A 71,301-nucleotide genomic window follows, 5' to 3' on the forward strand; every position below is an offset into this window, starting at 1 on the left:
TCCACACTACTTACCTTCTTCCGGAACGGGGTGCAACATCAGCAAAAAACAATGAAAGATAGCATCTTCTTGCGCGAGTTGTGCACGACATCGTGCAAAACTCGAGCGAGAAGACGCTATCTTCCACGCTTTTTTCGTGACTTTGCACCCCATTCCGGAAGAAGGTGAGTAGTGTGGAAACAGCCCAGATTACAGAGATTTTTTTCCTATATCGGCTAACCATGCAGAAGACTGAGATTTGGTTATCATGCATGCAATAAGACTATTAGGGCTGCTCCTGAAGTGCAAACACAGACAGAATTTAATTGTTAGAATCCAGGCTTTTGTCTCTAAGCTTCTTTGGTTGGTCTCCAGACATATAGCTGCATAGGGCACACACAATGGCAGCCCTAAAATTTTCCTTAGAAAATTAGATTGTATTTGTTCGACTTCTTTATTAAAGGCTGTGATCCAAATTAAGATGTGACAGAGCAGTTTAGCACTAATTTTCTGATTAAACACTCTAAGGGCTGCAGGGATATATTGATTTCCCTTAGTGTAGAAAAAGCGAGTAATCGCTAATACATTACTGTTCACAGATTTTCTCACTTCTTTTTTGTGAGATACCCAACTCGCACTATGGTGGAAATAGACTCCTAGGTATCTAAAGCTTTTGACCCGTTCAGTCACTCTCCCTCTTATATTCCATTTAACCGGTTTCCCCAAAAGCCATGATTTTGAATTTATCAAAATTTAAAGTCAATTTGTTCAATTCACAATAGTCTAAAAAGTGAGATAACATTCTTTTCATTCCTGTTTCGGAGACGGACAGAAGCACTGTCTCATATGCATACAAAAGCAGCGGTATGTGCATCGTCCCTAGTTAGGAGGCCAAGGTCAAGTCATTTGAAAAAAGATTAAATAATAAGGGGGCTAAGGCGCATCCTTGCTTAACTCCAATATTAATTGGAATCTTAGGAGTTAGATTACCATCCTTGGAGCATCTAACTTGACAAGTGGTTTCGGAATAAAGCTTTTTAATCAAAAAAAGCAATCTCGCCTCAATCCCCATGGCCCTTCATTTCTTCCACAGAAGATCTCTAGCAACGGAGTCAAAGCCCCCCTTAAGATCTAAAAAAGTGGCATATAATTTAAGCCCCTTCTCTTTCCTATATTTATTCACCAAATGGCTTAGCACAATATAGTGATCTAAGGTTGACTTCCCCTGACAGAAACCAACTTGTTCTGGGCCTAAAATCTGTTGTTCTGTTATCCACAGCCTGAGTTTGTTTGCCAAATATCTTGCATACAACTTCCCAATAGTGGATAGGAGGCTAATCGGCCTGTAGTTACTTGAGAGTTGACAATCACCTTTTTTAAATATAGGAGCCACTATAGCATTCATCCATGCTTCAGGAATTAAACCCGACCTGTCTACAGCAGTGAACAAGGTGGCTAAAAAGGGAGCCCACCACTCTGGTAATGCCTTAATAGCTTCAGGCGGGATTGCATCAGGCCCAGGGAGTTTGCCTGGCTTAATTAACGCAATCAAGGATTCAACCTCCGCAGCCTGTACTGGTGGTCATTCTAAACAATTGTCCAAGCTAGAATCAGGTTCTTCTACGATGTTAACTATATTCACCTGAAAGATCTTCCAAAAATATTCATACCAGGCATTTACTGTTATTGAACTATTTACAGAACCATTCCTGCTCATAGAGTTTGAGATCAACGCCCAAAACTTCCTCGTACTGTTCTTTATTGTGGCTTGGAGGAGGGGTTCCCAACATTTCTGCATAAAGGCTTTTTGCTTTTCTTTGTATATTGGTGTAATACAGTTTTAAGCTCGAAGTACTCCTTCGGGAGATACTCTAGATTCATTTCCCTATACTGATGATAGACAGAGTGCACTTGCGCCTTCATATAGTGACATTCTTTATCAAACCAACCTCTCGTGGATACCTCTCTGTTGTGACGAGGGGAATAGTCTGTATCTGTGGTGAAGAGACAGCTGTCCCAGGGCGGCCAGGGCAGCCAGGCCCAGCGCCTATCCTAATTCTGAGGCCTCTTGGGGAGGAGCCCTCGCCTGCCACAGGCCCGGGTAGCACCGGCTGACCAGGCGGTTGATGGCAGGGAAGGAGGCAGACCCGCTCGGAGGAGGCCAGGACGGCCACCCCAACCCCACCGGCGCACACGACCCCGCCTGACCCTGACACTCTCTTACTTGCTGCTGCTGCTCAGGTTGAGACTTCAAAACTTCAGAGAGCTGAATCATTCCTTGCTAATAAGATGAACTCTTCTAAAATAAGAGAGTCCAAAACACAAGCTGCCATTTGGGCAGCCTTGTTAGACCAGTGGATTCTGGGCATCTTATTTATCACCCAGAGTCATCTTTCAGATGTTCCTGTTAGAGATTTATGGTATTTTATATATTTTAGTTTAGTAACTTAGCAGAGTAACATATAGCAATTTAGTCAGAAGCGTTTAAACCCTCACAAACGTGCATTAATTAATCCTCAGACAAAATTCATAGAAAGATAGAACTTACAGTTTATTGTAGCAGATTTCTCCATAGCAATATCTTCTGGTAATATCAAGGGAAAGAACCTATCTATAGAGTTACATTCACTAAGCTAATACCACGGCCTGAAAATATAGGCAGCGAGGCTGTAGGTGCAGGGTTTGTGGACAAAGAGAAGGGCTCCATGAGGAGCATGGTGGCTTTACATCTTTCTCTTGGAAGAGCATGAGGGAAGGTGTGAAATCTCCCAAGAAGCACAGAGGCAAGAGAGGAGGAGTCAGTAGGCGTTCCCACCTTAGACAAGAGAGTGGCAGATTGCTAGACTTATACATTACATTCAAAAGAGACATGCAGCGCCCCCCAGTGTCCAAAGGCAGGCTGAGTCGCCTATTCCAACACTCCCTCTCGACTCAGAGTGTCGTCAGCATTCACAACGTTCAGGTCACTTCGTAGACCTTGGTACTTGTCTCTGGGCAGCGGCTTGGTAAAGATGTCCGCTGTCATTTCTTCAGTGGGACAGTAGTGCAGCTTCACAATTCCTTGTGCTTGAAGTTCCTTCACGAACTGCTGTCGTGTCCCAATATGTCTTGTGCGCGGAGTATTTCCTTCTAAAAGAGAAAGGGCTATACAACTCTGGTTATCTTCTAGCATGTTAACTGGTAAAGGTTCTGTAATGCCAAAATCTTTAAGTAACATTAAAAGCATTTGTAAATCTTTGCATGCTTCTGAAGCTGACACAAGTTCTGCTTCAGTGGATGAAAGGGCCACAATTTCTTGTTTACGACTGGCCCAAGTTATAGGTCCATTCCCATAGAAAAACACATAACCAGTAGTGGATTTCCAATCTGAATTATCTTTAGCCCAATCTGCATCAGCGTATCCCAATAGTGTGGGATTTTTACTAGCTGGCAGCCTTAGTTTAGAATCTGCAGTACCCTTTAAATATCTCATTACTCTTTTTACTCCGGTCCAATCATTCACAGTGGGTTTACTTACCCTCCTGGATAGAATACCTACAGCTGTTGCAATGTCAGGTCTTGTCATTGCTAGGTAAAGAAGTTTGCCTATGGCAGTTCTGTACCCGTTGTTCTCTGGTAGAGGCTCATTTGGTTCCTTTTCTTTCAGAAAACCTACTTCCATTGGTGTAGGCATTGGATTGGCATTTTCTAGTCCAAAACTTTCCAGTAGTTCTAGTATCTTTTGTCTTTGGCTGAGAAGGTAACTGCCATCTGGTTCTCTCTCGATCTGGATCCCCAAATAAAAATTAGCATTGCCCAAGCGTTTCACTTCAACTTCCTTGTTTAGATGAGATATAATTTCAGCAGAATCACTTGAATTTTCATAACAAAGGATAAGATCATCAACATAAGACAAAATAAAAGTCCATCTCTCATTCTTGTATCTACTGTAAAGACAGAGGTCAGCTTTGCCTCGTTTAAAATCTAGATCAAGTAACATTTTGGTCAGTTTATCATTCCAAGATTTGGCAGCTTGCTTAAGACCATAAAGTCCTTTCTGAAGTTTGCATACTAAGTGTTTATTCTGTTCATCTATGAACCCTGGAGGTTGACTCATATACAATTCTTCCTCGATTTCACCATGTAAAAATGCAGTCTTTATATCCAGGTGTTCTGTTTGCATGTTTCTAGAAGCTGCTATGCTTAAAAGCATCCTGATTGTGGAATATTTTACAACTGGTGCAAAAGTTTGATCATAATCAGTTCCATAAATCTGAGAATATCCTTTGGCTACTAATCTAGCTTTGTATCTCTCAACTGCACCATTCTCATTTTTCTTAGCTTTAAAAACCCATTTACATCCAATAACATTCTTACCCTTAGGTAGTTTTGTGAGAGTCCATGTTTTGTTCTTGTGCAGAGCATCTATTTCTTCTTGTGCTGCTTCCTTCCATTTCTTTGCTTCTGGTTCAGGCATTTGTTGAGCTTCGGCCCATGAAGTTGGTTCTTGTGGTGGCGACGACCTTGCGAGGTAGGTCAGTCTCTCGGCTGGAACTCCTCTGTTGACGCGCTGAGAGCGCCTAAGGTCCTGAGTCACCTCTGCCTCCGCAGCGGGCTCTGGCTCCTCAGGCACATCTACTGGCCTGGGAATTTCCGCCTTTATTCTCTCACCTGGTCGGGCTTCTGGTTGCATCTGCTCAGTGGCTGCACCCATTGCCTCATCACCGGGCTGGATATCTGGTCGCATTTGCGTAGCGATGTCATCTGGCCGATACAGCAGCAGCTGGCTGTCATCATTCTCTCCCTCTGAAGGGTCACGTGTAGCAGCATTCTGGTTGCTCCTTTGTCGCTCATCAAATTGCACAACTCTGCTTGTAGTAACACTGTTAGTTTCTGGGTTAAAAATCCTATATCCCTTACATCCTGCAGCATATCCTACAAAGATGCCTTCTAAGGCTCTGGGTTCTAGTTTAGATCTCTTTTCCTCTGGTATATGCGCATATGCTTTGCATCCAAATACTCTAAGATGTTCTATGCTCGGCTTCCTATTATGCCATAACTCATAAGGAGTTTTGTTTGTAGCTTTAGTGGGCAATCTGTTTTGTAAGTAGATTGCAGTCATGGCCGCTTCTCCCCAGTGTCTGTAGGGAAGTCCTGAATCTATTAACATACATCTGACCATATTCATGATAGAACGATTTTTGCGCTCGGCGACCCCATTCTGTTCGGGGTTATAGGGAACAGTGAATCTATGTTGGATTCCATTTTCCCTGAGAAATCTCTGTGTGGCATGGGAAACGTACTCACCGCCATTGTCGCTTTGAAAGGCTTGAGGTTTCCTGTTGAACTTGTTAGACACCATGGAAACATAATCACGCAGTTTCTGCTCAGTCTGCGATTTTTCTTTCAGCAAATAGCACACTGTATATCTCGAGAAGTCATCAATGAAAGACAATATATAAAGGTTATTTCCTGTTGATGCTGGTTTAATAGGACCACATAAATCAGTATGGATTAGTTCAAGTGGTTGCCTTGAGCACCTTTGGCTCTGTTTGGGAATTGAAGGTCGAGTTGCCTTTCCCTTTATACAACAAACACATAATTCATCATCATTGCCACATGCACTTATATTAATACCTGTTACCAAGTTCTTAGACTGCAGCTCCTTTATGGCTTGCATATCGCGATGTGCAAATCTTCTATGCCATAGTTCGATTGGTTCTCCTTTTGTGGTAGCTGTTGTTGCCTTGTAGGCCTTTTCTCCTTGGCAGTCCAGTTCAAAGACTCCATTTCTGAGACTACCTGTGGAATATATCTCTCCTTCGCGAGAAACTGTACATTTGTTATTCTCAAAGTGTATAGAAAATCCTTTTTGTGATAGTACAGGTACGCTTAGTAGGTTTGCCTTTAAATCAGGAATGTATAAAACTTCTTCTACTTTAATTATCTTTTTAGAGAAATCATTATTGCTATGAAGCATAATAGAGCCTTTCCCACTAATTTTCACATTTGTCCTGTTAGCCATCATAACGTTCTTAGATGCACTGGTATCTAATTCATAAAACAGATTAATATCTGAAACCATGTGCGCTGAGGCGCCACTGTCGAGGACCCAAGGGCACTGTGGGCTATCATTTATTCGAGCAATATGAGACACATGATAATTACTATCAGCCCTTGTTTGAGGAAAATCTCTAAAATTACTAGCTCTTGCTTTTGAAAAATCTTCTCTGTTTCTCTCTGCCTGTTGGTTCCTGCTTGCAGCAGCATAATTGTTTCTGCCCTTGTGGCTGTAGTTCCTGTTGCTAACACACTCCCTCTGGAGGTGACCAGGCTTATTGCATTTGTGGCAGAAGGGAGGAGTCTGCCTTTCTCTAGGATTGGCTCTTTGCCAGTAATCAATTTGCCTAGGTCCTGCCCCTCTGGGTCTGACCTCTCTGACCATGTAACATGAGTCATTCTTGCATTTCTTTTCTTGAGGATAAGATCTCTGTTCATTGTACTGTGATCTTATCTGATCTAGTACTTCCTCCAATGTAGCCCTTTTTTCAGTAAGAGACTTTGCTAAACTGGAATAACTCTTTGGTAGTGAGCTTAAAACCAGAGCAATTTTCAAATCTTCATCTAGAATCTGACCAACAGTAGCTAGTTTATCTATTTGATTCAACAAAGATTCAATATGAGCATTCACATCTCCATTATCTTCCATTTTAGTCGAAAATAGCTGTCTGAATAAATCAATTTGTAGTAACTGGTCTGACATTTTCAAGAAATTTCAAAGTATTTCTCTAGAAAACTTTACTTTTCCCTCTTTAACTTTTAGTTTCCTGGCTCACGTTAGCCAAAACGTTTTAAAAAGGAGGTTTCTCTGCTTTTTCTGTGCACGCTTGAGGGTAGGGAAAAAGCTGTTAGACTTTTCACCTAATTTCTTTCTTTGTTCCTCGTGAGGTTGCCTGTGAGGGCATTCACGTGCTAATTAAGTCCTTTTGTTCTGCCTGGCTGTTAGACCAGCAGTCAAGGAAAAAACTTTGCAGTTTAAAACTCTTTACTTCTAGATTCAGCTATTGGGCTTTTCTTTGGCCCTGAGGAACTTATTCAAGACTGGGCTACCATTAACCCTGTTACAGATTTATGGTATTTTATATATTTTAGTTTAGTAACTTAGCAGAGTAACATATAGCAATTTAGTCAGAAGCGTTTAAACCCTCACAAACGTGCATTAATTAATCCTCAGACAAAATTCATAGAAAGATAGAACTTACAGTTTATTGTAGCAGATTTCTCCATAGCAATATCTTCTGGTAATATCAAGGGAAAGAACCTATCTATAGAGTTACATTCACTAAGCTAATACCACGGCCTGAAAATATAGGCAGCGAGGCTGTAGGTGCAGGGTTTGTGGACAAAGAGAAGGGCTCCATGAGGAGCATGGTGGCTTTACATCTTTCTCTTGGAAGAGCATGAGGGAAGGTGTGAAATCTCCCAAGAAGCACAGAGGCAAGAGAGGAGGAGTCAGTAGGCGTTCCCACCTTAGACAAGAGAGTGGCAGATTGCTAGACTTATACATTACATTCAAAGAGACATGCAGCGCCCCCCAGTGTCCAAAGGCAGGCTGAGTCGCCTATTCCAACAGTTCCCACCCTCAAAGGGGAGATTTAAGGTTAAAGCCAGGGGAAAATGATCACTTTCTACCTGTCCCAGGATTGAGAAGTCTCTCACACCATCCACCAGGGCCAGGGAAATCAGCATATAATCCACAACACTGCAGCCTCTACTCGAGGCATAGGTAAATTCTCCAGGGAGGTCGTAGGGAGGTAACCCATTCAAACTAACCAAGTTAAACCTCAAGCAAAGTTGGGCAAGGCAAATTCCAGCTTCATTAATTTCTGAATCCTTGGAGTGTCTCGCTTTAGGGAAACAGGCAGGGCATTATCTGAAATGAAACCTAATCTCCATGAAAAGTCTGAACCATTCTATCCCACTCTGGCATTAAAATCGCCAGCCATTATAATATCCAAGGCTGAGAATTTCCGTTCTAGGCCCTTTAAAAACTCTAATAGCCCATCTCGATACAAGGTCAGGGGTTCTTTAGCAGCACAAGGCAGCACATAAACATTAATTATTATTAGGGGCTTTCCTGAACTTTTCAAGAGACAGGCTTGTGCCAAGTGACCACAATCCTGTAGGGGAAGCACCTCAGAACGGGAGTTACAGGGCCATAACAGTGAAAGACTGGCTTGGTATCTACCAAAACGCTTAGATTTAAAAGCTAATGAGGAGAGCAACCTAAAACCCTCTAGGAAAATCTCATAGTGTGCCCAGATTTCCTGGAGTAAGATTACATCAAACTTTCTAAGGAAGCTGCTAAAGTTCGGGTCACAGGACTTGTTCTTCCAGCCAGCAGTATTCCATGACAGAATCTTGAGGTTGGAAATTGCTGGCTCTTTTCTCAGTCAATCAGTTCCCATTATCTGCTTCAGTAATTTATCATTGTCAAAACAGACACTGCCATTTCTCATACTCTTGGGCAGAAGTTCGCCTACAGCCCTCAAGTCCTTATTGGGGTACCGCGTGTCTATTATCTCAGTATTACTGTCAGTTAGAGGGTTATGTTGCAATTCTGTTTTTTCCGCATTTTGGCCCGCCAGGATCCGCGTTGAAGGTATTACTATCAGACATCATCTCCTCATGTGTCTGGGCAGGTGACAGAGTCGAAAGCAGCCGCTTTTCAGTTCTGAATTTCACCAGCTTGCCCCTCAAGCGCTCCAATCTGTCAACAATCCATTGTTGTTCCTTGTCAGACAAATCGACAAATGCCTCCTGGATATTTTCTTCCACATCGCCTTCTTCCATCAACAAACTCGGAAGAGCCGGTACGAATTTACTGTTAATAGCATCAATCCCTTTATCAGGCGCCTTATGATTTTCACATCTTCCAGTCACCCTTGAGCTGATAGGCGGGTCCTTGTCATTCTTGTGTTGGTCGTATAGCTCGGGATCGCTTTTCTCTGGCAGTAGGGGCGCCATAATTATACTCATATAGACCCTAGCTGGAAAAATTCCTTTTGTTTTTATCACCGAAGCGCCAGAAGCAGATCGAAGCTGCTGCAAGCTAAAATTTAATCAGACTGGGTGCAACCTATGTCCCAACTGGCTCTTTGCTGTCACAGCAGCCCCTAGCTCACCGTTAGCAACACCAGCTGTAAAAACAAAAACTTATCTTCCGAAGGTCAGCAGCAAGCACCTCCAACTTCCTTTTCTTCCTACCACAAAGGAGAACTGTGCCAGGTTAATATATTTTAAAATGTCAGATTAAAAGCAGAATATAAAAGGTTTAAAAAAATAAAAGGAGTGAGCAGGGAGGAGAGCATCACACAGCTCACCAACCGGAAGTCTAAATATGTATTATATAAACCAGAGAAGTAAGGCTTAATTCTGCATAGTGTTCCTCAGATACCTGAAATGCACTTTTCGGTGCTTCATTGTCCTACTTGCTTTCAATCGGCTGTTGTGTTTCAAACTTCAGTATTTCCTGGAGATTGTCATAGTCATCTTGTAGGCTTGCTTTTCCTTCAAGCACTTTTTCATATTCTGCTCTTAACATGGGATCTAAAACGGGAAACCCTTGTTCTGTGAAATTTGATTTGCAATTTAGTAAGTCTGGTTGTTTTATTTGATCCATGAGTTTTGCCATAATGAAGTGATCCCATACTCTAGTTTGAGATTGTTGGAGGCCTCTTATCTTTCCAAAGTGAGGCAATTGTGGATTTAGCCATGGCAAGTAAATTTGCTATCAAGATTTTATGTATGTTTGGGATTGAATCATCTTGCCAATCTTTTACAAGAATGGTTTTCGGTTTCAGTGGGACCCCATAGTTTGTCATGGTTTTAATGTAGTTAATCACTTCTGACCAGAATTGTTGGATATCGGTGCATTCCCACCAACAATTTTTCCAACAGTTAGGAGAACCTTCAGAATTTATATAGTGGGGTCAGACACCATCTTGTCATAATTTTCATAGATTGCATTCTAATACTTACAATACTAGTAGTAAAAATATATGATTGCCAGATATCTCTCCACTTTTCCTTCGTAGAGTTTAAGTTACAATCTCTGAACCAAGCTTTTTGATATGGCATAATACCTTGCTTATGGGATTCAGAAAGAAAGTTATAAAGTTTGGAAATAATGCCTTTGTTGTTACCCACTCCATCTTTCATCATTTTTTCAAGATTTGTTAAAGGTTTGTGTAATATTTCTTTGATGTTTGGGTTTTCTAACAGGTGTTTTAACTGAAAGTATTAAAAAACCATGGGATTTTTCTTTTTACTTTGTCCTCAAGTTTTGACTTATCCAATAAGCTCTTATTTTTGATTATATCAATTATTCTAACCAGATCTTCCGCGTCTATTCTAAACGCAGAAGATCGCGTTTTCTCGCGCGAGATTTGTGCGATGTCACGTGACGTTGCGCAAATCTTGCGCGAGAAAATGCGATCTTCCGCATTTTTTTCACGATATTCCAGGTTGTTACGAGCAGCGGGGAGCTGTGTGGAAACAGCCCAGATTTCCTTTTCACCAAATTTGGAAGGCATCCTTGTTTTCCGCTGGCTTGAACCATGTTTGTCCTGCAAAAACGTACTTAAGCAAACAACGAAGCTTTCTGACAAAACAGTGAACCATTAACTCCAGCTCTTTAGTCCCCCTACCAAGACCATTCAGTGCCTTTCTCACCTCTTATATTTACGTACACTGCTTCTCCAACGTATAAACAAGCTGCTGAAGCTTTATATTTTTACTTTCTTCCTCATCTAACTTGATCTGAAGAGAGCTTAACTGTTCCTGCAACAGGGGAAATAGGGAAGAGTTAAATACTGTTCTTGAATTACATTTTAAACTGTTATCTTAACACAGATATTCCATGAAAGGTTGCTGATTTAACAATGCCGAAGTCTTGCACAAAGTTTCTACATATATTTGCGGTTGTAGCCCTCTCCTCTCCCCCACACTCGCCTCTGCTCCATTAGAAACTACAGGGATCATGGGCAAACTGTTTTTCAGATCTCTAGTGAACTCTCGTTCTCCCAGTAATTGTACCAAATGAATCACTAGTGCCTTAATTTTAATGCTGGCCGCCTCTCATAGAAGTATACAAGAAAGAAAGTTTGGTAGGTTCTGTATGAGTTCAACTTTGTTCATTCCTTTGAGAGTTGATCCATATGTATCTTTACCTGTGTAATATATAACACTATAGCTTTCAATTGCTGACAGGTTGTGTACACCCACCATCAAGGCCACAACCAGTTCAAAGTACCCCCGACCCGCAGACGTTTTCCATATCAGTATGGAAATATTGATATGGAAATATGCCTACATTTTTAAAGTGGAGGGCAATCAGGAGCAGATTTGAGACATGGGCCGTTTCCACACGTCTTACCGCTGCTCGTAACAACCCAGAAGATCGCGCAAAAAATGCAGAAGATCACGTTTTCTTGCACGAGATTTGCGCGACGTCACGTGGCGTGGCTCAAGCAAATATTAATGCCGTTTCAATTATTTGCTGAAATGTCAGGTATTAACTATGATAGTGAAGCAAGTCAAGAAAACTAGCAGTAAGAATGATGCTTTTGTTGTACTTGTATAACCAGAAAGCCAAAGCAAGAAGTTTGTTGAGATCTGGCTCCATATCAATGCAATTTCTTTTCTTGGTATTAATGCTTATGAGCAGTGGAAATCCCATCTCACAAAGATAAGCTATGGGGATAAGCAGCAAAAGAACCTTTACACATGGAGCTGGATACTTGTACATACTTGTATGTACTTGTACTTGTACGTGTACATACAACCCCACACCCAGTCCAAGTAGCGCCCCCCCAAGCAGAATCTAACAGTCAGACCTGAAAAGATTCTCCAGGCCTCTGCCCTGGATTAGCAGCCAGAACAAAACCAAATGAAACATCCTCCAGTATTCAATAGGCCCAACATCTGGAAATCTAATTGTCTAATCAAGGGGATTCATAGAAGCCCAGATGAAACAGTTCAAAAAAGCCAGAGGTGCTAAGCACTTCTCACCCTTCTGCAGTATCATTTTTGAGCAGGCCAGAATTGATTCTCACCAAGAGTCAAATAGTAAAGAGTCCAGTAGCACCTTTAAGACTAACTAACTTTATTGTAGCATAAGCTTTTGAGAGCCACAGCTCTTTGTCAGATGCATCATCAGCTTTCGAGAACCACAGCTCTCTTCATCAGATGCATCAGGATCTATCACCAAGAGTCAGTATCTGAGAGACTTCTTCCCTTGTCTAGACAAGGGACATGCAAAGATTTCTCCCCCAAACTGGATCAATGCTCAATCAGGCTTTCAGCTGATCCCATAGATTGCATAATAATAATGATGACGATGACGATGACAACAACAACAACAACAACAACAACAACATTCAATTAATATACCGCCCTTCAGAACAACTTAACGCCCACTTAGAGCAGTTTACAAAGTATGCTATCATTTTCCCCACAACAAAACACCCTGTGAGGTGGGTGGGGCTGAGAGAGCTCTGAGAAAGCTGTGACTGACCCAAGGTCACCCAGCTGGCTTCAAGCGGAGGAGCGGGGAATCAAACCTGGCTCTCCAGATTAGAGTCCCGTGCTCTTAACCACTACACTAAACTGAATCAGCACTACTAGTGCCCCTAAGAAAGCCTCCAAGTACCCCAGCCGGGGATATATTAAAACCACATTTTGAGAATCACTGTCCAAGAGAAAAAATATTGTGAAGCTAGTGGAACCTGACAGAATAATGCAAAAAGCTCAGCAGAAAATATAACCCATGATAATTTAATTTACATAAATATATCATTTAGATTTTTTTGCAAAGAACTAACAATTGAATGCCATTGGTCTCTTCCAAGTATATTTTGTGGTCATTTTCAGAAAAGAACTTCCGAGAAGTCTGACAAAGATGCCAATCTAACACTACTTATTCAAACTTCAAAATCCTAACTCACAGCACTAATCTGACTGGAAAATGTTTCCACTTTAATACCGCCAGGCTGCCTTCCTCGCTACAACCCCTGTCTCATGTGGCTTTTGGCCACGCAGGTCCCAGGGTCCCTGGCACAAACTTTTCTGTGGTCGGAAGGAGTTAAAACTGCTAGGACTCAAGCTCCTGCTTCTCAATAAAACCACTACTTTAATTTTTTGAAGACTGCATTTTACTTTTGTTTTCTGAAATGTTATACATAAATCTGTGTACCCCTTTGGGCTCTGGTCCACACGGGAGAAGTCCGGTGAAGGGGCTAGCTACATTGAAAGAGAGCAAAAGGCAGGGATAAAGACACCCGAGGAACCTAGCAGCTCTTCAGCGTCCCAAGACTGTTATACCTTCGAATTCATTAACAGAAATTATAATAAAAGATACATTATTGGTCAAAAAGGTTAAACATCCAAATGACCTGGCACGGTTCCATTGGCTAATGACAATTTGGGGTTGCCCATCCTTAATCTGACAATGTTTAGAATATCAAAAGAACAAAGTCTTCTTCCTCTGGCACCTCGATATCAATGGCGTTACTTTTCAGTGGATATGTTACAGCTATTCACGGGGAATTGTTTATCAGTTCCCATCCTTTAACATGATAAGGACCCATTGTAATTTTACCCATCTGCCAAGGCAGGAGTCATTCCACCAGTCATCCTAAGGTGGTGGTCATTCTAAGGTGGTGGAATGACTGGTCATTCCACCAGTCATTCTAAGTCATTCTAACATTCTTGCAAAAATGTTTCCTTTTGACAGATCAGCAACTTGAATTGCTGCTATATGCCAATAAAGGCTAACTTGAACTTGAACTTGACAGATCAGCACACGCCCTATTGCCCTCCAGACCTTCATGACTGGGGTGTTATCATTCATGCCTCAGTTGAATTGAGACGCCAATGTTGGCCCGTTATCTTATCCGCTTCTGACATTAGCAACTTTAATGGCAGGGCAATTGTTTCCTCCCTGCATTCTTTGAATTGGTTTCGGTTTTGCAGCCAGAGCAGAGGAGGAAGGAAAATAAGCAAAGAAACCTCTTTCCTAGCCAGGGTTCAGGCCTATTAGAGAAAAGACATTTTCTAGTAACATCAGATCTATACTATATTGTTTTCTACTCAACTACAAGGAAAATAAATATATGTATTATGTGGGATGCACAATAGAGGTGAAGGAGAGCAGCCTGGGTCAGACATGGTGTGTGTGGACAGACCTACATCACACAGAAATTTTACCTGCACCAATCTCAGCTCTTCTGTAACAGCCTCAGATGCCTGTACGTCAGGAGGCATGGGTTCATTTAAGAGACCATCCATCTCTTCTGAGCTCTGAATATCAATAGACTCCCAGCTTGACATTTCAGGGATTAATCCTATCACCAACCAAGACCTTCGTTGATAAGCCATTGTTGGAGTGGTAACACTCTGTAAAGGGCATAAGACAGCTATTTATACAACTATAAAGCAGCTATAGGAATAACAAAAGTATCTTTGAGAACATACAAATGACTAGAATCATAGGGTTGGAAGGTGCCTCTAGGGTCATCTAGTCCAACCCCTGCACAGTGCAGGAAATTCACAAATGCCCCCCTTGACTGCCCCAGTGACCCCTACTCCATGCCCTGAAGATGGCGAAACACCTCCAGGATCCCTAGCCAAACCAAACTGTGGAAAACCACCACTATACTGGAGTTCCAGGTTACCACTTCTCTTCAGCTGCCTGCTGACTCAGGGAATCCCATTCCAAATGATCCAAAACCAGCTTACAGTTGAGCAGAAGTTTATTTAAAGGTACGGTAAAAGCAGGCATCTTTCCCCTTCCTCATGGGAGATGCTCAGTACACATAAAGGGAGGAAGAGAGGTTGTAAAAAATCACACTAAAGCAGGAACAAGGTCAAAAAGGATTCAAATATCCCTTGCCCCATTGGTGGCAGTGTAGACTACAATTCCCATCATTCAAAGCCTTAAAGAGGCAACACACATTCCTGATAGAGCTAATACAAGTTTCTAAGCTGTGGCTAACAGCACACTCCCCGCCTGGGATCCTGTGGATTCCACCCCAACATGCAAAGCTAGTGGAATACTAAGCATATACTACATGTTACGCTACGTGCGTAACTGAGCATATAAGGCATGCTAAACTACAGGCTAAAATAAGCAAAACAGTGGCATGCAAAGCTTGCGCTTCTGTCGTCAAGGTCCGACTTTCGTACAAGCAGGACCACCTCAGTGACTGGTCTGGTGAAAATCTTCGGGCCGTCGTGTCTGGCTACACGGATGTCAACCTTGCGGACTAACGCATCTGCACTGGGCAGAACTTGGTCTATGAGTCCCATGGGCCACGAGTTTCTGGGGGCATCCTTGTCTTTCAGAAGGACGACATCACCTTCTTGTAGGTTGGGCTCCGACTTCTCCCACTTCTGTTGACATCATAGAGTGGGGAGGTACTCTTGCTTCCATCACTTCCAAAAGGTGTTAGCGAGGAGTTGAACTTGCCTCCATTGCTGCTTGAACATATCCTTGGGTACGAAGTCTCCTTGAGGTGCAGGCCATGCACCTGTCTTCTATGTCAGCAAGGTGGCTGGTGTTAAGATGGTTGGGTTCTCAGGATCAGAGGATACTGGAACAAAAGGTCTGGCATTGATGATGGTGGACACTTCTGCCAGGAGGGTAGTCAAGGTCTCATGAGTGAGAGAAGGTTTTCCTGCCAGCATAGAGTCCAATATTCTGCGTGCAATGCCAATCATGCGTTCCCACACTCCTCCCACGTGAGAGGCGTGGGGTGGATTGAAGATCCACTTACAATTCTGATCACTTAGGTAACTGCTGAGTGCTGGGTCAAGGTCTGCGTTTCCATTGATTCCCAGCCCCTTGCAGGCGCCAACAAAGTTCGTGCCACGGTCAGACCTCAGTAGCTTTACAGGTCCCCGTATGGTGAGGAATCTTCTGAGGGCATTTGTGAAGCTGGAGGTATCAATGGACTTGATCATTTCAATATGCACGGCTCGGATGCTCAGACATGTGAAAAGCACTGCCCACCATTTGCTGTTGGCCTGTCCTCCCGTTTTTGCGCGTCACCACGTTCCAGGGTCCAAACACGTCAAGTCCAACATTGGCAAAAGGGGGCTCGGTAGTGAGTTGATCCGGTAGCAGGTCAGCCACCTTCTGTTGTTGATGGGGACCCTTCAAAAAAAGAAGAGTCCCATGGGTACGAGTAGCAAGCAAAGGCACAGCCAATGCATGGGCCATCCTCACCAGGCTGCGCCCACATGGGTGTGAGGGGGTGGCACATTCACCACCATCGCCCCTCCTGCTGCTGTGGAGGATCTTTCTATACAGATGAGGGGGCTGTCCTGGCAAGAACTGATCTCGGTCCTGCCCTGCTGGGGAGATGTGCGCAGAAACTGCACTCCGGCAGCTGCCACTGCTGGCCAGCTTCCTCACCATGGCTGCAAGGGTCCCCCAGAGATGGTGGGTGGGGAGGCCCCGAGCAGGGGGCTCATCTCGCTCAGTGGCCTTCAGGCTCCCTGGGCTGGTCTGATTGGGACTGTTAACCCTGAGGGTACAGCTAGGGAGCCAGCACCAGCCCACAGTACCACTCACATCCATGCCCCCACCTCTCCAGATTGACTTTCCATGTGGAAGTGCCAACTGAAGGGGGCTTGGCCCTCCTCCATCACTCTTTCCGTCAGTACTCCCTGGGTTAATGGTTTCAGTCAGAAAAGGGGAATCATGGGTCAGCTGCCTGTCTGGACCCCCACTCTCACAGTGCGTGTGGCATGTGCACTGGCCAGCCCTCCTCCCGCAGATCGTCCCCACCCCCTGGGCCACTGTGACCATCTGCCTGGCACCCTGGGCCACGGCAGTGATGTGGGGGGCTGCTGGCTTTCCTCCCCTGCATCCCACACAGTTTGCCTCCCAGCCATGTGAGGGGGGGCAGGCAGGACAGGGGCTGCATGCAGCAGTATGGGGTCCACCACCACCCACCCTATGAAGGGGATGAGCCACCCAAGGGGGCGGAGGTGACTGGTGGGTCTTTCACGGCTGCCCAAGGCTTGTGACCATCCCCAAGGATGTGCTGTGGGGCTGCTCTGGGAGTGGAGCGGACGCTCGATCAGGCACGGGTGGAGAAACAGGCGGGGAGTGAGTGGGTGTTCAACACAGGCTTTATTGAGCAGCCAAGGGAAAGGAGGGTATCTGGCTGCATGTTGCCAAATCCCCTTGGCCAGGATGGGAGCTGTGCTTGTTCGTGTTGCTGCTGGAGCCACGAGAGCCATTCCTCATGCTGCCTTCTCAGGTGCAGGGTTGAGACACGGGCTGCCCAGGGAACAGCTCCATGGGCTGGGCTTGGATGGCATCCAGGAAGAATCACCAGGGGCTGGGACATCCATGCTCCTTGGCCTTCTTGAAGGGTCATGACCTGCCTGAAAGAGAAATGGCCACAACTGTGGCGATGGGGCTGGGCTGCACGCAAGCCATGCCCAGGTCTGCCACATTCGGGGAGGGTGTCCATGGCCAGGGGCAGTGGTGGCGGCTCCGTCATCACAGGTGCTGCTGGCAACCCCTCCAGTGGGCTGCTGCTTGTCATCTGCGTTTGGCTGTTCTCTCCCATGGCTGCTTGGAGCTCTGATCCTTTGAGGGAGACCACCAAGGGGTCATGTACCCACCATCACAAGGGAGTTATGAGAACAAGCACCCTGTCACTGCAGCTCACAGCCGTCCCCTCTCCTCTGCCTGAGGGAGGAGCCTCGCCGAAAGAGTCTGACTGGGCCCCCAACTTTGCTCATCTACTGCAGACCAACACGGCTACCTGCTTCTCAATTTCACAAAGAAAGCCCAGTAAGGTTTTTTGTTTGTTTGGACCAGCTGCTAGAATGGGCCAGAGGGCTTTGCTCCATGCCGGAAGCCTCTGAGAGCAAAGATTCTTTCTGGCGGCTTTTTATGTGGGAGAACAGAAGTAGATAGGCTTGTTAAAGCAGCCCTGGAGCGAGCAGAGGCAGGAGTCCCTCCAGTGCCACCAATGCTATTTTAGGGAGAATTTAGCCATTTCAAAATTGCTGCAAGGGTCGCAGGCAGCACAGTGGTGCCATGTGATCTTGTCACCCCCTTCTTGCCTCTTCAAGTGCCAAAATTGTCATGGGGGGCTGTTTGAGCACTTGAAAAGGCATGGGGAGAAACAAGATTGCATGTTGCCACCACACTGCAGGCTCAGTCCTGTTCGGACCCTCACTGCAATTTTTAAGCAGCTGAATATACCTCTAAAAGGGTGTTAGCAGCCACAGGTTGGACCCATGGCCACCATAACGTGTAGTTTGGCTCTGAATGTGAGGCTTTTAATGATGAACAGAACTGAGAAATTATTTCTCGTGACAGAGTTGATATGGATTTAAGTTGTGGCAGCTAACTTATTTCATTCATTCGTTTATTTAAAGGTAAAGGTAGTCCCCTGTGCAAGCACCGAGTCATTACTGACCCATGGAGGGACGTCTCATCACGACGTTTTCTTGGCAGACTTTTGTTGCAGGGTGGTTTGTCATTGCCTTCCCCAGTCATTTATTTACTTCATTTATTATCTCAGTGAGACTCAAGGCGGATTACACAAATTCAAAACAATGCAATAATAACAGTATAATACATACCAACAAGAATGTAATAAAACTGGAATACAAAATTAGAAAACAGCACACCAAAACCAGTATAAGACATACAATAAAACAGTCGGATACATACAACCATGTCATAAAACTGGATTACAACATTAGAGAAACAGCGCAGCATTATAATTTATACAATGAGTAAACTACCTACACTTTCACAGACACTAATAATGATGCTACTTCCCTTTATAAACAGCTTGACCTTCCTAATACAAGAGTGTTTGGTTTTTCACTGACGGAATTGGGCTGCAGCGGTTCCCACACAGCAAAGGGCCAAACTACACTGTGCTCGGGCCTCCCATTTGCCCACCAGTCGCAGGTTCTCACTCCTGAGGGAACTGAGGCACATTAAAATAATGACAATGTAGGACTTCCTCCCATCTCTGTGGCAAAAGAGTCAGCCTACAGGATCTCTGATAAGCGACCCACATCTTCCCCCTACTCGCCTACCCAGGTACCACCCGAAAATTTCCCAGCATTTGCAAAGTCAGTGTTGGGAACTGAGAGCGCCGCATCTGGAGCTCCCAGTGGTTTTTTAGAAGCTCAGTTCTTGTGTGAATGGGACTGTGCACAACTGAGTTGTTTAAAAAAATCATGGAGAGCTCAGGAAATGGCATTCCTGGTGCACATGTTGGTTTGGCCCCCCGAGTGAAGACAAGCACAATATTTTAAAGTGTGATATGTGTGTCTGAATGGGGCAAGCTGTGATCCCTTGCTCCTACCCCCCACCCCACCCCCCGCCACCAGTCACCTGGCCAGTGGAGGGAAAGGGAGGAGGGCAGGGCAGTAGGGCCGGGCATTGCCCCCTCCCCCACACACCATCTGGGCAGGGGGACAGAAGGGGGCCTGGGCCACGCATTGCCCCCCCCAGCCCTGATCTTGGTGGAGGGAGGGAAGGGGGCCTGGGCCAGGCATTGCCTCTCCCCCATGCCCTGATCTTGGTGGGGGGAGGGGAGGGGGCCTTGGCCAGGCATTGCCCCTCCCCCATGCCCTGATATTTGTGGGGGCAGGGAAGGGGACCAGGGCTGGACATTGCCCCCTCCCCCACACCCCATCTTGGCAGAGGGCAGGAAGCAAGCCCGGGCCAGGCATTCCCGCCTCTGCTGCCGGCTCAGCCTGATCAGGGCTGGGAAGGGCAGCTCAGGTGCGCCGGGCCTTCCCACCGCCTCACCTGCACCAATATAAAAGGTGAGTCACCACCAATACGCCTCAACTTTTATATAGTAAGATTTGGGGCGGGGCTGTGGCTCAATGGAGGAGCCTCTGCTTTGAACGCAAGAGGTCCTGAGTCCATTCCCAGCATCACCAGTTGAAAGGACCAAAGGAGACCCACTGCTACTCTGAGTAGACAGTACTGACCTTCTTGCAGACTATTCCCAGGAGATAACTAATAAAGTTGCTAAATTTTGCCTTCGGGCGTGTGGGATACGCAATGGACTGGCTGAGCCTCAATCAGTTTACTTCTCTGTCAAAGGAAGGTATCATCTCTCTGCCCCCCACAATCTGTGCTCGCTTTTTGTGCTCGTTGTACTGTATGTGCCCTCCCCACCTTTATTTTTATTTTTCTTTATTTATTATTCTTATTATTACTGCTGACTCTCCTGGAGCTGATCTTGTATCAAAATAAACTTTGATTGATTAGTTCACCTTGATGGACTAAGGGTCTGATTCCATAGAAGGCAATTTCAGGTGTGTTCATTTATGTTTATTCTACCTGCCCAAAGATATTCATCCCTCTCTCTCTACGCTGTAGCAGTAGAAAAGAGGAAGAGTCCAGTAGCACCTCTAAGACTAACAAAATTGGTGGTAGGGTATGATCTTTTGTGACTCACAGCTTCTTCAGATTGTGACTCATGAAAGCTCCTACCCTACCACCAATTTTGTTAGTCTTAGAGGTGCTACTGGACTCTTGCTCTTTTCTACTGCTACAGACAGACAAACACGGTTACCCGTCTTGATCTGTCTCCAAGCTATGGAAACCACATAGGCTCTGCTCTGGATGGGTGACTTCACTGTTGATGGACACCTAGACGGGCCCACTGACCTTGAGAGACCAAACGTCTGTCTCAGAAGAAGGCAGATTTATGAGTTCAACTTCTGACCTGTGCATTGGGCACTGGGGGACCAACAAGCTAGGATGAGCAGTTGCCAGGCCAGGCTGCACCAAGCAGGAGCAGAGAGAGAAGGCAGGGCTGCACTTTGTGAGGAGAGCAGAAAAGGTGTCTCTGGAGTGGCCTGGGCTAAAACGGAACCCTCTGCATTGTTGCATGACACTGGTTTACCCAAATGCAAGAAGAAGCAAGAGGCACAGCACTCTTGTTCTTTACACAGCAGGCCTTTCAAAAATCAGCAAAAGAGCAGGGCAGCTCTGTGGGGGTTGACAGCCCACCAAAGGGCCCACACAATTGGGTTCAAACCCGTGGCCCTGAATCTTTGAGGGTTCAGAAAGTGGGGGCAGGAAGAGTTAGGCAAAGGAGAGGGCTTGGGCAGGGGCAGTTTTCCTCACTTCTTCAGCCCAGCCACATTTTGAAACACTTGTGCCCCTTCGATCCCCCCAGATTCACAGCCCCATTGCAAACAAAGCCCACCAGGTGCCTTAATAGTCCTCTTCATTCTGTTGTGGTCTCAGCACCACGCTGTGATAGGCTCTGATGCAGGAGAAGGCGGTGGGCGGGATGTGGCGGCGGTCGATCAAATTGTTCTCTAGGTGCAGAGACACAATGCCGGAGTCCTCGGCCACTCGCGTGTCACAGACGGAGTTCAGGGGGACATGCCTGCCGGAGAGAGTCAACAGGAAGACTGACCTGTAAGAGCTTTTCAAGGGTTTGGAGCTCTTTGCACCCCTAGTAATCCTTCCAGTACTATTATTATTATCCCTCACTGTAGAGGGGGTGTGGGGAGATGGGTACCCTAAGAGCCAAGCTACAGGTGACAAATTACCCTTGCCTGGCAAGTGAATGGCAAGTGAACAGGGAGGAATACACATGAGTTTGTTCACTTGCCAGGCAAGTCTCCTTCGTCACTTGTAGCTTGGCTCTCAGGTTCAGGCCACATATCAGAAGCTGGAAGATCTCTGGCTGGGTCTCCAGCATGTTTTTTTCCTTCATCTCAAAAGCTTATGCTACAATAAAGTTGGTTAGTCTTAAAGGCGCTACTGGACTCTTTTTGATTTCACAGAACGCAGGTACTGAAATCTACATACCGGCAAAAGCGATGCGAAACAGCAGGCGCAACATAGATGCCAAATGCTGGCATGGCCAGGGCTTAACAACATGACCTGAAAAACCTACTCCACTTGCATTTTTTTAAAAAAATTGTAACATCTGGCCTGATTAAGAGTTCTGGTGAGCTCAAAAACTTGCACTTTTTTTGTCCTTCGGATGGCCCTAATACAAAGGCATTACATGGATTTTGTTTGTTTGGTTGTTCCTTTGAACTTCCTTCCTGGCCCACAGATCTCCGTTTATGTACCTGCCCGTACACGCGTCCCACAAAGCATTCGAGAAATGCCAAACCACTTTTTCCTTGGGTCTGCTATCCAGATTCTGAAACCAAGAGGGGGGTGTTAAAGAGCTGCCTGCTGAATTGGACAATGGCCAGTGATGGGCCATGGAGTGTTGTTGTGCTGGGTGATGAGACGTCACTGTCTTCCTACATTCTTGCATGGCCTAATAAACAACGGAGAGAAAGAAGGGGCAATGACCCAGGAGGCTTCCTTCCCATCTCCTTTCCCTGTGTCTGCCCTGGGATTTGTGACTGTAACCTTCCAGGCTAGAGTTGGACGTGTGGAAACGGGTAGCTGAAGCTTTCCGAGGCACGCAGGTCAACGACATCACGCAGCGCTGAGCCTCTGTTAAAAGGGCAGGTCCATTTCTTGGCCAGGCCAGCTGGCAATCGTACTTCAGGCAAGGCCCTTTGTATTGTATTGCCAAATGCACGATACAATTAATTACAACTAAAAATACACCGTGGAAGATGCAGGGGACTAAAAGAAAAGTTTGTGCATTGAACTTGGGCAGTCGTTACATTTCTTGAGCAGGCAGGCTAAATGCATGGGGGGGGGGCGCTGCAAGGGTGCTTCAGAGGCTTTAAGAGTACCGTTGCTGCTTTAGGATGCCTCTTGCATACCTGTTTTTTTTTCCAGCTTCTGAACCAGTATATTACCCAAGGACCTCAGGGTCTCCAGTACTCTTTCCTCCAAAAAACAGACCTGGGACCTCTGCTAGTGCTTCCTACTGCTGGAGAAAGCACAAAATAATCTCTCCAGCACACAGAAGGCCCATTTGCTGCCCATGGACCAAAACCAGCCCCACTTGTTTGCTCTTTCCCCTCCTCCCACTTCCCACACCAGGTAGGAATTTTGCATGGAAGAGTGGGCCGAGCTTCTGAGCTGACTAACCATCTTCCATGACAGAGCGGGGATTCGAACCTGGGTCTCCCCAGATCCCAGTCCTATACTCTACCCAAGAAGGGTCCCTTGCCTACACCTTCAGATATTCCAAGCCACTCTGCTCAGGGGTGTCATGGCTGAGGAATGCAGTGATCTGAGCCTCCTGAGGATGTTCTGACCCAATATTCTGACATGCAAGTGGCTCTCCATTTCCTTCTGCCAAGAATCTGACCTAGAACATCCTAAATGCAACCCAGGTACTCTAGCACTGAACTCAGGTCATCCCTCACCCAGAGAAAGCAAGGAGCACAGCAGGCACTCTTCACCTGATGCGGTTGTGGCTCAGCCGCAAGACCTGCAGTCCCTTCAAGTTCAGGATGCCACGGGGAACGGCCTGGAGTTGGTTGTTGTCGAGCAGCAGTTCAGCAAGTGAGCGGTAGAGTCCCAGGAAGGAGACAGCGTGGATGCCGTCATCCCGCAGCAGGTTGTGTGACAAATGCAGGAATTCCAGGCCAGGCTTCATGTGGGCAAACACATAGCCGGGGATACGCTCGATGCAGTTGTGATGAAGGGTCAGCTGTTTCAAATGCCGCGGCAGGAACGATGGCACATGGGCCAGGCGGTTGTGAGACAGGTCCAAGGCTTCCAACTTCCTGGGGAAGGGGGAGGAAACCCCAATCAGGAGTCCAACATTTTAAAACCAGAAGAGCAAAAGTCCATCTCTAAAAAGAGCCGCTTCCCAAACTTATCACATTCTAGGTTGCTCAAAAACACAATGCTGAGTAGAGCTCTGCAGACAGGGGCAGGCTTGATTGGCTCGGACCACCTGAGTCAAGGAGAAGGTCCATCGGTGGCTGCCAGCTACGGTGACTCAAGAGAACCTCCATAAGCAGAGGCAGTGAACCTCTGGAGCCCAGGGCTAGTAGGTGATCTCAGGGGAGGCCTTGGCATCTATGCCCTGTTCATTTCGCACTCCGGAGTAACTGGTTGGCAACTGGGTGAATACGGTTGCCAGCCCCGCCCCACCTGCTGGTGGAAGCACGGGGGGCAGAGACTTATGAACAGTGTTGTGCAATGCTGCAATATCACTGCCAGCTATGAACGTGGAAGTGACATCACCGTGAAGATCGTAGAGCAATCAGGGAAATTCCTAAAGCAATGTGGTGACGTCACTTCCGGGTTCTAGCCTGAAGCCATGTTGCTCCCTCCCCCCCATTTCCTCCTGACATTCCACTGAGCACTGGCGGGCAAGGAGGGAATGCTGGCCCAGATTTGCCAGCAGGCAAATGGCACATCTGTGTGTAAAACATAATGCTGGGCCAATGAACCCCGGGTTTAATCCAGCAGGGCTCTTCCAATGTTCTTCTGTCCCCCAAGACTTAAGCCCAATTTCCTTTTCATTTCACCCATTCATGTGTGTGGCTGCCACTCCCTTCCAAATACTGTACTTGAGGGCGGTGCTGCAGAAAGAGCCTAGCCTCCATCCCCCTGACCCTGGGCAGCCTGGCCCTCTGGATTAAAAAATGTCCCTGTCCCTTTAATACGTTGGAGGAAGCAATGTCTGGTGTACAAAGCAGAAGAGAAGGGCAACAGCGGGGCTAGTTAGATAGGAACCTGAGGTCAGCACCTCGTCTTGTTTCTCTTGGGCAATATCCTTCTTCTCTAGCTCTCTTGTTTTCCCTTTCAAGCGTGCTAGTCCCTAAAGAAGCTTTCTTTACCTTTAATCAGTTTGCACGACTATTGCTGTGCAGATGCTCTGCCAACATAAAAGAGGCCTAAGAGGATGTTCTTTACCTCCGGCCATGAACACTTTTCACTGCCAGAGGGGACAGGTTGGCAACCTTATTTGGCCCTGAGCAATAACTGAAATAGGAAGAGGGTTCACAGGGGATGAAATCTGTTGCCAGATGCCCCCCCCGCCCCGCCCCCTACCCTCAAGAACCTTTGTTCAGTCACAAGCCAGAGAATGAACAAGCTGGTGGATGAAACCAATAAAGAAAGGCCAGGAGCAGGGGGAGAGCTGCAGGCACTGGCTCCTTGAGGGCCCCCTGCAGCCGGGATGAGAGTTTCCCTATAAAGTGCGACTTCCATGGGATTCTTGGGGCCCATTTTCCTTTCCAGAAATTGTGAGGTAAGCCTGCTAAATACTGCTAGTGTTTTTTGCCTACTGTTGCCTGTAGAAAAATATCCCATGCTGTTTACCAGGGAATGTTATTGACCTCCCTGCCATGAGAAGCGTCCACTGCCCATTTTTACTCATTAAAAACAAGCTTAACTCCCTTTGTGCAACTACAGTCCCCAGGGCTCCAGGCTGAGCAGCCTTGAAACTAGGGAAGGTTGCCACCTGCTGCATTTCTTAATTTCTTAATTAAAGGTGCAGCAGGGCAGCCCTTCCTGAAACCAGTTGACGGCTGCAGGGTAAATCATTCTCTGCCTCTGAAACTTTTTGTAAAAGAGAGACGCTCCTGCTCTTAGCGTTGCCTGTTTTTCTAAAAAAGCTGCACCGTTGCTGTGCCTTTAAGACCATCTTGGTCTGCGAGGAGTCAGCAGAGGAAGCCTCACCTGCTGATCTGTGCTTATCCAGCTGTTGTCCAAGACAGAGAACAGCTGCTCGGCTGCCGAGCCTGCACCTTCCCCTCCTCCCGAGAAGCCTGCCAGGGGGAGGCCTGGCCATTGTGCATCTTTGCCTTGTCATGGGAGCGCAGGCCTGAGCTTTGGGCTGCCCTGCCTAGGGAAGCAGAGTCAGGATGGCGTTCTTGTATTTTTCACAGGGGCAAAGACGAGGGAATCCCAGAAGATTCTACTTAGACCCCCCTTAAGTGGTAAGTCAAAATTCCCCATTCCAAACAAGTGCCCTCCTTTGTATCGAGTTACTCGGGGTGGGGGGGGAGGCCTTGATTTGACTAACTGCCCCCCCTCAGTTTGTTGCACATCCTAAGACATAAAAGGCAAACCATGTTGCCGACAACTCACCTCTAATCCTGCACAGGCGCAGTACGCAGGAATAAGAACTTAGTTGGCGGCAACATGGTTTGCCTTCCCGCTGCCTTGGGGCTTCCAGAGGCCCAGGAAGCCCCAGCAGTGAAGGCCGGCCAGGCATGCCCACCACCATGATGGGCAGGCAGGGGCGAGGGGGCGTGTGGTGGCAGGCATGCCTGGCTTATCTGCCCTGCCCTCCCCTAAACTGTGATTGGGGGCAGGGAGGCGCGGCTTGCCTGCCTGCCCCTCCCAAAGCCATGATCAGGGGAGGTGGGAGTGGGGGGACCTGGAGGCAGGCATGCCTGGCTCTCCTGCCCTGGCCCCCAAAGCTGCTATTGGGGGTGGGGGCATGCAGAGGCGGGCATGCTGCCCTGTCCTCCTCCGCCCCACCCCATATCAGGGCGCTGGGGAGGGGGCAATGCCCAGCCTGGCCACCCTGCTCTCCTCCAGATCGGGGTGCTGTTGAGGGGGCAATACAGGCCTCGCTGCCCTGTCCTCCTTCTCCTGCAGTAGATTGGGGAGCTGGGGAGGAGGCAATGCCCAGCTCAGCTGGTCTGCTCTGCTTCAGATCGGGGCACTGAGGAGGGGGCAATGCCCAGCCCCGCTGCCCTACCCTCCTCCCCCTATACCAGATCGGAGAGCTGTGGAGGGGGTGATGCCCAGTCCCACCTCCCTGCCCTCCTCTAGATTCAGGGGCAATTCCTGGTTCCGCAGCCCAGCCCTCTTCCCCCCGCCCCAGAATGGGACACGGGGAGGGGGCAAAGCCTGGCCCTTCTAGCCTGCTCTCCCCGCACTGCAGTCATGATGCGGGGGAGGGGCAATGCCCAGCCCAGCTGCCCTGCCCTCCCTCGGCCAGGATCGGGGTGCGGGGGAGGCAGCAATGGCCGTCCCACCCCCCACCCCCCGCCCTTTCTTGAGCCCGTTGTATCTTTTGCCACAACAGGCTTTGTTGCTAGTTTAGTATAACTCTCAAAGGCTCTTTTCTTCACATTTCATTCTTAAAACTGTTCTTGGTGCAAACAAGTTGTAAAGAAAGCAAACTGCTCATTAGTGTTACCAACGCCCTTTTCTGAACAAATAACATGAGGCGCTCTCCCATGATGGAACCTCTGGATTGGATCTCTTTGGATCCCTTTGAGTTGGGATCTGCAAGTCCAAGCTCTCTAGAAGCGTCTGCAAAAAAGCTCCCGTCTTCCACTTCTGATTTGTGTCTGTCACTTGAAAGGTAGTAAGTTCTAGCAGTCGCAGCAAGAAATGCTGGCCGTTTTCACACTGCTTACCGGCCACGGAACATCGCACCAAGCTCCCGGAACGACACTGCGCCGGAGCGAAATTGTGCCAGGAAGACACTGTCGTTCCGGGAGCTTGGCGCGATGTTCCATGGCTGGTAAGCAGAGTGAAAACGGCCACTGTGGGTGATTCTTTGTGGGATGTGGAGAAAGCCAGCTAGTAAAGTTATACGCGTCCAGCGCAAAAGAAAAGTTGCATACTCAACCCCTACTTGTCACGAAGCTGTTAAAGGCGCAAGGGGCCCACCAGGAGGAACAGAGGCACCTAAAGGGCAGGAGGCAGGAATCTTGGCTTCCCGGCCCAGCCCAGAGAACACCAAGGCTACTCACGGGAGGTCTATCCAGGCACGAGGCGCTATGCGATCTTCTTGAAGCTGGTTGTTGCTCAGGATCAACACGGTGAGGTTGAGGGTTTTGTTGAGGACACCCTCGGTCACCTCCTCAATGCGATTCGAATCCAGATGCAGCTCCTGCAAAGGGGGGACACAAGAAGGGCCAGCGGTCCAGCTGGTCCACCGTTCCGTGTCGCACAGCGGCCAGGCAGTTGCCCTGGAGGGCCACACAAACAGGGCGCAACGGCTGAGGCCTTTCCTTGCTGCTGCCTCCTACCACCGGGATTCAGACGCTGACTGCCTCGGCCTCAGTTTAGTCACCCTGGCTAGCATCTACCGAGGGGCCTCTCCTGCATGAATTGCCTAACCCCCTTTTCAAGCCGCTTCCAATACATCCTGGTTGGATCCCCATCTATTCCGCCAAGTCATTCCTTTCCTGAATTCTTGCCATGATCTTAGACCAGCAACAACCCCTAAAGGCAGGCATCTGCCATACACCTTCCACTCTCTTTAAAAACTACAGGCAGGCCAAACTGTTCAACCATGCAACTTTGCACGGCCAATGCTTCTCCCCAGGAGAATGGCTGACTTCCAGCCATCATCGCCAGGGAGGAAAGGGGCCTCAGCAGGGAATAATGCCATGGAATCCACCCTCCAAAGCAGCCCTTTTCTCCAGGAGAAATCCTGCCCGTGACCTGGAGATCAGTTGTAATTCCAGGCCTCTCCTAGAGGTTCATCCCAAATCTCCAGGAATTTCCCAACCCAGAATTGCCAAAGTCAGGCATCGCCGCAGGGACTTGCCTTAGGCCCACTGAGGGTGGCGTGGGCCAAGGAGAGATTGCCCTTTCTGGGCAAAGTGATTGAGAGAGCAGTAGCTGACCAACTCCAGATCCTGGAAAACTCTAGCACTCTGGACCCTTTCCAGTCTGGATTCAGACCAGGGTATGGGACAGAGATAGCACTAGTAGCTTTAGTGGATGATTTCCGTCTGATCATAGGCAAAGGCCATGCCTCCTTATTGCTTCTCCTGGATCTGTCTGCAGCCTTTGACACAGTAGACCATGCCATCCTGTTGAGGCATCTAGAGACAGAAGTGGGCATCAAAGGATGTGCCTTGGACTGGTTTAAATCATTTCTCATGGAATGGACTCAAAGGGTTGCTGTCGGAGATCAGCTGTCTCTAGAATGGGAGCTATCTTGCGGGGTTCCGCAGGGTGCAATCTTATCTCCCATGTTACTCAACCTCTACGTAAAGCCTTTAGGAGAACTCATTCGCAGCTATGGAGTTGGATTGCCATCAATACGCAGATGACACCCAACTCTGTATCTCGCTATCCAGATCCCCACGAGATTCAGTAGAAATCTTGGATCGCTGCCTGACAGCTGTGGTGAAATGGCTGAAAATGAACACATTGAAATTAAACCCAGACAAGACAGAAGTGATGCTTGTTTGGAAGGCAGAGATCCTGAAGGACGTTGTACTCCCCACTTTCGATGGAATTGGTCTGACCCTTGCAGACTCGGTTAAGAGTCTAGTGGTTATACTGAAACCAGTGCTATTACTAGCAAAACAAGTTAAGGCAGCTGCAAAAAAATGCTTTCTACAACCTCTCCCGAGCCTGGAAAATGGCTTCTTACCTCAATGTGGCCAACCTGGCCACCTGGATCCATGCCATGGTAATATCAAGACTTGACTACTGTAATGCCCTATACATTGGTCTCCCATCTAAATCAACTAGGAGATTCTAGTTGGTGTAAAACGCTGAGGCTCCACTGTTATCAGGAGCAAGCAGGAGCTTGAACATCACTCCCATCCTGCAGTAACTCCATTGGCTACCTATTAGTTACCATGGTCAGTTCAAGGTATTGGTTATCAGCTCTTCATGGCCTTGGTCCGGCATACCTACGGGACCGCCTCCCTTCATATGCTCCCCCACGGCAGTTTTGCTTTTCCAAACAGGGTCTCTTGCAGGTGCCAGCCTGCACATGGGCAAAATCAACAGCAGCCCATACATGGGCTTTCTCTGTGGTGGCCCCTACCCTGTGGAACGACCTGCCTGCAGAGGTCAGGAGAGCCCCCACTCTCCTGGCTTTCCGCAAACATTGCAAAACTGAATTATTCAAAAAGGCTTTTTACTCAGATAGGTGGGCTATATTGTAGGGAGAGGGTCTCAGATAATCCGCTAATGAGTTAGGAACCATGGACTTCACCACCATGTTGCATTGGATTCCTGCTAATGCTGATGTCTTTGTGAACTTGTATCTATTTATCCTATGGCATTCTTTATGGAAGTGTTCTTGATATTGAATGTATTAATCTCACACTGTGTAATCCGCCTTGCATCTCAGAGATAAAGCGGACTGTAAAGAAATAAATTTGCATCGAGCAACTGAGTACAATTTCGATTCCCCATGAAAGTTATTGTAAATCTTGAACAGGCATGGCAACTAGGGTTGCCAGCCTCCAGGTAGTGGCTGGAGATCTCCCGGAATTACAACTGGTCTCCAGGCCACAGAGATCAGTTCACCTGGAGAAAACGGCTACTTTGGGCGGTGGACTCTATGGAATTATGCCATGCCAAGGTCTTTTCCCTCCCCAAACCCCACCTTCTCCAGGTTTCTCCAGGTTCCACCCCCCAGATCTCCAAGAATTTCCCAACTTGGAGCTGGCAACCTTAGTGGCAACGGATGCACCATCATTCAGCAAGGAAGCCTCGGCCCAGGCCAAAACTCTTCCCTCTTCTTTCCTTCTTGTTTCCTGTTCTACCCTACTGACATCTGCCGGCAGGTTTTGCTGTTTATGCTGCGGCTACATCTAAGAACACCCGAGGGCTGCCAACTCCAGGTTGGGAAATCTGAAAGGGGTGGGGGGAGGAACCTGAGGAGGGCAGAGTTTGGGGAGGGGAAAGACCTCAGTAGGGTATAATGCTATAGAGTCCAGTCTCCAAAGCAGCCATTTCTTCCAAGGGAACGGATCTCTGTTGTCTGAAGATCAGCTGTAATTCCAGGAGATCAGTGGGCTGCACCTAACGGCTGCCAACTCTACAGTTGAGTGCACCTTGCTTGGAGGTACAAAATACCTTGTGCTGCCCTGACAACAGATGCATTATTTCCTGAACATCCTCCAATGTTTGGCAGGTGGAAATAGCCACACTTCTGTGCTATTGTGATATGGGTGAGATTAACGACTTTGTTTTTGAGGTTTCTAGAAATTAAATCTCTTGAATTGGTGGGGCCTGCCAGGTAAAGGCCAGTATGTGCAGGGATTTGGAAATGCAACGACAAATTCATACGGCAACATTTATTATTTCTGCAGATGGTAGAGGGGGCAGGGACAGAAGGGAAGCCACACGCTGGCCTTTACCTGGCAGGCCCCAGAGTGAAGAGGCAGCTGCCCCAATATTTCAAGGGATTTAATTTCTAGAAACCTCAAAAGCAAAGTAGTTACGAAATAGGGACAACATTTTCCTTGGACAGGTCCCAGAAAATAAATATCAATTGGGACAGTTGTTCATTTCTTTTGCCCTGCTGTCGTCCAAAATCCAATAAACAGAGTTGTTAGAGGGAAGACTGGACCTTCCACAAAGTCCTCATCACACTACTAAATATGAGGGGGGAAACTATTTTCAGCCACAGTGCCTCTATTATAGTGAGGCTCAGCGATGCTATTTGCTCCAAAAGGCTTCGGTGTAGAATTTGGAGCTCAGCTGTTTGTCCTTCTGGGGAGCAAACAGTAAAGCTGCAGGGAAGGGGGAGAGGGGTCAGTATCGGCTAGTCCATTCCACTTACGCCCAGGACGAAAAGCGTTGCGAGTGGATTACTTCTCCTCTTTATACAGACACACAGGGCTTTTTTTCAGCTGGAATGTGGTGGAACGGAGTTCCGGCACCTCTTCAAAATGGTCACATGACCAGTGGCCCCGCCCCCTGATCTCCAGACAAAGGGCAATCTAAACTCCCCTCTGTCTGGAGTTCAGGGGGCGGGGCCACTGGCCATGTGACCATTTTCACTGACGGCAATTTAAACTTTTAAAAACTCCCCCCTTGTTCCAGCTGAACCAAAGTGATGTTATAGTGCGGTCCTGGGTGAGTTCCACCACCTCTTTTCCCAGAAAAAAAGCCCTGCAGATACATGCCCCTCTTTCAAAGACTTCAGCCACTTTTCTCTTGCCTCACTCATCATTTTCCCGTATATCTTTTCTAATTTTTCTAAACTTCTTTCTTTTTAAAATTCACTGCCACAACTTCATACAAATGATGCTACAAGAGATCAAACTACAGAATAAACAACATTTACTTAACACTGTACAATTCTTACTATAACAACTGAATATACAATGATACGATTTGGGGCCAGTAGCACCCTAGAGACCGACTAGATTTCCAGGATGTGAGCTTTTGAGAGTTAGAGTTCCCTTCATCATAGTCCACCTTTCCCTCTGAGATTCAAGGTGTATTATGCAGTGTGAGTCAGTACAGTCAAATTTCAAAAACGCTTCAATAAAACATGTAATGGGTATATACATGCAAATTTGCAAATATTTTTAAAAACCTGCAGAAATCCAATACAGAGCTGCCAAAACAGAGCATAAGCAAGTCTATGGCTGACATATTGAATGACACAGAAACTACCCAGTAGAATCATACTCGTAGCAATAATAGTGAAGTCTACAGTCCCTCAGTAATAGTAATACTACAGCAATACTAGTAAAGTCTGGCGTCCCTCTTTATCCCTTTACTGATGGTGGATCTCTTGAGACTATGTCCTTACAGTACAGCCCTCCTACCTGAATATAAAGCCCTCTTGAATAATTCAGTTTTGCATTGTTTGCAGAAGGCCAAGAGAGTGTGAAATTTCCTAACCCCCTCGGGCAGGCCAGTCCAGAAAGTGGGGGCCACCACAGATAATGCCCATGAGCGGGCAGCTGTTGATTTTGTCCATGTGCAGGGTGGCACCCGAAGAAGGCTCTGTTCAGATGTATGAAGCTGCCATGGCGGACCATAGGGAGAAGCAGTCCCATAGATATGATGGACCAAGGCTATGAAGAACTTTGTAGGGGGAGATAACCAATGCCTTGAATTGGGCTCGGTAACAGATGGGTAGCCAATGGAGTGAGGGTAGAATGGGAGCAATATTCATGGTCCTCTTAGCTCCCTAACTTTTCAGTTCTCATCTGGTACTCCACAAAAATGCTTCCTTCCACACACATACCCAGAACATTTTAGTTCCTGTTATCATACCCGTAATCTGCCAAGTTCTGTGTTTGACATCAAAAGTTTGACACACCCCTTATTGACAGGAGGTGATGGGGGGGGGGGACTGCATCCTGTAATATGGAACAAACACTCACTGCTCACCTGCAAGGATGCAGGCAAACCTGAAGGGATAGCCCGAAAGCGGTTCCGATCTAGTCGCAGGTAGACTAGTCTGCTCAGGGGCTTGAAAGCGGTCGGAAGCACATTCCCATCATGCAGCTGGTTTCCCTCGAGTTCCAGGGTGAGAAGTTTGAAGAGGCCTACGGAGAGGAAGGGCAAAGGAGATGAACCCAAAGAGCCCCGCCCACCACACTTTGAAGGCCGCTTGGGAGGTGGGAAAGGGTGCCCCAGTTTGATGGTACGGAAGGTGATATATGCAAAATTCATTCCTTCAAAACTGTAAACGTTTAATTGCTGTTCAATAGTGTTTCCAGCCTTTTCTTTGTTTTCTCACTAGACCTGCTCTTGTGCCCTTCATCTACTTCCCAGCACACAGGAATTTAGCAAAGTGATAAAACTTTACCTGTCTAATTTCAGTCTGCTTGCTGGGAAAAGTACCATGGCAAGGCCTCTTGGTTTGAAAGAGAAAGCAGACTACTCTACAGTCAAAGCATCTCCAACGAATAAACTGAAGCAAACAAAATCTACATTCTGCACATTACAGATATGCATACCAATTAGACCTGTTTTTGCATTTCCTTCCAGAGGAACAGAATGTGTTTTGCAGTTTCATGTTTATACTCCGTTTACCATTCACTCCAGCTGGGTGAAGAGTTCTAAAGAATTCAAAGGCCTGCATACTTTAAATATATATACATACTTATTGTTAAGAACACAACCATAATTTCAACATAGCTACCTGTGAGCTCTCACTTTCTAGGACAAGATTACATGTCTCTGTACTATATTACATAACAGCAATATCATGTTACTTATCTAGAAAGGTGAAATATATGGAGATAAATATAAGATTGTCATAAGCCACTCAGTCTCAACCTCATCTTCTCCCAGCAATATGAGGATAATAACAATACTGGACTATATTACAAGGTTTTTGTAAACCACTATCGCTCCCTCCACCCCAACATAGTCTGCTCTTAAAAGGAACCAGGAAGCTGAATGTTTAGGCAAAGGAACTTGACAGTTTACTAATTTTTTTTGTTTATGGAGCGAATGCTAAACTGGCTTTGATTAGAAGAAAATGCTCTTTTGTGTGGCAAAAGTTGTGGCGAAGGTTGTGGAGCCCCACAGACGGGCAAATAGGTCCCCTCTTGTGGCCACTTCAGCTAGGGATATGGTGGGAGGGGCTGACGCTCTCGCCACACTCACACCACATTCCTGAGCCAAATCATGCCGGATCACATGGGAACTTTAGTTCCCAACTTCCCTGACATCACATCTGCCAGACTTGTAGCAAGCACAACTTCTAGTGGGATCCTAAGTGCTGCACGTTTTGCTGCAGAAACAGAATAATGTGCTCCTCATTACGAGGGCACGCCAGAGTGACACAAGTAAAGGAGGAAACACAGTGAACTCTTGCCACCTCTCAGCCCCTAGGAGTGCAGACCTCTGAGCTTATGCAGAGTTTCCCTTCCACCCCCAAGGAAAGTAAAGGCCATTCATCCTACCTCGGACGTTGTTTCTTTGCAGCCCATCTAAATTGTTGTCATTCATCTTCAGTTCCTGCAGTGAAGAAGGCAAGGCTGGGATCGTTGTGAGGCGGTTCCCATCCAGATTCAGGCGCTTCAGCTTGGTGAGATTCTGCATGGGGAGAAGCAGATTCAGGACCAACAAAAGAGTTGCAGAGCCTGGTGACCAGCTGTGCTCAAGACTCGGGGCCAAGCTAGAAGTGACGAATGACACTTGAACGGCAAGCGAACAGACTCACGTGTATTCCTCCCTGTTCACTTGCGCTCCACTTGCACTCCACGTAGTGATCAAGTGGAGTGCAAGTGGAGCACAAGTGAACAGGGAGGAATACACGTGGGCCTCTTCACTTGCCGTTCAAGTGTCATTCGTCACTTCTAGCTTGGCTCTAAGAAGCCATTCAGACTTGTTTTCTTGCAGGCAGGCCAGCTCAGTGGCACAGCACATGTGCTGCACGCTGAAGTTATCACTTTCAGTGCGTGGCTTTTCCATTCAAATGGGTATCTGGCAGCAGGAGTGAGAAAGTCCTTTGCCTGAGATTTTGTAGAGTTGCAGGTGGCAGGCGGGGAGAGTGACCTGACCCAGAAACCCAACAGATTCATGTTTTGACTCTATAAAACCTCATTTAGTTCCAGAATCTCTGATAGCAAAAATACTGTACTTATCACTGGTCAAGGGATAGACTGAGTCAGAATCATTGAAAATGCTTTCAGAGGGTTCCCCATAAACCTTCTGCCATATTAAAATCACTGTCTAATTAATTAGAAAATTCTCTGATAATTAGAAGCTGGTCAGGCTAAAAAAAAGTTAATTTACTTTTTTTTGTTGTTTTAGAGCTATTTTGAAATATGATAATTTTTAAAATGAGCAGCAGCTTTGCCTACAAAGGGTTTGATTACCACCCCCACCCCACAGGCTGATAATCAACAATCAGTTCATGAATGCTGTGAGCAGCCGTAGAAAGGAGAAGAAATAATTGATCTTGTCCCTGGTGAATCAGGGTGCCTGACGGTTTATGAGGAATGTGATGGTGTATCAAGTGGGATCCCCGTTTCAACTCCGCTTGCAGATTACTGCTAGGGCTGCCAGCCTTCCGGTAGTGGCTGGAGATCTTCCGGAATTACAACTGGTCTCCAGGCCACAGAGATCAGTTCACCTGGAGAAAATGGTTATTTGGGGGGGGGGGTGGACTCTGGAATTATGCCATGCCACGGTCTTTTCCCTCCCCAAATCCCACTTTCTCCAGGTTTCTCCAGGTTTCACCCCCTAGATCTCCAGGAATTTCCCAACTTGGAGATGGCAACCCTACTTACTGCCGAAGACTCAGAGCCAAACTACAAGTGACGTCTTACACAGGTTGGACACTAGTCGGCTTCCCTCAAGTTTTGATGGGAAATGTAGGCATCCTGGTCTTGCAGCTGTAATGGAGAGCCAAGCTGTAAAACCAGGGCGCCTACATTTCCCATCAAAACTTGAGGGAAGCGGACAAGTGTCCAACCTGTGTCAGGCGTCACTTGTAGCTTGGCTCCCATTCTTCAGCCACACAAAACACACCCTCTTGTGGACATTCCCAGTGTCTGAAAGTCCTCTAACATCCTGCCCTTTATCGTCAATACGAGTTTCTTTTAATGCTAATAAATATTCTGATTCTTTGTGTATCACCCGCTCCTCATTTTCCAAACTTTATAAATCTAGACCACACGTTAGAAAGGAGGAAGACTGGAGGAGAAAAAAAGCTGGGCCTCCCCTAACAGAATCTGGAGGATGGGGGAACCCATGTGTTTTCCAGAATGCACAGGGAGACAAAGGCAGTAAAATCTGGAAAGGGTTCTCCACGGAGACACTCCCCGCCACCAAGCCACCAAGGACACAGCCTCAGGCACAATTATTTGGCAGAAAGCCATCCCTGAGCACAGTGAGACATGGACCTGGTTGGGATGTCCCAAACCTGTGCATGTCACCATGCAGTCCTAAGCAGAGTCCCACCATTCTAAGTCCTCTGAAGCCAACAAACTTAGAAGGGTGTAACTCTCCTGAGGACACCACAGTAGGTAATGGTCAAGAAGCCAAGCATAGCCATGGCCTATACTCTTTAGAGCATTAAAAAACAGCAAAACATATCAAATCAGCCTCATCTTCAATGTAGAAATGATGAGAGTGGTTATGATAATCACAGCAGAAAAGCCGGGCCGTCCACAGAGAAGGTCAGGGTCTCTACATATAGGGGGTGGGGGAGGTCCTAGAATTGTGCACCTGAAAAAGATTCATGTTTCCCACTTCGGGTTTCCCACTTTGGGAAAACAATTTGGGTATCTTTATGGAGCACACCGAAGCTCAAAGCAGCACTTCTCCTGCCATTTGCAAAAACCAAGAAAAGTGTTGCTTTCAAGCTTCCTGCCCTGCCACCTTTTTTACCCAGTGGGAGGAGGAGGGGGAAAGCTTTGCTTCGGTATTTCCGAATCGGCTCAGCAATGCTGGGGTTGATTTGGAAATACCGAATCTACCCAAATCGGTCCCGATTTGGGCTAAAAACCCAAATTAGAAACCCGAAGCGCACACTCAAGTAAGCAGAAAAACATGACTTTGCAAATTAATGAAAATATAAGATAACAAACATTGTGATGAGGATTGAACATGTCCAGAATATTGAGGGAAGTTGAGAGGGAGGACCCAGGCCCTCAGAAGGTGAGGGGCAGAGACTTGCATGCTCAAGCATCAAATGTTTGAGAGCCGCAAGACATGATGTTTTGAAGTGACTTCAGATGAGAAGGTGGGTTTGGGAGAGTGTCCTAAAAGTGACATCACAGGAAGGGGTGGGGTTTTCGTGCAGTATGCTTGAAGTGACATTATCAGAAGAGGTGGAGCTTGGGAAGAGCCATCATCTGACCTTTGACTTGGAAGTGACATCACAAAAGTGACATCACATCCTTGCTAGGCTTCACCCCCCAAAGTCCCCAGATATTTTCTGAGTCGGCCCTGGCAACCCCGACATTTTTAATTGAAAATATGAAAGACGTGGAAAGAAAGAAGGAAGGAAAAAAGGAAACGGGAGAGAAAGACGTGGAAAGAAAGGAGGAAAGGGAGGGAGGGACTAACATAAAATGTATGGCCACGGCGATACTCAGAGACCTCCGGGAGCTAGACAATATGTCTAAAAAAGCCACATGCGGCTCCTGAGCCGCAGTTTGGCCACCCCTGCTCAAGACCGTAAGATCTCGGAGTAGGACATTTTGGGGGAATGGGATGGGGTTTCCACATTATTTCAATCCCCTCCAGTTCCACATGCATATGAGCGTATAGAAGAATGACTGCCTATTGCATATTAATAAATTTGACTTTCTGGGAAACAAGCTTTGGGGAAGGCCTGCTTCCTTCCTTCCTCTAACTGGCAAAATGATCCTTCCTCTCCACTCACCTTAAAAGTTTCTGAGTGCAGGCCAGAGGAAACCAGCTTGTTCTTGCTGAGATCCAGCCATTCCAGATTGGGCAGGCCCAAGAAGATCCCAGCCGGGACATAGGTGATCTCGTTTTCTAGGAAGCAGAATGAGGTAGCTAAAGAAGGGACTTCAGCAGTTGCAGGAATGAGAGGCACAATGAGCCAAGGAGATCCTTCTTTGGGTCTTAGAACGGCCTGGTTCAGATGTCACATTCTGATCCTCAAAATCCTGGTTTGGAAGATGAGGAATGAGGTCCAAGCTATAAGTGATGAATTACACTTGAATGGCAAGTGAACAGACTCCCGTGCAGGGCTCATTTGGACGGGGAACGTGCCGGTCACGTGGGTTTTGGCCCCGCCCACGTGATTCCTTTTCCTCCCCTCTGCCTCCCCTCCAAAGGAGGCTAAGCTGCTTCAATTCATTCTGCTGCTTTATTTTCGTTCATGAGAGTGAGAGAGAGAGAGAGTGAGTGAGCGAGTGCAAGCAGGGCTGCTGGGGCTGGCTCTCCAGAGGAGGGAAAGCTGCTTTGAGTTCATTCTGCTTTATTTTCAGGAAATGCCTGGAGATTTCTGGGGAAAGGGGCCTGAGGAGTGGGTGTTGCCTTCTGACACACTTCCGGTGATGTCAGGGGTGTGTGTCAAATGCTAATGAGATATGCTAATGAGTTATGCCAATGAGTTCCTGCAGTTCTGCTCACATGTATTCCTCCCTGTTCACTTGCGCTCCACTTAGGGTAGTCAGCCTCCAGGTGGCAGCTGGTGATCTCCCGGAATTACAACTGATCTCCAGGTAACAGAGACCAGTTCCCCTGGAGAAAATGGCTGCTCTGAAAGGTGAGCTCTATGGCATCATACCCCACTGAAGCCCCTCCCCTCCACAAACTCTGCCCTCTCCAGGCTCCGCCCCCCCCCAGCTCCAGGAATATCCGGACCTGGACCTGGCAGCCCTAGCTCCACTCGATACGTAATCAAGTGGAGCACAAGTGAACAGGGAGGAATACGTGTGAGTCTGTTCACTTGCCATTCAAGTGTCATTCCTCACTTGTAGCTTGGCCCTGAGTCACAGGCTTCTATGAGCCATTCCCTGGTTTTCTCTCATCATGGTCTGCAGCCATGACCAAACTGGGAAAACTGTGGGCCAAACTACTTTCGTTTGGCCCACAGTTTGCAAACCATGAATGGTATGAATTAGTGCAGCTAACCATAGTTTCCTGCTCTGAACCTCAAGGCAAACTATAGTGAGATGAAATCAGGTAATGGAGCCAGGTCACAGGAGAGATTTATGGTGATTTTTAAAATTCATCTGCAGAGCCCTGAGTGGACAGTCAAAACATTAAAGAGGGTTCTTAGGGCTATTGTTAACTTTAAATGTTCTTCCTTTCCTTCCCTTTCCAGATTAACAAATTATGTCCTTTTCCTCTGACATTCATGAATCAGTTGTGGGGAGGCTTAAGTACTATTTCCCCCCATAAGTTAACAGCCACACAGAAAATAAAGCAATTTAAAGAATAACATCCAAGTAATTCATTAGAGAAGTCCAAATCCTTTCCATTTAAATTACACTTTTACCTTTATGAAATAGCATTAATTTAATAATTACGCACAGTTATTTAATCTTCACTACTCATTGTCGTGTGTCCACTGAAGGACCTCGTTTCCAGACTTTCCCCCAAACTATACAAGCTGCAATAATAATAATATTCAGCAGAACAAACTAAACTTTCTTTGGCACCGTTGACACATGGTTCAAAAGCAGTACGTCCGACCTAAAAGGTAATTCTAGGCGAAGAGCTGTTTGCCCTTTGTAGACAGCCAAAGCCATGAGCATTTTAACACAAATACGATTATTTTTTAAAAAATAAGCAGTAACTTTGACTGGCTCCAACAAGAAATGCAGTAGTTAAGCTGCCAGCAATGGAAGAACCAGTGGAAAGTAATTAGGCTGTGGGGGGAAGGAATGAAAATAAGAGGAGGAAATGGAATCTTTGCTGAAGAAGACTTCCTTGGAGTTATATATACGTATACAGTGTACTATGTAGTATAATATCTTGCCCAGGAATTTCGGTGGAAAATCTAATGCTCAGGTGGGGACCCACAAGGAGTCACGAGGGAGGGTAAATCCCATTTTCCTCCTCCCTTCCCTCCTTGCTGCCATCTAGGGCTGCCACCCCTGCCCCTCCCTACCTGGCCAGCGGGGGGGGGGGGCGCACCTTCCGTGCGCGCCCCCCTGCGGTGCTGCGCGCCTCCACACACAGCAACTGCAAGGATCAGGCCTGTTTTGGCCTGGATTGGGGCCCCTGTGGAGCGTGGGAGTGTTCCTGCACTCCACAGGGGCCTAAAACGGGCCCAATCCGCGCCGAAACGGACCCAATCCGTGCCAATCCGCACCAAAACGGACCTGATCCGTGCCAAAATGGGTGCGGATCAGGCCCGTTTGGGCGCGGATAGGGCTCGTTGTGGCACCCTGCGGAGCGCAGGAACGCTCCTGTGCTCCACAGGGGCCCACAAAGGGCCCGATCCGCGCCCAAACAGGCTGCGTGGTGACATCACTTCCCAGCAGTGACGTCATCACGCTTGCAGGAGAGTGTGCGAGCGCCCCCCCCCCCCTTCCAGGTAAGAGCCAGGTCTCAATCTCCCGTTGGGAGATCGAGGGGGCCTGGCAACCCTACTGCCATCCCTGGTCTCCCCCACAGCTCCAACACCCCCCAGGCTTCCCTCACCACCCCCTGTGGGGGGAATGTTCAGGAGGGGGGCACTGAATTCTGTGCTGGTTCCTCGTATCAGAATGCAGCGTAGATAGCTTGGCATCCTGAGGGACAGCTGGGACGACAAAAATGGCAGCCAAAATCTCGTTAGATGGCCTTGTGAGGTTCCTGTTGCCAGATTTGGTTGTTGTACAATTTGGGGGTATAATGTGGAATGTATTATTCTTCTGCACGTGCGGAGGATTACAAACCTTTCCTGGCCTTTATCTCTGGCCCTGCTGCATTGTTGCTCTGCACATGGAACCAAGACTTTGCTATTCAAAGTAGTGATATTCAGGGGCAGGCAGAGGCACCAGTTCAGTTCTATTAGCTGCGGGATGTGGGAAAGGATCCTTCAACAATACCACAAGGCCACAGTGTGGAGCCACCCAAAGAACAGCAGGATTTAAGCCCAGTGGCACCTCAGGGACCTACAAGATTTTCAGGGTATGAGCTTTTGAGAGTCAGCTGTTCACTTGAAACCCAAAGAAAAGATATTCCACTCCCCTATGTTGTATGGGAGTCTTGATTCCACATGGTGCCAACATCTCCCATGTGTTTAATAGGTTTGACCTAATAATGTAAAGCACAGATTATTCCAATGAATAGGATGCCCATTTTTTAAAATAAACCCTCCATGTTTGGGATGGGTGTAAAGTTCCTGGAGCTCAGAATTTACTGCTTTCAGCCCCAGGTCGCAAAATTCCAGTTGTTTGGGAACTATACTTCTAGCTGGCTTCTAACCCACCAGACAGGCCAGGCTCAAAATGGGCAAAAGAGAGCACAGGAGCGTATGCAAACCTTGTGGTGCAGCGTGAGGGACCGCTTACCTGCCAGGTAGAGAGTTTTGAGCACGGAGTCACTCAGCTTTGGCACACTCTTCAGGCCAGCATTGCCACAAGCAATGGCATGTTCAGAAAGGAGGCAAGTCGTAGGCAGAGATGGCATGATGGTCTCATCCCTTTCCTTTGGTACTGGAGGCCGCCATTTTGGAGTGTCTGCCCTTGCCTGGAAGTGGTCCTGGTGGGAAGAACTTTGCTCTTTCACAGTCTTTCTTTGGGGGCTATTCCTGAGAGGGACAGTTACTGTATTCCCCACCCCTGACTGGCTACCACTCCTCTGCAAGTTGCCACGCTTTGTCCCTGTCAGAGCCTGGCTGATATTTCTGTGGGAGGAACTGGAGTCTCTTCTCGGCAGTACCCAGCTGCTGTTCCTGTGGGACGGTCCATGCCCCCTGTTGAACTCTGTTCCACTGGCATTCCTGTACCTAGGGCCTTGCCTTTTCCTCGGCACTGCCCAACTGGCATTCCTATGGGGAACCTTGGGCTTCTGTTCTATCACTAAGAGGCTAACATTTCTCAAAGAAAGGAGGCTCTTTTCCTCTTTCAGTGACTGGCTGGCATTCTTCTGGGACGGACTGGGCTCCTTCCTGGCCTCCCCCCTGCTGGTATTCCCGTGGGCCATGCCATGCCTCTTCCCTGGCAGTTGCTGGCTAGAGTTTCTGAGAGTGAAACTGGGCCTTTTATCTACATGTGTCTGGCCACTACTCCTCTGAAGGAGGCCTGGCTTTTGCCTGGGTAGCGTCCAAGTGGAGTTTGTGGAGAGTATTCCATGCTGTTTCCCTGATGCTGCCTGGCTGGAATTCTTGTGAAGAAAACGGGTCTCCGTCCCTTGCTGCACCCGGCTGCCATTCCTCGGGAGAGTGCTCTGCTCCTTCCCTGTTGGTGGGCGGCTGGCATTTCTGTACAGGGCACCATCCTCCTTTCCCGACACCCAGCTGCTCTTCCTCTTCTCCTTCTGTAGCTGTGCCCGGCTGATGTTCCTATGGAGAGACCTGTGCTCTTTCCCCTCTTTCATCCGACTGGCGTTTCTGGGAACAGGACTAGAGAGTTCCTGGCTTTCATTTCGGTGCAAAGGACTCGGCTTTTCTCCCGTCACGTTCCTCTGGGCGGTGGCATGTCCTTTTCTTGTCTGTACCCTGTGGGGGGCACCGTGTTCCTTCACTAGCAGTTTCTTGGCAGTTAGCCAACCTGTAAAGGTAGGAGATGGTTTCACACCTACACTGTACCCCTTCCAGTTAACAGGAAGCCCAAATTAGCAGTTGTCACTATTTAACATGAGGCCCAATCCACCAGGAAGCTTTCTTGCACAAACCGTTTTTAGACCCAAGCCCCACCTTTAACCTGCAGGCAGCAGCGCGCGACCCACTGCGCTGCAAGCGCATGATAAGAAGCCAAGTGACATCACAGCCATGTGACAGGAAGAGGACAAGCCTCACTGGCGACAAATAGGGTTGCCAGGTCCAGGTTGGGAAATTCCTGGAGATTTGGGAGTGGAGCCCGGAGTGGGCGGGGTTTGGGAAGGGGAGGAGCCTCAGTGGGGTATGATGCCATAGAGTTCACCCTTCAGAGTAGCCATTTTCTCCAGGGGAACTGGTCTCTGTTGCTTGGAGATCAGTTGTAATTCTGGGAGATCTCCAGCTACCACCTGGAGGCTGGCAACCCCAGCCACAAATGTGCCCAACCAGGGAAAGCTTTCAGTCACGCACGCCACATTGGAGGCCTGCCTGACTAATGGTGGTAAGAGGGCATGACCTCACCTTAGCATTCTACTGCTCCTCTCAATGAGCTTGCAGCAGACGCGCTCTCCCTCCCAGCATGCACGCTGGCAGCCAAAAAGGGGAACTTGTGACCTTGCAGCAGGCGGGGCTGTTGCGTAACACAAGCCCTTCTGAGATGAAGAGCAGCGAACTGATCGGTCTCCACTGTGACGCATTGCATGGGGCCCTGAATTCACCAAGTGAGGCAGCCACCTCCCTGTGCCTCAGGTTGAGAGTCGTCTCGATGGACAGGGAAAGAGAGAGCACCCCTTCTATCTGAGGAAAGCTCCCTGGGCCTGGACCTGACTCGTGGCCATTTTGGGCCCGTTTCAGCCTGGATTGGGGCCGAAACGGCCCGGATCGGGCCTATGACAGGTGGCGGATCACTCTCCCACTCAGCAGTGGCCCGATTCTGACCATTTTGGGCCCCTTTTTGGCCATTTTTAGCCCCCCTTTGCTATTTTGGGCCCAATTTCGACCGTGAATGGCCAGGATTGGGTCTAAAACAGCCAGGATAGGTGATGTCAGGGTGTGTGGCATATGCAAATCAGTTATGCTAATGACACACTTCCAGTGATGGCAAGGGGCGTGGCATATGCTAATGAGTTATGCTAATGAGTTATGCTAATGAGTTCCTCCAGCTCTTTTTCTACGAAATGACCCCTGGGCATACCTAAAGCTTTCTGCTGTTGTGCTCAAAGGGAAAAAGATTCCTTCACCTAGGAGAGATGGCTTTGATGTTTGGGGTGGAGTATGCATGCAGAGTCTGGGAATTAACACAGAGATACAAGTTCTGGAGTAACACACACACCCTGGCTTCTAGCGTGATCTGATAAATCCATCCATCCATCTCTACCTGCTGGACAGGGCTGGCCTTAGTCCCAGGAAAAACACACACAAAACGTGGCACAATATGGTGGGCATGCAATATGTCGCGTGCACTATTGATGCCAGTGAGCCTCTGTATCATACAGAAAGCCATGCTCTTGAAGAACAAATGCTTGATTTCGAGTAAATCATGCATATTAGCATTCTTATTGCCCTTGAAAAAAGTGCATTGAAAAGACAGGGAACAAAATCAAGTAACCCTTTGCCACCCTAACCGTAGGTACAACAGATTGCTGTTGTGTTAAGGGGCAGTTATGCCAAGTTAACAGTGACATTATGAAAGCAGGCACGTAATCTACATGTTACCTAGAATCAAAATCCACCGAGTTCAGTCGGACTTATTCTGTAGTGTGCTTGGGATTGCTACCTAAAATTGGCAGGTAAGCTTTGAATGGCCCTCATCTGGTTCCTTAAAGGTCTTCCCCCATCCCCCTACCCCCAGTTAATTGGCACCTTTCCTGGGGCACATACCCCCTGCTTTGGCAAGGCTGACATCTGACCCAGGGTCAGTCGATTCAGGTTTGGCAGTGGTGCTGTTGGTGTTTATTTTCCTGGGGCCCAACACCCTCTTTTCAGCTTTGGTCATTTCCTTTTTAGCCCCATCTCCCTTCCAAAGCTTCTGACCATCCAGGTGGGTCGCTGCCTTTCTTCTCAAGACATTGGCCTTTTGGATGGACGGCTTTCCTTCTTGCTGGTGGGCCTCCTTTCCCCCTGCAACACGCTCCACAGCAGCTGCAGACTTCAGGGTCTCTGGGGAAAAGAACATGGTAAAGAATCGAGGATGCTGATATTTGTGATTTTTTAAAATCCTTCCTCTCTCTATAAAAGCCAATGCACGACACTCCACTGCACTCTCTCAACTTCCTGTTGCACTTTAGCATGGCCATAAAACAGGGAAGGAAGACGCAATACAGAGAGCAGCAGGCCTGATTCTCAACAGCTGGAGCCATCTGGTCCAGAGAGCAGATGTTTAGCCTGCATCCAGCAGCATCCCTGAATATACCACCTTCTCTTTCTCTCATATAAAAGAATGGGTTGTCATTCTTTCCTATATGGAAAAAGGACAGTGCTCAACTTGGGAACATACACAAAAAAGGAGTGGCTCCGCCAAACTGAGTACACTAACTAGATATGTGGAACCCCATACAGGCAGGGAAGAAAATTAAGCAAGTAAAGAAACAATATTAAGTAAGGTCTACTCGGATGTTTAGTGAAAAAGTGCTCTGTGCAAAATTTATAAGCCAAAGTTAATGAATAAATGTGAACATATCGATACAAACTGCCAAAGTTCTCGGAAGAATACATATCTATTCAATTTCAAGAGTCCAAGTTAATATAACAATCCAACAGGCGCAGACAAATCAAACAGGCATTCATTCACAGATGCGTCTCCAGAGTAAAGGTAAGTCAAAGTACAGGTCTCACTTCATAAATGCTTATTGTATATTTCTCTTCACAGGTGGTGCCAACGGAGTCAGGAGGACGTGCGAAAGACGCTGCCTGCCCAACAACGAACCTGCTGTTTCATCACAAAGACCGCCTTAGAAGCGGTTGAAATATCCACCAATACGAACAAATTCACAAATCAAAATATCAGGTTGAAATTTTCAAAGCACCCTGGAACAGTGTAATATCATGAAAGAGGAACATGGCTATGGTAAGTATACAACCTGCAAGTATACAGCCTTTAAACTGGGTTGGACGTGGAGACAGAGCATGCGCCATGTGTCTTTGTGTAATGCCCCTGTGGTCTCTAAGGTGCCACTGGACTCAAATCCTGCTGTTCTACTGCAGACCGACATGGCTACCCACCTAAACTGTGACTTTGTGAGTAGAGTATTATGCACCTTCCAAGGGGTCTTTGCAACTACAAGCCCTTCTTCCACACCCCTGCATGTACACCACAGTAGTGCCATCAGGGACAGATTTGGGGGTGGGAGCATCCTTTCACTGGCTTGAGGATGAGGCAAAAACAGACTAGCTTTACGCCTGAAGTATAAAAGGGGGGCATCAAACCATTAAGTCTACCAGACATGCATCACAGTGCCATCACAATAAAACTGTTTGTCCCAGGGTCAGTGTCGCTTGATTCTTCTTGAAAGCATGTCGGCCGAAGGAACGCCCCATCTGATGTATTCATAGTCTGGGGAGATCTATATGGCAGGAGACAGTCCCTCAGGTGTACTGCTGCCGAGAAGTGGAGTCATCGGCTACGGCGGATCTAAACCTGTCCCTAATGCGCGATTCTCCAAGGGATGTGGACAACATAGAACGCAATGCTGCCGCAGTAAGAGAGGAGATGTGAACACAGACTGGGACAGTGCGGGATAGAATCCAGCGCAATTATTGCGTATGAAAAGCGGAAGGTAGGGAAGTGTGGATTCGGCCCAGGTCCCCTTACCCCCACAGTAGGTGGGGTGGAGACCCGGCACTTACTTCCATTTTCTTCCAAGCCGGCCGAATCGGCAGAACACAAAGCACTCCCAGGGCCTGCACCATGATGTCACACCTGGGAGTCATCATGCCACACCGGGAGTGCCCCAGGAGGCCCGCTCCTGCGCCTTTTCCCCCAGGTGAGAGGTGGTAGGGGGAGGAGGCTGGGAGCGGGGGGGGGGGGTGCCCCGCCTCCACCGGGAGATCAGTACCCCTATCTGCAGCTGGCCTTTTGATCTCCATAGTCTAGAGATCAATTGTAATTCTGGGAGATTCGCAGGCCCCACTTGGAGGCTGGCAACCCTACAAATGCCTTGGAGGAGCTCTGGCAGGCAGAAGTGGGCCTCTTCTCCAGTGTAAGGCAGGCCCCAACTTTGCTGTGGTTGGTCAGGGCACCCGTGGCCGAGAGACTGGTCTTTCTCAAGGCACCCTGCAATGGCCCCAAACATTTCTGCACATTTTTTTTTATGGCACTTTCTCTGCCACTCCACCCCTCTCACCCTGTGGAGCCCCCCCAGGTCGTGACGGTAGTGGACGACATCACTTCCAGAAGTGACATCATCACGCAGGGCCAGGAGTGGACTCGCTTCTCCGCAGGAGCACACTTGGGGCTGTGTATGCTCCTGCTGCCCCAGGGGCACACTCTGGAGGCCTGTTCCCCTGCCTCTCCCCCTCCCCTCTGCCAGCCAGGTGAGTGGTGGCAAGGGGCAGAGGGTGGGTTCGGGGGATCCCCCACCCCTACTGGGGGACCTGGGATCCCTGTGTACGTGCCCTGTGGTGGCGGAGGCAAACTCTGCATTGACTCTCAGAGCCAAACTACAATTGACGTCTTACACAGGTTGGACACTAGTCGGCTTCCCTCAAGTTTTGATGGGAAATGTAGGCATCCTGGTCTTGCAGCTGTAATGGAGAGCCAAGCTGTAAAACCAGGGCGCCTACATTTCCCATCAAAACCTGAGGGAAGCCGACTAGTGTCCAACCTGTGTAAGACGTCACTTGTAGCTTGGCTCTCAGTAAAAGTGGGTGACTGGCATTTTCTTCTGTTTAGCCTCCCCCGATTCTGAAGAAGATGAAATGAATACATTTTTTGCTGAACCTGTATAATTCTGGCAGTGTGACGGGCATCTCAAGTCAGGTTTGACAGGTCAAGACAGCAGAGACAACTGTGTGTGGGAACCAGGGGGGGAAGGGATGTGGATAAATGGGATATTTATTTATCTGTCCCTTGCCCTTCTACTTAAAAAAACACTCAAGACTAAATTTTTAAAACCTTCCAATAACATTTACATACAGATTAAGCTGAATAAACAACAAAAGATAAAAATGAAGAGCAATTAAAAACACACACAAGCGCTCAGCCCAGCTTAACTAAAAAGCAGGAACACACAATTAAAAGCAGGAAGCACACAATTAAACTACAATTAATATAACAAAAGCCCAGAAAAACAAAACCCTGCACAAAAAGTCAGTGTGTGTGGGGGGGGGGGGCGGGGTTGTAATTTAAAATATGAAGTCCCGAAGAGACTTCAGACCCCAATAAGCTCTTTCCGGCCTGAGGTAGTAAGAGGCTATGTTGGTTGGAGGCATCGCATTATTTTGTGGTACTTCACATGCCCAGCAATTCCATCTTTGCCTGAACCTTTTCCAAAGCCCCTTCCTAGTCCGAGTCCCCCAGCTGCACCCGTCTTCCCTGTGACTCACCTTCTGCCACACCCTTTCCCGGGTTGAGCTCACTGGCCGTCAGCTGCTTTCGGTGTTTCCCTCGATGGGATGGCATACGTTGGGCTGAAGAAGGGGGACTCCAGTCCTTGATGGGGTTCTCGGGCTTCTTTCTGGCAGCCCAGCTGAGGGGAGCCCCCAGGGCTAAGGCCAAAAGCGTGAAAAGAAGCAGCTTCATGATTTCAGTGCCTGTTTGACTGTGGCTCTGCCGCTCTCCGGGCTGAGATCCCCTCTAGATGCATATTTCTGCGGAGTGAGAAGGTTTTTATTCTCCGAGCTCCACAACTGTGACTTGATGGGAAGGAAGAGGGAGGGGGAGCAGAACTTTGACTGGTGCAAGTGGGGAAACGCTCTGGCAGCAGTAGCTGGGGGGCTGGCAATTAAGGCCAGTTGGGGATCCAGCCCGCCAGATACAGGGGAGCTTGTCTATTAGCACCTGGCCAGGCTCCGAGGCCTCACGCCCATGAATAGGGCTTCTGTGCTTGCACACAGCCACCTACTGTCCAGAAACCGTGACCAGCCCCTACATGGAGGGCAATTTGACACCCTCAGAGCCTAGCTGGGCTCTCCCTACACAGTGCCAAGTCTGTGGCTGCAGAAACCAGCCTCCATCCGACGGAGCGCCATGGGTTTTTACTGCTGAGGGCCTTGCTGGTGCTCTGTTTGGGATCAGGGGTTTGGGCCGTTTGCAAAGATTCTCCTGAATGAGCTCTTGGTAGTGGCGGCATATAATGACTGGAACAGCAGCTGTGTCTTCGAAAATACTGGCCTTCAAATTGTGCAGTTGTGTTCCAGAAACATTGGCCTTCTTTGGAAGGTTTTCAGGGAACGAGCAATGAAATGTGCCTCAGTGAGAAGATGGGACACTGCCGAACTGCAAGGCATCAGTGCAGAAGACTGTTTTGTAGGGGTGCCTGTGAGACCCGGCAGCCTGTCCATTGCCCCTAGGGTTGCCAGCCTGCTGGCCGCAGGAGACATCCCATCCCCCACTCTTGTTGCCACTGCCACTCAATGGGTGGTGGGAGGAAATTCCCAGGCAAAATTGGGAGGTGGGAGTATGATCTGCGTCCCTGGCATGATGACTGCAAGTCCGGTACAACCTGGAAGCAATGCTGTCTTGCTGGCTGATATTCTGGCATTCACCCTAAGCTCTATGTTAAACCATAGAGTTTGGACCAAATGCCAGCACGTCACCCACTTATTATTTACATAGAAATTGCATATGTAAAATACAGGTGGAAATACAGGTGGAAGCTCAGGGGTTCTTCTGCTGCTGCTGACAGAAGTGTTCCATAGAAGCAGAAAGCTTGAAAACTTCTGTTTCAGAGGTACCAAATTTGATTTCGCGTTGAGCTACTGCAACTGGGGGCAGGATGCTTGCTTTGTATGTTCCACTTAGAGCCAAGCTAGAAGTGACAAATTACACTTGAATGGAAAGTGAACAAACTCACATGTATTCCTCCCTGTTCACTTGCACTCCACTTGCACTCCACATAGTGATCGAGTGGAGTTCAAGTGGAGTGCAAGTGAACAGGGAGGAATACATGTGCTCTGAATTAATATGCTCTTATCACCTTGAATACGGTAATCAAATGTTGTATGTGAATATGACTCAAAGTGGTGTTTTTGTATTGCATTTGGTTGGTGTTACTGGGACTGTATTATTTTTGCAGGGCTATAAGATGGGAACACAATCTCTGTTTCTGCAGAGCTGGTACAAACTGCGTCCTCACTAGGGGCCGAAAATCCCTGGGGCAGCATATTGTTTCCCAGAAGCCCTTGCAGTGGACCACGTTTCTCTCCGCTTGCCTGGCTAGATGGTCCATTTCCCACATGCATGGTCATTAACAGGCACGCACACATCAGCGCCTTGCCTGTCTGGTTAGTCTCATTGCCGCAGCTGAACACCAGATCCTCACTGGTGTGGGAGGGTTCCTGGCAGGGAAGCAGCAGCCCTGGAACACATCCTGCGCTCCTGGTTAGGCACTGCTGACTGGAGCCATTCTGAGGGACTGGCATCCGTTCTGTGGTTTATTCTTGTTTTCCTTGCAACCAATATTTGCACTCTTCCATCTCATTTTAACCACGACTTCCTCGCTTGCCCCTTAATAAACAGGTCCTTGAGTTTTGTTACGTTGGGGCTGAAATGATGCAGGTTTCTTAACAGGATTGATCAGAGGTGAAACTGAACTATAGAACAAACGCATTCAAACGTGCTGCCCTTCACCTGTGCCCTGACGCCCTTCGAGACAGCAGGAATTTTAGTACCAAATCTAGTGCATGGGGTAAAGGAAGCAGAGCCCTCCCCGTGCCCTGGCTCACCTCCCCCCTTACCTCAGGCCGAGGGTTGCCAGCCTCCAGGTGGGGCCTGGAAATCTCCCTGATTTACAGCTGATCGCCAACCTACAGGAAAAGGCCAGGAGCAAACGGCTGCTTTGGAAGGTGGACTCGAAGACCTTACACGCTGCTGAGGTCCCTCGCCTCCTCAAACCCCACCACCTCCAGGTTCTCCCCCCAAGTCTCCAGAAATTTCCCAAGCTAAAGTTGGCACCCCCACAGGCCTTTTCCTCCAAGCAGGGTTATTTTATGAAAAACCTGGAACTCCACAGTGCTATGACAGCGCTGTCGGCATGGAACTCACCCTGTGCCAGGTCCCTGTGTGTGTACCACCATCCTTGTCATAACATCAAAAACTTGCCTGGCTTTTCCAAGGGAAGGGGTCCCTGTGGACTAGAATGGTTTTGAGACATTGGCAAATACTCATAGGTGGGGGGCGGGGGGGGGCGCTAGGCTTGTCTTGGGCACGGAGTGGAGAAATGTGTGTGCTCAGTCAGTGTCTTGAGAGGAGCCTGGATGAATCCCTTTCCTTTTCAAAGGATTATTGGCCTTTTTACATTGGCAGTCGTCACACGAGCCCTTATTTCATCCGTTTTGCACTAGAAACCGTTTCTTCTGTTATCGTTATTAGAACGGATTCTCCCATCTTTCGACAACTGCTTGCGCTTCCAGTCAGTCACATTAAAAGGGAAAAGCGCAATTCAATGGTCAGTCAAAGTGCCTCCAGAAACAGGGTCCTAAAATCCCGCCTCTTTTAAAAAAAAATTTTCGCATATTTGCGCTATATCACTCTTCTATTATACCAATGTTGTGCTGGGCCAACTCCAAAGCCAACCGTGATAGGTAGCAGAGGCTTCCCGCCCATGGCAGAATAGCGCTATAGTGCTATAGCGCTATAAGGCTGACGTTTTTGGGGGGGAAATTTCTTTGAGGCTTAATTGCGGGTCGCGCTGGGGCTTGTGGGAGTGTAGGGCAGGAGAATCAGTGTTAGGTGAGACAGATGATCAGGGAGAGTGAGTGTTTTGGTGTTGCAAAGTGTTCATAGTCGATCCAGGGCATTCACATGGAAGTGGCTAAAGACGACATAAAGAGTCACAAAGCGTGAATTGGGGAGAATGGCGAAATCGCACGAGAGCTGGAATAAGGTGAGCATTCAGCGGGAGATGGCACTAGTTTGGCGCTTAATTTATGGCCATGTGACGACGGCCATTAGCTAACAGAATATAATTATGGCATGACTTTAGCTTTTGAACAGATTTTTGTGGCATGGCACCTTTTTTCTACATGGAAGCAAATTTTTTAAAAGCCTTCGATTCTGATATTGGGGCTGGCTGGAAGAGAAGTGAGTTGGGGTACAAACTAGAGGAAGTAATTTTGGGGAAAGGAAAGCTCAACTCCCCTCACTTGTGTACCACATTTGAAGCTAAAATTAGATGTCTCCGGACTCCACTTTAGGCATAAATAGGACAGATGCGTGAAATTTAAGTCTGTCCCTGAGAGTGCAAAAGGTGAGCTCATATGTTCCGGCTGTTCTTTTGTATAACAGTTGCTTTTTTCTCAAACTGGAGCCAGTTTGGTGTATTGGTTAAGAGTGGCAGGGCTTTAAGCTGGAGAATCGAGTTTGGTTCCCCATTCCTCTGCTTGAAGCTAGCTGGGTGACCTTGGGTCAGTCACAGCTCTCTCAGAGCTCTCTCACGCCCACCCACCTCACAGGGAGATTGTTGTGAGGATCATAACAACACACTTTGAAAACCACTGTGAGTGGGCGTTAAGTTGTCCTGAAGGGCAGTATATAAATCAAATGTTGTTGTTATACCTATCCTTCATAATTCACTGCCCCAAGCTTTATCTTTTGGTGTTGCCTTTAAATATTGTTAGTGGGAAGTGCAGGATTCGGTTCCTTTGCTAGAAGTTAAATCTCCATGTGGTGTGAGTAGGGTTGCCAGCCTCCAGGTAGTGGCTGGAGATCTCCCAGATAGAGTTGCCAGCTGTAAGTTGGGAAATTCCAGGAGATCTGGGGGTCAAACCTGGAGAAACCTGGAGAAAGTAGGGTTTGGGGAGGGAAAGGACCTTGGCATGGCATAATTCCATAGAGTCCACCCCCCAAAGTAGCCATTTTCTCCAGGTGAACTGATCTCTGTGGCCTGGAGACCAGTTCTAATTCCAGGAGATCTCCAGCCACTACCTGGAGGCTGGCAACCCTAGTTGCCATGCCTGTTCGGTTCCTTCACTAGAAGTTAAATCTCCAGGTGGTGTGAGTGGATACATCTTGTACACACGTATACATGCAGGGGAATGAATCCGAGGGCGCCATGCACTGCTCACGTCACTCTTTGAGTACACTGCCACTGCTACAGAGCAGAACGGAGCCTCCAAAGCATAGCCTAAGCCAAGCTAAGCGAGTAAGGTCTGGTCAGTGCTCATGGGTAGACTATCCAGGAATTGTATGTAGAAGGAAGTAAGTCTATCCAGCTGTTGGAGGACATGCCTGTCCACTGCGCCGCCCCCCCCCCTCCCCGGATCTCTTTAATCAAAAGAGCAATTCCATCTTGGTTTTGAAATTAATGCAGAATAATAAGCTACTCTTGAAGAGTATCCAGGTGGCAGCAGGCGTGAAGGAGTTCTGCAGCCACCCCACAGATGGAACTTCGGGGTTTGCAAACAACTTGCTTATTTTCATCTGTGAAATGGTGGGGCTGGGGAGGGAAGCTGGTAGCATGAAAGGACGTGGCTTAGTACGGAACCAAACACAGCTCTTCAAAAAAGAAAATCAAATTCTCAAAGTAAGATATATTGGAGAGGTAGATGGGAGGCTAGAATAACCAGTAGCTGGAGACCCTGGCAGGAAAAGAGCTTCATGAGGGTTTCTTAGAGCCTCTCTACACAAGACATCTTACATGGGGACACTCGAGTGACTCTGGGCCAAGCTATACATGACGAATGACGCTTGAACAGCAAGTGTATTTCTCCCTGTTCACTTGCCCTCCACTCGATCCACTTGCTGTTCAAGTGTCATTCGTCATGTGTAGCTTGGCCCTTACTTTCTGTGTGGTCTTATATTCAAGTGTATTCTGTCTCCCTAGCAGTGCACATGTATTCACTATGGGAGAACATGTGTAAGATCTTTCACTTGAGCATCCCTGTGTAAGATGTCTTGGGTAGAGAGACTCTTAGAGATGCTTAACAGAAGAATCCAAATGTGAACCATGCGCATATTTTGCCAGCACGCTAAAGCGATCGTGCAGGGGGTTCCTCTATATATTTATGACTTATTCCTAAGAAAGGACTCACAACAGCCAGTGTTCAGGGCAATGGAAACTCTTTGGATTGTCAATCAGTAACTCAATTGTCAGAAATGCTAAACTGTATAGTTTCATAGATCCAAAGGAGTTAACCATATTAGTCTGCAGTCATAATACAGTAAAGCAGAGCTTTTTTCTGAGAAAAGAGGTGGTGGAACTCAGTGGGTTGCCCTCGGAGAAAATGGTCACATGGCTGGTGGCCCCGCCCCCTGATCTCCAGACAGAGGGGAGTTGAGATTGCCAAGCGGCGCGGAGGGCAATCTCAGTCCCTTCTGTCTGGAGATCAGGGGGCGGGGCCACCAGCCATGTGACCATTTTCAAGAGGTGCCGGAACTCCGTTCCACCACGTTCCAGCTGAAAAAAAGCTCTGCAGTAAAGAGTCCTGTAGCACCTTTAAGACTAACCAACTTTATTGTAGCATAAACTTTTGAGAACCACAGCTCTCTGATGATGTATCTGACGAAGAGAGCTGTGGTTCTCGAAAGCTTATGCTACAATACAGTTGGTTCGTTGTATAGTTTCAGTGATGCGAACGGGCGTTCTTCTACTGCCTCTTTGTTGATACCTTGCTCTGAGCGTTGACATCATTTGGCTCTTTATGATTGCCATCCCTACACTAGCACCTCTGGAAGATTCCTCCCCCCAAGTTTTTATAGTACTTCAAAAAACCTGTACCATATGTTCGTCCAGAGATGATGATGGAGAAAAGGTGCTCGTTTGCCGCTCTGCACGCTATGAACTACGTTCCTTCTGCCTTCTTCCTCTGGCCCCACTTGCGAATTCTTTCGATATCTGAGGAATCTCAGTCCTATGAGTCAACACACTGGGGTTGGGCTCCCCCCCAGCCCCGTGCTGGTTTTACTGCAGCAGGACCAAGCCTGGCAACTCTGCCATGTGCAAAGGTCACTCTTCAGCCCCAGAACACCAGCCCAGGCGAGGATGGAGCTTATTGCTTGCGCTTTGACAAGTGGAACAAGATTTTAAATGTCTAAGACTCCCGATAAGGAAATAACACCACATGTCTACAAATACACACCGCAAAAAGGACTCTTCCAAGCCTTGGACCCCCCCCCCCTCCCCATGCACACAGTTAAAGAACTTAAAAACATGCCTACCATTCATGTGTGGGCATGCATATCTGTCGCTCTGCCTTTTGTTCCAGCTTCCCGGAGGTCAGATTTTGAAAAGTTGTAGCCAGTGAGTTTATGGGCACTGTCATTCTGCCAGAACACAAAAAAAGGTACAAGACATGATACCAGCCACAGAAGTCTCAGCCTTCTAAGAAGTTTGGCTTTCCTTTAAAAAAACAGAGCAAGTTTCTAGCCCCCACCCCACCCACCCCGGTAGTAAAAATATCAAGTAAATAGGCAATGCTGGCTGAAGTTCAGACAGAGCAGATTGCTGGCTGAGGAAGATTCCTCAATGGTAGTGGGGGGTGAGGCTTCAGTGCTACATATACCCCAATGCTTCCCCCATGATAAGAAAAACCAGAATTGTTCAAAGCACTATACATTGCAGAACAATAAATAAGGAAGCATGCAGATTTGTACACACCACATAATTTACACAGGTTGCAGAATGCATAATTTTTCTTGACACAGAATTTGAGTTGCCTGATGGCAGAATTTTACATTTTCATAGCATGGATTTAGGGTGGCCAGCCTCCAGGTGGTGGCCAGAGATCTCCCGGAATTACAATTGATCTCCAGGCCGTAGAGATCGGTTCCCCTGGAGAAAATGGCTACTTTGGAATATGGACTGTATGGCATTATACCCTGCTGAGGTCCCTCCCCTCCCCAAATGCTATCCTCTCCTGGATCCACCCCCAAAATCTCCCGGAAATTCGTCTCCTGGAACTGACGACCCTATTGGATTACACAGCAGCACTATGCAGCTTAAGCCTGTACTTGTTGACTGAGTAAACCCTACCAAATTCAATAGAACTTATTCCCAAGTAGCTGTGCATAAGTCAACAGCCCTAGGCTCACTTGCGCCCTGTGTTGTCCACCAGTCTCAGGATTCCAGTGCGACGTGGCATTCAGGACCTGGCAACTCATGAGTGGAAGAACTATTAAGCTGCACTAGCATTGCCTCCTCCCAGTTAGGAAATTCTGGGAGAATTGGAGGTGGAGCCTGGGAAGGGTGTAGTTTAGGGAGAGGATGGACCTTAGCAAGGTATACTGTTGTAGAGTCCACCCTCCAAATCAGCCATTTGCTCTGTAGTCTGGAGATCCATCGTAATTCCAGGAGATCTCCAGGCGCCGCCTGGGAGTTGGCAGCCCTAACCATTGTACAGCTGTCTGTAACTTGCCAGACTCCCAGATTGTAGTTTAGAGGCCCCACTGTTTGAATGACAAACACATGGCTTGTATCAGCAGTTCCTGGTGCTTGGGAAAGGGTCCATCTTATAGACATTATACTGTTGCTCTTGGATCAAAAAGATGGGGAACTAGATAAAGAGCTAAAGAAGGTTTCTTGTCGTTCTTCCTTCCAGAGGTTTCCTGAGCTGGTTCCCTCCCGCTTCCTGTTTTTCATTCAACCTGTCCCCGTTCTCCTGATAGAAACCATCTTTTCCCTCGGCTGGTTCTCATTATGATACTCCTTGAAAAGGCTGCCCAGAAATATTTTATGTAATGTTGTCCCAATAAATTCATGACACGAGGCACACACAGCTGCGCTTAGCAAGGGACATTCCCGGCATGTCACTTTTGTTGTGTGCTTGACTTGAGAGGTGAGGTATGGAAGAAGAAGAAGAAGAAGAAGAAGAAGAAGGTGGGGTCTGCAGGCTCTAATAGGGTTACCAGCCTCCAGGTAGTGGCTGGAGATTTCCCAGAATTATGACTGGTCTCCAGGCCACAGAGATTGGTTCACCTGGAGAAAATGGCTACTTTGGGGGGGGGGAGACTGTATGGAATTATGCCATGCCAAGGTCCTTCTTCTCCCCAAACCCCACTTTCTCCAGGTTTCTCCAGGTTTCACCCCCCAGATATCCAGGAATTTCCCAACTCGGAGCTGGCAACCTTAGGCTCTAAGGGCCAAACCAGCCATGGCCTGGCAGCCCTTGTGCACCTAAAAATAGAGTTTTCAAGATCACGGGGAGTTCCAGACCTCAGTTTGGCCTTAAGGATGGAATTGGAACAGGTCAAGGCACTAATTGATTATATTCTGGGAAAGGGTGGGAGGGAAAGGCCAAAAGTAAACTCAGAGTAAGCGAGGATGGAGGGGCATGTCTGTAGATCTATGAAAAGCAGGTGATTTCTGTGACAGGATCTCCCCCTCCTAAAAGGGGTTTCTCAAGTGGGTAGCCATGTTAGTGTAGTGGCACATGTGAAAGATGATTGTGAACTCGAGGAGTTGGTGGTGTGCCACAGTTCCTCCATTTTGTGCCCCGGATGCTTTGCAGGTCGGGACGGCTTGGGCAATGTAAGATGTTTTTCTCTCTTAAATGCAGGTTTTCCGTCTTATTGTCTACCTTCTCAGATCACAGTGTCCAGTCACTGTATTGGGGAGTGGGGTGTTTATGAGTTCAACCATCCACCTAGCACAGGGGCCTTTTTGGACCTTGGCCAATTCCACACGGCTTACCTGAAGCCGGGATATTGCGAAACATTGCGGATCATGCCAGAAAAAACGCAATCTTCCGCATTTTTCCCGGCATGATCCGCAATGTTCCGCAACGTCCCGGCTTCAGGTAAGCCGTGTGGAATCGGCCCTTTGCTGCTGCAGTTTATCAGTTAGCCTTGAATGCCTCCCTCCCCTCCAAGGCCAACGCGGGAAAGCAAGCGCACCACAGCAGCCATACGGCTTCCATAGAAGTCTCAGAGAAGAACCTCCATTGAGGCAGAACTGCAGAGCAGCACTGTGCAAGGGACCAGAACCAGGGGCCCACCCGTTGTTGTTTCTTGGGGTCCCTGACAGCAGTTTAGTGGCGCAAATATATTCTCTGAGCTGTACTTGTTCATTTCTGTAACTTCTCTAGATTACTTTAATAACACTTTTCCTTCAACACTTGTTTATTATCATCCAAATACGCCTATAGGCTAGGGACAGTCCCTAGTTTCTGAAAGGTCTCAGGTTTGATTCCCTACTCCTCCTCTGCTTGAAGCCAGCCGGGTGACCTTGGGTCAGTCACAGCTTCCCAGAGCTCTCTCAGGGTGATTGTTGTGAGGATAATAACAACACACCTTGTAAACTGCTCTGAGTGGACGTTAAGTTGTCCTGAAGGGAGATATATAAATTGAATGTTATCTACTATATAAAAGGTGAGCTGTATTGGCGACAACTCACCTTTAATTCTTGCACAGGCACAGGCAGCGAGATGGCCCAGTGTGCCTGGGCTGCCCTTCCCAGCCCCGATCAGGCTGAGCCAGCAGCAGAGGTGTGAATGCCCAGCCTGGCCGCCCTGCCCTCTCCCACCGAGATTGAGGCACTGGGGAGGGGGCAATGTCCGGCTCACCCACCCTGCCCTTTCTAGAGCCCATTGCATTTATTCCCACAAAGTGCTTTGTTGCTAGTTATATCATTATAGCTGACCCTTGCAGCCCCTGAGACTCAGCTGAGAAAAAGAGTGTACAGCATGCCACAGCTTCCCCCAGAACTTGCAGAGGCCCACTCAACCTATACACTCAGGATGCCCATTCCAAGATCATTCTGTAATTTCTTTGAGGTGATTTCTCTTTGAACGGTTCTGATTTCCAAGGGATCTCTTTGAAACATCTCCCTGCTTCCCACCTTTCTTTTGTTTGTAACCAGGGCTTTTTTTCTGGGAAAAGAGGTGATGGAACTCAGGACCACACAATGACATCACTTTGGGTCAGCTGGAACAAGGGGGGAGTTTTTTAAAGTTTAAATCGCCCTTGGCGAAAATGGTCACATGGCAGGTGGCCCCACCCCTTGATCTCCAGACAGAGGGGAGTTTAGATCGCCCTCCGCACCAGCTGGAGATCAGGGGGCGGGGCCACCCACCATGTGACCATTTTCAAGAGGTGCCACAGCCTTTCAGCTGAAAAAAGCCCTGTTTGTAACTGTAAACCTGATGTGACTGTCCACTCCAATGCATCTGAAGAAGTGAGCTCCTCTGACTCATGAAAGGTTTGTGCCAGAATATGTTTTGAGAGTGTTTAAGATGCCAACGGACTCCTGTTTTAACTTTGCTGCCATGGACTAACATAGGTAACCCTCTGGAATTATTATGGACAGCATGTGTATTTTAATGTACCTCTGTGACTGAGTACAGCATTAAATAAGTTCTGATTAACTAAGCCAAAGTGTTTTTGTGGGTGTATTCCATAAGAACTTGCCAAATACAGATGGATCCATTAAACCATTTTTCCTCCCCAGGACCCTCACAGTTTTTTTTATTAAAGTCAATCCTAACATCGTGGTCCCATTTATGATCTGATCACATATTTGGAAGTTTATGCAGATCGCAATTTTCAGATCAATGACTGGAGTCCCATAATGTAAAAAATCACCAGAGACAACAATTGAATTATTTATTTATTTATTTCATTATTTATAGTCTGCTTTTCTGAGACTTCAGGTGAATTACACAGTGTGAGTCAGTACAGTCAATTTCATAGACATTTCAATAAACGATGTAATAGGGCCTATGAATGTTAATTTGCAAAGATTTAAAACCAACAGAAATCCAGCACAGAGTTGGAGATGCTAAAACAGAACGTAAGTAAGACCGATATATTAAACAATTAGCTTGATGCCTGTGCTTCGCTATGGTATTTAACTACTTTAAATCCAGTTATAATATTTAAATGTATGTAACATTGTTTGGTGGGGGGGGGTTGAGTTGGTTTTGTAGTATAATAGCAGCGTACCCGAGCTTCACAAAGGTGTTTGAATAAAGCGAAGCGTGTTGATGCTGAAAACTGATGAAGTGAATTTCGAAATGTAACATTTATTGAAGAGATTTTAAATGGAAAAGATTGTAGTGCAATAAATAAAGTGAAAAATACGTACAACCTTTTTTTTTCTACTGAAGGACCTCTTTGTAGAACTCATGGGTGGTTTTCCCCTCAGGTGTCGGGATCACCAGGCTGCTGGGTGAGCTCACTCTGGAGCAGGCCACGTAGAACTGCCCATGTGAGAAGCAGTCCTCCCTCAAGTTCCTGCCACCTTCAGTATCTGCCCCTGGGACTTGTTGATCATCATAGCAAAGCAGACCTTGAGGGGGAACTGCAGTCTCTTGAACTCGAAGTGGTTATCTGATGGTATGAATGGTATGTGTGGTAGGAACACTGACTCCCTCACCCAGCACTGCTGATGAACAATGTGGCCTCGATGATGTTCCTGTGGTGGGCTTTCACTCGCAGTCTGGTGCCATTGCAGAGTTTGGGTGAGCTGAGGTTCTGGAGCAGCATCACTGAAGCCCCCACTTTGAGGAGAAGCTTGTGGGCTGGGAAGCCAGGAGGGTTGAGCATGTTGAGGAACTCCACAGGGTAGTGGACCGCATCATCCATTTGCACCACTGAGTCCACAGATCTGTACTCCATTTTGAGTGAGTTGTGTTTCATTAATGATGGCAGCCTTGTTGATCTGGGGGGTCAGAATGGCACGCTTGCACAGCCAGTCCATGGACTTCTCCGTGATAGTGACGATATCAGGGTATATTGTGGCTGTTAGGTCTGCTAGGGTTGTCACTACTGTGGCCGGGCCAGCAGGGATGGTCACCTTTCCCTTGGACTTGGGACTTGCTGGTACTTGGTCACTGCTGCTCAGTGCACCACAGGAGTATGATGTGCATATTTCTTTGCCGCATGTCTATGTTGCTACTTCCTTTTAGCATTGTATATCTTACACAATGTCTGCCAGGAGGCTTCTTGGGGGCACTTAGAGGTGATGGCTGCAAGAGGTGTGTGGTAGAGTTGGACTAAAGGAGGGGTGGTGTGGTGGGCACTTTGACAGGTTCAGGTTCGCATTGAAATGGCCCCTAGAAAGGTCATGCACCACCTCCCCATGAACATTTAAAAACTCAGCTGCCATACTGACTTTTATATAAAATCCCTTTTCAGGAGTCTTGTACTGCCTTTCTTCAACTGTCTCATTTCCTTTACCTAATTTTTACCTCAGAACACAGTTCTACAGCTGATCCATCAGCTTGCCAGCCACACAGGAAAGCCAGGTCCCACAGGGAGATTGGCAACCCTAGACTGGGAGGTGTATTTTTACCTCAGGACACATTCATTGACTCCCAATAGCAACTGTATACTCTTTAGAATGTTGGGGAGATGACCAATCAGATTGCATATGCAAATGACCCCAGGGAAGAGTGGCAGTTGGCGGAGGGGGGAGCACCGTGCCAGCCACACAGGGAAGCTGTATCCCTTTGGGAAAACACATTTTACCCCTTTTTACCCCCTGAGGGGGCAAATTTCTTAAAATCCCTTCTTAGTGAGCCTCTACATCACAAAAGGAACGTTGTCCCCAAATTTCACATTTCTAAGTCCAGGAGTTTGGGATGGGCATTGATGAGTCAGTCAGGACACTTGTCTTTATATATATAGATATAGAACAATACACAGCAGGAACTTACATACAGCAACAGGCATAGTACGTAAAGTCTATAGTCCCTCTCTCTTTACTGATGCAGCTCTTTGAGACCACTTTCTTACAACACAGCCCTCCTATCTGAGTAAGAAGCCCTCCTGAATAATTCAGTTTTGCATCATTTGTGGAAAACCAGGAGACTGGGCGTTTTCTCCTGACTGCTTCAGGCGGCCCCCACAGAGAATCCCATGTGCTAAGTGGGACCTGCAGAAGGCCTTGTTCAAAACTATGGCAATCAAATCCCATTATATAAAAGGCAAGCCGTATTACTGATGACTCACTTCTTACTCGGGTGTGCCTCCAGAGAGCGTGCCACAGTGGGAAGCACAGGCGAGGCCACTCATCCCTACCTCCCACCCCTCCCGACTTCACCTGATGGCAATCAGGGAGGGGAGGAGGTGGCAATGCCCTTCCAGCCCACCCCCTTTCACCCGGTAGCAAAACAGGCTAGATATCCAGTATGCCTAACTAAACAACAGTGAAAAACCACCTGGATATCATGTAACAATTAATCATTGATTATTACAGTAGTTTCAGGATACATATACAACCATACAACAATTCTATAAATACAACAATATTCAGTTTATAGGAGATCCAAAAAATATCACATCCAATTATTTCAATGTGCAACACAGGCTAAGAATATTTCTATTCCATATACAGTATATCAGAGAATCCAATAACTATCACATCCAATTATTTCAATGTGCAATACAGGCTAAGAATACTTCTATTCCATATACAGCATATCAGAGAATCCCCTTTAACAATTTCTTCTGTGGTAAATTCAAGTGAGGTGGGGTTTGCTGTTATGTCCTTTGCCCACATAAAAAGGCAATGCCCCCCCTTCACTCAGCCAGGATTAGGTGCTGAGCAGGTGGCAATGCCCGCCCCGTTCACCCAGCAATGCCTTCCCCATTTACCCAGCAATGCCTGCCTCACTTCACCCAACAATGCCCTCTCCCCTTCACCTGGCCCATATCTAGCACAGAGGAAGAGGCAGTGCCTGCCCTCCCTTCATCCAACCTGGATCAGGCACAGAGCAAAATGCAATGCCCACCCCTCTTCACCCAGCTGAGGTCAGGCATGGAACATGACCTCCCCCCCTTCACCCAGCAATGCTCGCCCTTCAGCCAGCACAGAGGAGGAGCAGAGCAGGCAGCAATTCCCCCCCCCCTTCACCTGGCCCAGATCTGGCATGGAGAAAGAGATAATGCCCAGCCCCCCCTTCACCCAGTGGGAATCAGGAGTGGAGCAGGCAGCAATGCTCAGCCCTGTTCACCCGGCCTAGATGAGGCATGGAGAAAGAGGCAATGCCCGCCGCCCTTCACCCAGCTGGGATAAGGCGTGGAGTAGGAGGCAATGCCTACCCCCTTCACCTTGCCAGGATCAGGCGCGGAGCAGGTGGCAATGCCTGCTCCCCCTTCACCCAACCAGGATCAGACATGGAGCAGGTGGCAATACCCAGCCCCCCTTCGCCCATCCGGGATTAGGCATGGAGTAGTTGGCAATACCCACCTCGACCCTTCACCCAGCCGGGATCAGGTGCGCAGCAGGTGGCAATGCCCAGCCCCCCTACACCCGGCTCGGACCAGGCACGGAACAGGTGGCAATGCCCGCTCCCCCTTCACCCGGCGGGGATCAAAAGCAGAGCAGGAGGCAATGCCTGTCTTGCCCCTTCATTCAGCCAGGATCAGGTGTGGAGCAGGTGGCAATGCCCAGCCCACCTTCACCCAGCTGGGATCAGGCGCTGAGTAGGAGGCAATACCTGCCCCCCCCTCCACCCGGCTCGGACCAGGCACTGAACAGGTGGCAATGCCCGCTCCCCCTTCACCCGGCGGGGATCAAAAGCAGAGCAGGAGGCAATACCTGCCCCCCCTCCACCTGGCTGGGCCCAGGCACAGAGCAGGCGGCAATGCTCACACCTTCTTCACTTCACCAGGATCAGGTGTGGTGCAGGTGGCAATGCCCGCCTCAACCCTTCATCCAGCTGGGATCATGAGTCAAGCAGGCAGCAATACTTCCCCCCCCACACACACCTTCAACCAGCCAGGATCAGGCGTGGAGCAGGCAGCAACGCCCACTCCTCCTTCACCCAGCTGGGATCAGGTGCTGAGCAGGAGGCAATTCCTGCCTGCCCACCCTCCCCTTTCTAGAATCTGTTGTATTTTTCCCCACAACGGGATTTGTTGCTAGTGTTCTAAAATGTATGAAGGCCCCAATGCACAGGTGTATTAAAAATAACTTTAACGCAGAAGACAGTTGACTTACAGCACATTAAAAATGCACATTAAAGAAGGTATCAAGGGCAAATGGCATTACAGCCCAGTGCCAACTTGGCATTAGTAGACATGGACAAGTCCCACGAGGATGTGTGGTTTGTAACAGCTCTCTGTCCCTGCACCCAGAAGCACTGCTTATTCGAGGTATTTCCTGCAGTGGAGAAGTGCCGGAAAACATGTATTTCACATGACCTGGATATCCTATAGCCTGTATGACTTTCCCAGGCCCCAGAGAGGTAGCCTAGGGCAAAACACAGCCAGGGGCCACCTCTGGTGTAAGTGAGCATGCTTACTAGAATTGGGACAGAAAATCCGACATCTGGGGTGGTCTGTCTCCCTCCTATCGCCCCACTGAGTATCCCATACAGGCATATAGTAATCACCAAAAGCACAGTATCTTGTGTGTGTGGGGGGGGGGGGGGTGAATGCTATCTTTGGGTTTCCTAACCTGACCTTGTGCCCATTGGCTGGTGACTCTGCAGCTTTACAGGCGAATATGGATAGGGAGGGCTCTTCTGGGGGAATACCCAATTGGTGCAGAGCTGGCTGTGATCGGGGGCAACTGTTTATAGGAAAGTGCATCTCCTTGTCCCAAACTCTTATTCTAGCAGGAATTCTGCTCCTCCTAGTACCTCAGCCAGCCTCCATGGCGTAGCCAAAGCGTTTCGGAGTGGCACCCCTCCCAGCCTCCAGCCGTTCCCCTCCCTCACTGCCTTAATATTCCCTGCCATTTCTTATTTATCCAGCCGCCGTTGAGTCACAGGTGAGCCTGCCAAGCAGCCCGTCTAGACTAAGAGTCATTCCCGAGCTATTCTGCTGTTCATTTCCTCTTGTTTCCAGTTGGGGGAAACTCCCCCCACCCTGTCCAGTTTAAGGCCAGCGGAGTATCTACTGCACTTTTTGCTCTCTGACAGCATATCCTGGTTTGGACCTCCATTTTATGGGTTGCCAGGCAAAAAAAAAAACTAGATGAATGTGAAATGGAGAGAACCACATTAGCCTGAGAGAACCATATTCACCTGACAAGTGTTTTAACATCTTCTGGGCATGTGGCAGGGGTCACTGGGGTGTGGGGAGGAGAGGTAGTGGTGAATTTCCTGCATTGTGCAGGGGGTTGGACTAGATGACCCTAGAGGTCCCTTCGGACCCTATCATTCTAATTAGTGTTGCCAACCTCCAAGTGGGGCCTGAAGATCTCCTGGAATTACAACTGGTCTCCAGACTACAGAGACCAGTCCCCCCTGGAGAAAATGGCTGCTTTAGAAGTGAACTCTATGGCATCACACCTCTGCCGAGCTCTCTCCTCTTCCCAAACATTGCCCTCCTCAGGCCCTGTCCCCAAATATCCAGGAATTTTCCAACAAGTTGCTGGCAACCCTACGTGTGATGTTCCAGGGGGTGGGGGAGGAAAAACTTCAATGGCTGATTTTTTGAAGCTGAAGCGCTTTTTTCTGCTCAGCTGACAACTTGTATGTGCAAAAGATAGGCTAAAAGTGGAGCAGTGTGTGGGGGTGTGTGTGTGTCAGATGGCAGGTTAAAACCTGGTGGATATGAAGGGTTAGCATGGCTGTCTCTGCTGTTGTGTTTATTTCATAATTGTCAGCAATTGTGGTGTAATATGCGCGGTCTGCAGCGCAATGCAGCACAGCTCCTGGTGCTGAGGGCTCCCAGCTTGCGACCCTCGGTCCATTTATCAGTCAGAAAAAGCCCAGGGAACAATGCACATCTTCCTTCCGAGTGCCGCTTGCTCACCTCCAGTTGCATGCCAGAAGGGGAGCGGACGAGGCACAGCCAAGGAGACTCCACAAAGCAGAGAAAGGGTGCAGCCCTCTTGGGCTGTTAACACAGAAGGAAGGCAGCAGAGCGGCATGAGTCACGTCCATAAACATTCTCATTCCGGACCAATTCAAACAAGAACTGCTCTAAAAGGCTTGGAGGGGAAACAGCATCTGAGGGTTTTTCCAAAAGAAACGTGCCTTTGAAAAGAAGTGGGAAATGTCTGGACACCAATTCCTTTCTAGAACTTCTGCACAGAGTGACATTTTTCAAGGGCAGAGTTAACTTTGTAACTGCAAGGAAGTTACCGGAGAAAATGATACCTGCAACTTGTCAGAGCACTAACATCTAGGCTGTGATAGCACCCGGGGCTAGGTGCACACAACCGCAGTCAAATTGCGGGTGACAGCAACAATCGCTTCTGGGCGGGGAGAGAAGAAGCTTTCACTCCCCAGCCTGTCTTCAAAATGAATGCACCGTGCTACTGCTGACAATTTGACTGGGCATACCTCATCTCCTGGATGGGACATTCAGCCTGCAGCTGTTTGTCCGCAGAGTTGGATCAAAGGCACAAAGGCAATGCCAGGTTTGCGGAGCAACAGCATGTGATGCAGCAAAGGGAAGGAATGGTGAAATTGGGCACCGGTGGTGAGCTTAGGGTGCCCCCTGCTGGAATCCAGTGGGTAGCACCTGGAGCACAAGCGAAGGGCACCGGTTAACAGTTTGAAGCCCTTGGAAACTGGCCCAATAGGTGCGTGCCTGGAACTCAGGAGGGAGCCATCTCCCAGGCACTTATGAAATACATATTCAGATCCCATGTATCAGCCAGATTTGCCATCAGGAGTTAAGATATTTAATGCTCTCTGTGCTGCCTCTTCTGAGATTAGAATTTTATTTTTTTTATTTACATCGTTTATAGTCCGCCTTTCTCACTGAGACCCAAGGCGGATTACATGGGGTGAGACAGTACAATCAATATCACAAGCAAAATAAGCAAAGGAAGCAACCCAGCAATACGGGCCCAAAGTCAATCCACAGTCTGGGTTGAAGAGTAATCATTGTACTCGAAACAATTATCCAAGAAAACTATTAAGAGAAAGTCTTGTGAATATGAGGTCTCACAAATCTAAAGTGACTTAGTGCAAATGTTAAACACGTTAGTAGATACAATAAATAGACAATAAGTTAGACTTTCCGTAAATATTTACAAAATATCAATAACCGTTCTGTGCAAAAGTCCAACCTCATATTCATCATGAGATTTGCTCTTAATAGATTTCTTGGATCATTGTTTAGAGTACTATTAGTATTCTCCAACCCAGACTGTGGGTGCTCCAATTTGACTCTGCAATCAGTATCACGGCATTTCAGTATACATGTAATAGGGATATACATGCAAATTGCAAGATTTAGAGAGAAAGAGAGCAAGTGTGAAAATTCTCTTGCCATGTTTTGTATAGAATCACTGAGAATTTGACAAACTTTTCTTTCTTTTTTCATATTGAGATGCTAGAGCAGATGGGATCTCACTTTCAACTGCGATATGGAGAAAAATGTACAATAATACCTGTGTATTTGGAAATTGTCCATTTAAATATACAATGGTAGAGTACTAATATGTTGAACCACACTTACTGTTTTTAATTATATTTTTGTACTTCTGTTTGATTATATTATATAATGGTCTTTTATTGATTTGTTTTATGTTTGAAGTTACATTTAATTTTTAATTTTGTTTCAGCCTCTCCGGTAACCCCAATAATTGGCCACATCATTTTTGTCCAGGATGGTTTTTAAGTAGAGAGTGAATAACCGCCTCTTTGAGTGGCCAAGCAAAGGCACCTTGAGTTAATGACTGATTTATGATAGACATCATGGGCTCAATTATGTAGCCCTTACATGATTTTAGCAGCCAAGATGCACAAGGATCCAGTGCACACATACTGGCCATCAAAAATGCCAGGATTCTGTCAATATCCATCACTTTAACTGGGTCAAAATGGTTCATGAGTGTACTAGACAGTATATTATTTCTTCTGCCTTGCTTCAACTACATCCAGCAGAAGGCAACTGAGACTGGGAAGGGCAGCCATGAAGGATCTAGAAAAGATCCTTAAGGATAAGGATGTGTTGCTGGGGAACAAGATCAAGATAATCCACACTATGGTATTGACTAATTTGAAATATAGTGCTGGAGGAGAGTTTTACAGATACCATGGAAAACCAAAAAGTCAAATAAGTGGGTTCAAGATCAAATAAAGATTAAATTCTCCCTAGAAGCTAAAGTGACAAAACTAAAGTTATCATACTTTGGTCACAATGAGAAGACGCACTGGAAAAGTCAACAGGAAAAGTAGAAGGCAGTAGGAAAAGAGGAAAACCCAAAATGAGATAGCTTGATTTAGTAAAGGAGGTCGTGTCCTCCAGTTTGCAAGATCTGAGGAAAGCTATTCATGATGGGATGCTTTAGAGGTCTTTCATTCATAGTGTCGGCATGAGTTGGAAGCAACTTAACAGAGCATAACTCGCATTCCGATTGAAGTGTATTCATGCTGTTTTATCAGCAAAAAAACTGCATAGTTGTCACAGCTACGTAATTGTCTTTTCCTGAGCCAGTAGAGGTTCATTTAGGAGTTAGAAGACCAGGTCCCGGGAGTTGTAGTTCTTAGCCCCTGACTTTGGGAGGGTGTGCATCTCTGTGCATGATGCCTGCATCTCTTGGGTGTGTGAAACATCCAGGAGGCCGGTCTTTAAACCAAAGTTGTAACACAGAACCAGGTGCAGGAAGAGTGACGATATTAGTTCCTCACATTCCTCTTGAACAAGGAACCAGGGCCTTACTCCCAGCGTGGCCCATGTTTGCTCGCCAGGGTGGGGGGGGGGAACGTGTGTGAGTTTGTGTGTGTTTTAGAACGCCCCTGTGCTGTTGCAGGGAATTGAATAGAACTTTTCATTAAAACGTTTGCAAAAAAGCCTTTGCCACATCATTTCCAAAAAGGGGGAAAGGTTACTTAAAAGCACGGTAAAGGAGCAACATCTCAACATGTTCCTCCAGAGTGTCCAGGTAAAACAGCAACTGAACTCCTGCAAGAGGAGTGCTAGGCTCTTCTTGGGAGGAGAATAAACTTCCTCGGCCTCCTGGAGTTAATTTATGTCCAGGGCAGTGCCCTGTAGCACAGGCAGGCGTGTGCGGAGTCTGCGGTGCAGGAGAAGTCTGGTGGACATGCAGAATTCGGCACCCTGAGCACAGCTTTCCCTCCCAAAGAGAAAGAAGCCTCCGAGTCAGGCTTGGGCTGCGCCTGGGGCAGAACGTTAGCGCCCTGCTGATCTCCGCCTCCCCCCACAGGCCGTCAATAAAACAAGCAGCATTTATACTTAGAAGCTTGCAAAAACTGCTTCCGGTGGTGGAGCACACGCTGTTTCGCTTGCTCTAGAGACTGGCCCACGTTTCAGCCGTCCATCGGACAAGAGCCCCGGAGGAAGCGTCTGCAAGGGGTTTATTCCCCAAGAAGGCCGATGCAGCCTGGCCTGGAGACTTCCACCAGGGGATGCTTTAGGGGCAGGCTGCAGAGCCGGAAACTATCGAGGCCCTTCTCCAAGGGGACGATCCTCTGAAGCCCCGGCTCCTATGCACTCGGCCACTGTCTGGTCTAAGCCCGGTGGTCCTCAAAGTGGGTCCCGCTTCTAAATGTACTGGGCTGTTCAAGACTCACTGGGAGTGTAACTCTAGCCTACTTCGCCAGTGCCCACCACGAGACCCGGGACTCCCACCTCCGTAAACACTGAACGGACTCACTCCGCTTGTTTCGTGTTTAGGAACAGGTATCTCTGCTGAGCAGCCAGCTGTGCTCCATGACCCCCTCCCACATCACTGCCGCCAAGGCTCCCCCCTCCCAGCTTGTCGCGCTCCTCGCCTCCCGCCCTTCCTGGACGAGCAGCCTCACCACCTGCCTTGAGAACGGCACCGCTGGTCTAGCTTCAGTGGCCAGGAATCCTGGCCCACAACCCCCCCCTCCCCTGGCCGCCTCTACTAAGCCAGTTAACCATATTTCTCAGCCAATCTAACAGAGAGAGAGAAAAGACAGGGTGGACCACACATTTACATTTATTTCCTTGGGGAAGAGGAACTGCCTAGTTACAAGCCATATACACAAAATGGAGTGTGGAGCTTCAGCAGTTGGGAAACAAAGGGTCTGCGTCAGTTTCATACAGCAGGGCTGCACCCACACTTGGGGGGCATTCATTTCAGCTGTGGCGCTGGAGGGGGGAGTCTTTTGTTCCTGCTCTCTGGCTTCAGGATGGTGCCTACAAGGGTTCATAGGCCAAAGTTAGCAACTTTTAAAAAATGTATTATTCTGCCTATCGATCCTCTGCATTATAACGCCGTCAGATTACAAAGGGACGCCAAGGTTCCCGCTCTCCCCAGCTGGGGAGAGAGAGAGTCTCTGGAAGGAAGCTGCCTGTCCCATCCCTTGTCCTCTGCTCAGCCCAAAGGCAGAAAAGGAACTTGCAGTAGAGGAGGAACGAGCAGATCATGACGACGACTTAAAATGTGCCTCCCCCCCCCCCCCCCGCTTCAATTCCTGGACACAATGGACAATTCATCCAAAGCCCAAACAACTTTTTTCCCTCGGCTTTTGCTGTGCCCCCGTCACCCTGCCTTACCAACAGCCCTACGGAGAACAGATGGGTGACGTCGCACTTTCCTGCCCACCTCACTGCGCCAAGTTAAACGCAGATTCCCGGATCTGTTTCAGGATAGACTGAACCGCCTCGGACGTCGTCCCCTGCCCTCCTATGTCCGGCGTGTGGGTCTGGAGAAGAGCGAGAGTTCTATGAAGACGTGCTCCGATGCAAGTATCCATATAGCGGCTTCTCTAGCATAACTCGGGGGTGCACCTACACAGCAGATTTGCTGGTTTAAAACTAAATGACCCCCAAGGAAACTTGGGAATTGTAGTTCTGTAGGAAGGGGACCTCACAGTTCTCACATGACACCTGAATCGCTTTAAAGTCGGAATAAACTCGCACTGCAGACGCTTCTTCATCTTACCCTCGTGTCGGATTTCTTCAAGAAAAGCACATTCTCTTGAGCGTGCTGCTACAAAGTCCTGTGCTTTCACTCACACTTGTGCATGCTCTCCAGCCCTTATGCACAGCGCTATCACTTTCCCGCAGGCACTCCTGCCCAGTACTGGACCAGAAGTCTTGCTTTCCCACAGTCCCAGACCCTTCCAGCCCACAGCCCCCTCCCCAATCTTGCACCCCTGACCATGGGGGATGGACTGCCACCACTTGTCTTCGGTCTTAGAAGTACTTGGAGAAAGAGCAAGCATCCCTTTCTTGGGCGAAGTAGGTGTTGCTTGTACTTCATTTTTAAAATTTGGATTGTTAAAAGACCCGGGCCTGAAGAACAACTCAACCATTACGTCAGAAAGGCCTCGGCTGGACGTGACGTCTCAGATGCCCTCCAGAACGGAAGAGAAACCTGTTCCAGCAGTTCTGCTCAAGGGAGGCAGCCAGTGGCCACATCCGAGAGGACCCCTGTGCAGTCCCCAGATCTCAGCCAAGAGGGGGGAGGGGGACAGAAGCAACCCACCTTCGAGTCATCCAAGGAGGCCAGAACGGCCTTGCGGATCACGGATGCGTAGCTGTGCAGCCTGCAAGGGACCACAGAGG

At 48.0% G+C, this 71,301-nt stretch overlaps 2 protein-coding genes across 3 annotated transcripts in view; both read right to left on the reverse strand.

The window, feature by feature from the left end:
* Window positions 1-21,244: 21,244 nt before the first annotated feature.
* Window positions 21,245-48,537, reverse strand: LOC129346027 (extracellular matrix protein 2-like). Its single transcript, XM_055003276.1, has 9 exons — window positions 48,342-48,537; window positions 44,679-44,957; window positions 41,551-42,750; window positions 37,956-38,071; window positions 34,522-34,654; window positions 32,996-33,153; window positions 27,637-27,776; window positions 23,365-23,691; window positions 21,245-21,422 (listed from the first exon to the last, which is right to left on the reverse strand). The coding sequence occupies exons 1-9, from the start codon at window positions 48,535-48,537 to the stop codon at window positions 21,245-21,247; spliced, it is 2,727 nt and encodes a 908-aa protein (XP_054859251.1).
* Window positions 48,538-69,711: 21,174 nt separating this feature from the next.
* The window catches only part of LOC129346359 (isocitrate dehydrogenase [NAD] subunit gamma, mitochondrial), a 10,681-nt gene continuing 9,091 nt past the window's right edge, over window positions 69,712-71,301 (reverse strand). The window contains exons 12-14 of one of the 2 annotated variants that reach the window (XR_008598763.1): window positions 71,222-71,282; window positions 70,288-70,436; window positions 69,712-69,927 (exon numbers count right to left, since the gene is read on the reverse strand). Coding sequence is in view for 1 of the 2 variants with exons in the window: in XM_055003707.1 (XP_054859682.1) it covers window positions 70,338-70,436; window positions 71,222-71,282 (160 nt within the window). In the remaining variant the exon portion in view is untranslated. The remainder of the gene's footprint in view (window positions 69,928-70,287; window positions 70,437-71,221; window positions 71,283-71,301) is intronic. The other variant, XM_055003707.1, reaches the window with a different exon arrangement.

This window comes from Eublepharis macularius, chromosome 19, assembly GCF_028583425.1.
Source record: "Eublepharis macularius isolate TG4126 chromosome 19, MPM_Emac_v1.0, whole genome shotgun sequence".
NCBI classification, from domain to species: domain Eukaryota; kingdom Metazoa; phylum Chordata; class Lepidosauria; order Squamata; family Eublepharidae; genus Eublepharis; species Eublepharis macularius.

Bases quoted from the DNA above. Each gene is read 5' to 3' on its own strand.
- LOC129346027 (XM_055003276.1), bottom strand. From the start codon at position 48,537: ATGAAGCTGCTTCTTTTCACGCTTTTGGCCTTAGCCCTGGGGGCTCCC. The intron at 42,751-44,678 runs GTATGTGCCCCA...CTACCTTTACAG, and splicing joins CAGCCTTGCCAAAGCAGGGG to GTTGGCTAACTGCCAAGAAA. The intron at 21,423-23,364 runs GTGAAGAGTGCC...TCTCTCCGGCAG, and splicing joins CTGAGCCACAACCGCATCAG to GCATGTCCCCCTGAACTCCG.